General features: G+C 36.6%; 1 protein-coding gene and 1 pseudogene across 4 annotated transcripts; both read left to right on the forward strand.

The window, feature by feature from the left end:
* The first annotated feature begins 4,235 nt into the window (after positions 1–4,235).
* On the forward strand, positions 4,236–60,627 carry ADNP2 (ADNP homeobox 2). 4 transcript variants are annotated; one of them, XM_027852465.1, is made up of 4 exons: positions 4,236–4,349; positions 14,465–14,582; positions 51,292–51,381; positions 57,261–60,627. In XM_027852465.1, the coding sequence occupies exons 2-4, from the start codon at positions 14,475–14,477 to the stop codon at positions 60,282–60,284; spliced, it is 3,222 nt and encodes a 1,073-aa protein (XP_027708266.1). In that variant the 5' UTR covers positions 4,236–4,349; positions 14,465–14,474; the 3' UTR covers positions 60,285–60,627. The 4 variants fall into 4 exon arrangements, with proteins under 4 accessions (XP_027708266.1, XP_027708265.1, XP_027708264.1 ...); XM_027852464.1 differs by lacking the exon at positions 4,236–4,349 and adding an exon at positions 4,594–4,676; XM_027852463.1 differs by lacking the exon at positions 4,236–4,349 and adding an exon at positions 5,207–5,427.
* LOC114036080 lies at positions 17,201–17,343 on the forward strand (annotated as a pseudogene).
* Positions 60,628–63,001: the final 2,374 nt, after the last annotated feature.

Below are 63,001 nucleotides of genomic sequence, written 5' to 3' on the forward strand. Positions count from 1 at the left end.
GAATATAAAGTGTAAGAATGAAATTTTATTAATTATTCCATCCACTTAAAGTAATTACCTTTGTTAGTTAAGAACATTTCTGGATTGAATAAATCTGTCAATCAGAACTGATTTTGAACAGGACCTGTACACCTCTTGAATTAATCAGAAACCATTTCATTAGAGACTAGGTTAAATCCTAAAGAATTTTGTATACAACAGTGGGGCTACCGCAGAACCAGAGAGAGAATGAAAGTGTCTGGAAGCAGACTGGAAGCACGTGAGGGGTCAAATAGAGCTGAAGCAATACTGGTAGCCCAGGGCAACCAGTGAAAGGAGGATTAGAAGAGAGGACTGAGTTGGGACAAAGGAAAAAAGACTGCCATTGCCTCTACAAGTATCTTAGAGCCAAAGAGACCTGTTAGCTCCACCAGTATACTCACATATTCCAGGTCTGAAGAAGTCTTGAGACAAGTTCTGCTCTTTCTCTAACTTCTTCTGTTGCCTGCCTATTTACTGACACTGTACATAATCTTCTGTTATCCCAAAGTCTCCAGGAAGCTTAATTTTGCCTTAAACACAAAGTGGCTAAGGGTTAAGTAGAGATAGATAATGTAAATACAGGCATAGAAATTTTGGCAGAGAATTAAATCTCTTCCTAAATATTAGGAATTTTCCTAATTGGGGGCTCAGAGCAATTGTGATTGAACTCAACTTCTCATCTAAAATAAATTTCCAAAAACGCAGGGAAGGGAACTATGTGGAAATTAGGAACCATTACATAGTTCCTATGTTTAAAATGGAGTAATTATATTGTAACAGAATATTTCAAAGGAAAAAAGGAAAAGTCCATGTCTTTAAGGAGCTTACATTCTACTTTCTATGTGGGTGTGTGTGAGAACAGCATCTACACATATAAGTTAATACGAACTATATGAACAAGCAAGACTATGCCCTCAAAAATTTTTTTTACTGCTGGTATGATAATCCTTGAATTATTTATTTTTTCATTATATTTTGCATACAACTCATACTCTTACAAAACAAATGAAAAACAAATTAATGTTTTGATTATATTTGAATAATCTCCTTAAGCATACATTTAGCTTTTTTCTATTACTCCTTTGCTCACACTATGCCTTTTACATTTTTTCTTTTTCTGTTCTCCTGGCTATTAAATTTTTATCTATACTTTAAAGTCTGACTTAAATACTACCTCTTCCATGAAGATTTCCCTAATCCCAATAATCAGTAATGACTGTTTCCCACCTTTGACATAATAATTACATTTAACATTTGGAAAAGCATTGGGGTTTACAAAACACTTAACATACTTACCTCATGATGCATTACTTGAGAGGGCATAGTGGTTGGGATACTATATTTAGAGACAGAAGTCCTAGATTCAGATATTATCTTGGACATTGAATAGCTGTGTGACCGTGGGCAAGTCACTTAACTTCACTATGCCTCAGTTTCTTCATCTGTAAAATGAAGGGGATATTTTTGAAGGCCTCCAAGTTCCTTTCTAGATTTAATTCTATGATTTCATCTACAGCAACCCTGTGAGAGATAGGGCCTCTTTGGGTGTTAAATCCATTTTTACAGTTGAGGAAACTGAGGTTAAGTGATTTTATCCGGGATAACATAGCTAGTAAGTGTTGGAGATGGGTTTCAAACCCACATCTAACTCTTTGATTTTAGTCTTCTTACTATACCATTCTTCCTAATATAGTACTTTGCTTAAACTTCTCAAATGTTTATCATAACTGCCTATGTATTGTTTTATTATTTGCCTCTGTATTATTTTATTTGCATTTTTATCAAATATTCCTAAAAGATTGTAAACTTGCTTAAGGCAGGAACCTTGTATTATCTCAGTCAGTCAACTATCATTAAGCCAAGCACTATGCCAAGGGCTAGGAATACAAATATTAAGTAGAAAGGAAGGCACTCCTTGCCCTGAAGGAGTTTCCATTCAAATGGGGAAGACTACCCATAAAAGGAAGCTGAAAATGGGAGAGGAGAGTAGGAGAAACAAAAGGAGGCTGAGATGGGGGTGGGGGTTGAGGAAGTCCTTTGGTATGGACCTCATAGAGCAAGATGTGGCTAGCTTGGGCACCCTCCTTAAATGGAGGATCTTCGAGGTGCTATCCAATCAGAGGGCTAAACTTGGTATCTTCCCTAGCACAGTGCTACTATACAGTAGATTTGTGACAAATACTTGAATGTTTTAGTAGTACTTAACTCAGAGAAACACATATTTTAACAGAAATATCTTTGAACAAATATTTTTGGGGATCCTTTCATACTTTATTGACTTGAGAATGCCTTTAAGAGGTATTCTTTAGGGTACAGTGTCCCTTGTTCTCTAAGCAGGATTCCATTCAAGCCATTGAAAAGAGATAACCTTTTCCTTAGAATTTCTCTGATTATTTCTTAAAATAAACATCTGATTTGTAGGTGTGCATATGTACATGTCTATATTTCTATTCAAAAAATGGCATAGGTTTCATCTTCAGTGGTGTATCACAATTTTACAGTAGTGTGATGATCTCAAGGGAAAAAGGATGAGCTCATTGAAAATCTTGGACCACCTCTAGAAGAATAGCTTAAGGTCTATGGCTTTGCAGTTGGTAGCATCATCTTTATATAGTATGTGAATATATATATATGTACATATATACACACACATATATATTATATATATTAATATATAAATTGTATGAAAGCGTATTGGATTTTTTGAAATTCTGTCTGTTTTTATGATTTTTTGACTGCCAACAGTTTTTTGGTTTTTTTTTTGAAGAACAACATGACTCTGACTTTGAATCTTTGATAATAATTCTGACCATCTCTTTTAGTTCATTTGAATATTCTCTCTGCTTTGTGGCTAGGATGCCCTTTGATCCTAAAATTTTTTTATATCTCAGATATATAGTTCAGTGTATATATACATGCATACATATATACATATATTATATATATATATGTATTAATGGAGAGGTAGTGTGGTATAGTGGATATAGGACTCAGCTCCAGGAAGACCTAGGTTCAAGTTGGGACATGTACTGATGAACTTGGACAACTCACCTAATCTCTTAGTGCTCTAGACTACCTTCTAAGTTGCACAGAAGGTGCTGATCAGCATTGGCAAAGGAAATTTTCTCATTCCATTTCTTGTTCCCTATACAATGAAATTACAGGTCTAATTCCTAAACCTATATACACATCATGTACATGCACTATTGCTTTTTGGGTAATTATTTGGGTACACATGTTATCTCCTACATTATTTTACAATTTTTGAGGTCTCCATGTCTTTACCTTGACTAGCCCCAATGTCTAACACAGTAGGGGTTCCATATTTGTTGAAAGGATGGATGGTTGTATGGATGGACGGAAGGATGGATGGATGGATGGATGGTTGAACGGATGGTTGGATGGATGGATGGATGTATGGATGGATGGATGGATGGTTGAACGGATGGATGGATGGATGGATGGTTGGATGGATGGATGGATGGATGGATGGTTGGATGGATGGATGGATAGATGGATGGATGGATAACCAAGATTGGCTAGCTACCACTACCACTCCATATAAGACAACAAAATATTGCTTGGCGTGATCTTCTAAGGAAAGCAAGAATCCTTTTTCTTATTGGCATAATGGAACTTTGGAAAATTATAAACTTTTGAAATTAACCCCCTCACCCCAAAGTATTGACTTAAAAATACCTCAACATTTTTCATGTAAGAGTCTGAAATGGACTTCCCTCTGAATATGAATTAAGAAGTTAGTGCTTGGGACCCCTAATCACTTTACTACCAACATATGTCATATGAAAAATATTTTTCAAAGTTCTGTCATCAAAAATTCCATTCTCCAATGGTAAGATAGGGTTCTGTTCACATGTTGTTTCCTATTGGCTCTCAGTTATGGGTGGAGCTACTAATTTCTTCAGCTTGTCCTGTGGCTCCACCCCCATTCCATGCAAATGAGGCAATGTTCTGCTGGTAACATGTGATTGATCACATGGTTGATGACATCATCTCCCCACCCCCTGCTCATGATGTCATCACCAACTCCCTTAAACTCTCACGAGAGTTTACACAGATGCAACTTTAAGTGACAGACAAGTGAAGCTAAGTGTAGTAGGAAGAGTAGGGGGTATTTTTTTTTTTTCTTGAGAGGTGGGTAGGAAACAGGTGGTTTCTTCTCACTCTCATTTTTGGACCTCTCATTCAGCTTTAGTTCAGGGGCCCAAGGTGATCTATATGGAAGAACCAAGGTGTCCCAATACAATCTTTCTTCCCATTGGCTAACTTAACTGGCATGCAAATGAGGCCCTACGTCATTTCCTGAGGTAAATCGAGCGCCATTTTCTCTTTCAGGCTGTGGAGGGAGGAGGGGACACAGTATTGCTGTTAGGGATGGGTTTGTGGTGAGGCGCTGAGGGGGTCCCTGCCTGCACAGGGGAGGCGTGGGGCGTTGACGCCAAGGGTTCCGCCCGCGCTGGCGTTCCTGCACAGCCCCCCCGGCATTAGGTCGGGTGGAAGGAGGGCAGCCCATCTGCGGGAGGGGAGGGGAGAGGAGGGGAGGCGGCTGGATGGTATTGTGAGGGGCGGAGGAGGAGGAGGCGGCTACGGCGGCGGGAGGAGGAGGAAAAGAGCTCCCTCTTCAGCGCTGAGCGGTAGGTACAGTGTGGTCGCCAGCAGCATCCCGCAGTAGCGCCCGCTGACCAGGCTGCACTGAGAGGAAAGAAAAGCCGCGCTCCGCACACTCAGTCAGATGCGCCGCCCGCTCGCGTGCGCGCGCGCCACTGTCGGCTCGAGGCCCGCCCGCGCGCCGGTTTCCCGACCTCCCCGTCGGAGGGGGCGGGGAGACGGGCCGGGCGGGCGCGTCCCAGCCCGGGGAGGGACCGGGGACCATCCGACGGGCGGTGGTGGGCGCGAGCTGCCAGCTCCACGGCGGGACCTCCTCTGCCCGCAAATTGCCCTCTAGTCAGGGGGAAGTTGGTGTTCGCAGCATTTTCCCGCGGCCTCTCCCACCTCGCTTCACTTCTGTCCCAGGCTGGAGGCTGCCGCATTGTGCTCTCACGACCGGGGAATCCGGGGGGCGTTCTCCAGAGTGGCCGCTGGGCAGAGCACAGCTTTGGGGCCCCGGGGCTCAAGAACGTTGCGCTCGGCTTGGTGCCCTTAACCCCCGTGTCCGGCTCGGGGGAAGTCACGTGGGCCAGGGAGGCGTTGTAACGGGGGAAAGGGGAGACGGAAAAAATGATGCTCAGGGTCACCTGGGCTTAGGGTGTTGCTCCGAGGGGGTGCAGTTGGCCAACCTCGTTCCTCGGTCATCTTGGTTTCCCTGCACTCGAGGAGCTGGAGTTGTGGACGCGGCGAGCAAGAATCCAGATAATAACAATTCTTGGAGCCATGGGCGCTAGCAAGGTATAGAGAATTTGGTCCTGGCTCTCCAAAGGATCTCTGAGAAGACTCAGATGATTCGAGGTTCTAAAGAGTCCTTTCCTGCTCTTTACTAATTAAATTTGCTTGCTTTTTTTTTTTTTTCTTTCCCCCAAGGAGAAAAGTTAACTGAAACTTGGGAGGACGATTTATTATGAAATTCTAGGTTCACTTTGTTTTCTCAGGTGAATACTGAAGCGTACTTGTTATGTAAATATTAAGTGACTTTTAAAACCTTACTTCCCACTTCTGCTCGGGCTGCATTGAATTAAAATGCTTTCCTTTGTTTACATATCTTTGTTACTATATTTTAAGGCATGCTGCGAAACCTTAGGAAAACCCAAATTTCAGATACAACAAGCCCAAGAAATATAATTTCGTTAGCATGAAATTAGTAATCTGAAGCATCCAAATATTAAACACGTTTTAGTGGAGACACTTCCTTTTAGTTTGGAATGCATTTGAATATAAATGTCAGTTATTTCAATTTAGTATCACTTATTACTGGTGATTTTTACTTCATAAACGAATGTTAATTTTTTAAACTTTGCCACTACTGTTGGTATTCTAGGAAAAATAGAATGAAACAAAGCTTTCTTTAAAGGAAAAAATAATGCAGTGTATAGGTAGTTCTGAATTAAGAAAATAATGCTATAATTATTCTAATTGCCTTTTTTGCAGAAGTCAAGTTCTGTGACTTACTATACTTCGAGTTAGCATTTTCAGAGGATATTTGAAATTTTCCTTTGTTGTTAGTTCTTCTAGAATCTTACATATTAAATAAAATTGACCACTTAACCCCATTGCCTAGCCAAAAAAAAAAAAAAATGGACAAAGGCCTTTCCTGCTAATTTGGAACTTTAACTATAAATGTGTGAAACTGACTTTTAAGTTGAAGGTAGCTCACTCTTAAAATCTTTAAAGTGCATCGGTGGAACTGAGATGGTTTTTAGCACTGTTCTCACACTTAAGATTTTTTTCTGCTTAGACAGTTTTGTGGCAGTGTGACTTCGGAGATAATAAATATGTTGCACTTTAATTTTACAAGGTACTTTCCTTGTGCCCTGTGTAGTGCAAATTATTTTTTCCTATGTAAAATTCAGGTTCTGATAGGCATGTTAATGACCTGACAGCTGTGAGTTCGTAAGATTTTTTGAGTTTTTGAGTGAGTTCATAAGCTGAATAGGGAGCTTTTTTTTTTTTTTTTTTAAGAAAATCCCCTTATATTCCAGATGAAGAAACTTGCCAAAGTCACACACAATAAACAGCTGAGATTCAGTTTTGTTTACTTTGCCAGGGACTGGACTGGATTTCCCTTCACTGAAGCTTGGAGGGCCCTATTGTAAGGGAAATTCTTGGTCTCTTCTGTTGAACTAGATGGCTTCTCAGGTTGCTTTGCTTCAATTCCATGGGTATTCAAAATTCTTGATACTTATAATTATGTGAATCATTTAGATCGGTTTATGAAAGAATTTTCTTCTAAAGTGGCCTCATGCATGCTAGAAAGTTTTAGAGTAGAGTTAAAGCTCAGCTTGTAAATACTTGTGAGTAAAAGGTGTTTGATTTTTGCTGGTTGTTGTTAGTGTTTTTACCTGAAATTACAGGTTTGGTTGTCATTTACCTGAGAACTAATGATAAATTTATATAGGGTGGTTACCAGATTGATGATTTGTTCTTGTCAACTCATTGTGGAAATACTGGTTTTAATTTTGGCTGAACACCTATAATATTTAGAGAACTGTCCAGAGAATATTGAATCATTTGGATGTACAGTGAATAGATTTGAGTGCGTATAGGTGACATTGTCTAGAAAACCTCTGTCTTAATACTATCTTGTGTGATTAGTACATGAACACAATAAAAGTTGATGGTTAGGGATTCCTAACCCTAATTTGACTTCTGCTATATTTCCCCTCTCATTTTTCTAAAAACAGATTAGGATGCTGAGGTCTAGAAATACTTAGTACTAATACTTAGGTTTAACCAAGAACTAGTAAATAGCAGTGAGGATTGAATGAGTCTTCTGATTCCCAGCCCAGTACTTATTTTTCCATTTCAGCACACTGTTTATTTAATAATTCACCACTTTAATCATTGAAATCATTATGATCCTTTTTTTTTTTAAATGTCCTATTCTTTCACATTGGGAGATGATGGAGGCTAGAATTAGATCTTAAGCACCTTTAGAGTGTGCTCAGAACAGGTCTTCTTCTTTCTTACTTAGTTTCCAGTCATCTCCTGACCACTGTATGGCAATTTGTAGACGATACACACTAGATCAGAAATTCTTAATGTTTTTTGTGTCATAGATCACTTTTGCAGTTTAGTGAAGCCCTTCTCAGACTAATGTTCTAAAGTGCATAAAAATAAAATGGAGGGTTACTAACCAATATGTAGTTATTATAAAAGTCAGTTTGTGGAACCCAGGTTAAGAATCTCTGAAATTGGTGAAGGGAGGGTAGGGTAAATTGTTAATTTTCTGGGATGGTATATAATGAAAATTGCTTCAAAAACTTCTCTCTTTGTTGATGGATAGAGGAAATGTTTTCATTCAGTATGTACGTGATTTGCCAGGCCTTTATTGGTTTAACTGTTGTTGTTTTTTTAATCTTGTTCCTGTTTGGTTTTATAATTTTAAATGTCAATATTTGCATGTTAGGTTCAGAACTCAGATACTATATGAATTATCTATCAGATGAACCAAAAGTAGTAGTGCAGCACACATGTGTGCATTCACACACACCATCTGCCTATGCATAAAAATTACCTGTCACTATTTCATAGGTTTAAGGAATGCCCAGGGAAAAAACTATTAATGCAGATCAGCAAATGCCTTATAAATTATAGTCTTAGAGCTTACTAAGGCAATTCCCGTGGGCAAAATATGACAGCTGACAGAAGAGAAGAAACAAGAATCTGGAGCATGTTTGGGACTGTTAGTAAGCAACCTTGTTCATGTCCATATCCTGACTCAAAGGACACCATATTATAGGACAGTCTACTGATGTTCATGGACCTAAGTCATCAAGTAAAGATTACATTATATTCTTTATACATGCTTTTTAAGAAAGAAGATTTATGAAATATATTTTTGAAAAATTTGATCACTAGATTCGATAAATTGATGTTTTGATGATTTAAAAAGGAGAAGTATTAGTATGTAGAAAATTTTAATTATTTTATATAGAATAGCTCTTTTTCTGATAAGATAAATAAGGTATTACTGTATGTCTTGAACCCAGGAAGCAAAGGTAGGGAAGAACATCAGATGTCCTTCTACGTCAAATGGGAAGAACATCAGCTGTCTATCAGATCCAGCTCCCAAGAAAAGAACTTCAGGTGTGAGAACATAATGATATAAACATTCTAGTAACAAATTTGTCAGGTCATATTAATGAGTGCTTGAATAGAATCTGAGTTGATACTGAACATGTAAAGGATTTTGGCTTTTTCATTGCACCAGCAAAACTGTATTTCTTCCCTGTTTTAACCCACTTGGAGTCGCAGAATGCACTTGCTTTATTGTTAATAGCAATTTGAGATGGAATATATGAACATAAGATATGGTTGGGAACTCATGGCTAGTGCCTCATGAAAGTTAATCTCCTGACTTTAGTCATACTTTCTATAGCTGTAAAATATTTTTATTTATAATCTTGATCAAGGCACTTCACCTTTATGGAATGTGTAAAATGAAAAGTTTGGAGTATGTATTTTTAAAATGAGATAATATTTCTAAAATGCTTTGTGTCAACCTTAAAATGCTTTGTAAAGGCTAGATATTATTGCCTCCTTTCCAGTTATAAACTTTTTGAATTTTTATTTATTTATTTATTTTTTGCAAAAGGAACTGTATGTACTTTTGATTTTCCTGGTGTCATTTATATCCATTGCTTTTAGTTTCCTGGGGGTTTGAAAATAAAAATAATTGCTATTTAAAGATTATTAATTATTCTCCAAGTTCATGGGAAATACTTGTTAAAATTAAGTAAAACCTTTGAACAAGCTACTTAAAAGTTATTCTTAAATAGCCCTTAAAATATAGTTTTCTATTTCAGTTTATTTTTAAAGATTCTTTGCAGTTTTTATATAGCCAGATAAGCATCTTTTGGTATTTGTGTGACCCTGCACAAGTCACTTAACCTATGTCTGCCTCAGTTTCCTCATCTGTAAAATGGGGATAATCATAGCACCTACCTCTCAGGGATAGCATGAGGATCAAATACATAATATATGTAAAACTTAGCAAAATAGATGTAAAACTTTGCAAACCTTAAAACACTATATGAATGTAACTATTAAGAAAACCCTCTAAGGACTAGAAAGCTTCTACTTGTAAGTTTAAACCATATTATATTAGTATGTTCCACATATAAACCTATGTCATCTAAAATTTGTTCACAGCTCTATTGTATTTGGTGGAATAGGAGTTTCCTGAAAAGTTGAATTTACACTAACGAACTTGTGTATAGTTTTAACCTTTTATTTATATGTAGGCTTTAGAGAGTTTTCAAGTATATTACCTCTTTTGGGCTTGCTACAAACCTCTGAGGGAGGTAGGACAGTTGTTCTGATTTGTCTGATGAGGAAATTAAAGAACAAAAAATTATTTGCCAAAGGCCATCCAGCTAAGTAGGTGGTAAAACCACCTAAAGTCAAGGTCTTTTCACTACCATATCTTCATGCTGTCAACGGATTTCCTTTCAGTCTGTCAGCAAGCATTTATTAAGTGCTTATTGTGTTCCAGGTGCTGGAGATACAAAGAGAAAATGACAGCTTTTGCTGTCAAGGAGCTTCTGTTCTTCTGTGGAGACTGTATATACACAGTAATTTGGCATGGATTGTGGAACATACTAGCAGTTTAGGGAGTCAAGAAAGCTTCATGTAGGATGTGATATTTGATCTAAGCTTTAAGGAGAAGATCACATGAGAAGATATTTGTAAAGCGTTTAGCATATAGTGCCTGGCTCATAATAGGCGCCATATAAATGCTTATTCCATTACTTCCTTCTTCCCTGAGAGGTAGATACCTGATTATGGAGTGTATTCTAGGCATGGGAGACAAACTGAAGGCATAGAGACTAGAGATGAAGAACAACAAGAAGGACATTATGGATGGAGTATAGATAACATGAAGTGAAGTGTTATAAGGCTAAAAGGGTAGACTGAAACCAGATTGTGAATGCCATATATTCCAAACAGGAGTCTGTATTTGATCTAAAGGTAATTGAGAGCCACTGGAGTTTATTGAGCATAACAGTAATATGGTCAGACCTATCCTTTGGAAATATCATTTTTGGGGGCCGCTAGGTGGCGCAGTGGATAGAGCACTGTCCCTGAAGTCAGGAGGACCTGAGTTCAAATCTGCCCTCAGACCAAACACTTGACACTTACTAACCGGTTGACCCTGGGCAAGTCACTTAACCCCAATTGCCTATTAAAAAAAATATCCTTTTGGCACCTGAGTAGAAAATGAATTGAAGAGGGAAGAGTCTTAAGACAAGACCAGTTAGGAAGTTGTTGTAATACTCATCATTTATTAAGTGCTACTATGTGCTAGGCACTGTGCTAAGCACTGGGGATACTAAGGAACATAAAAGACAGTCCTTGCCCTCAGGGAGTTCACAGTCTAATAGGGGAGACAATTTGCAAACAGCTGGGTGAATAAGCAGTATACAGGCTTAAGTTGGAAATAATCAGCAGAGGGAAGGCAATAGAATTGGGAAGCTAGAGGAAAGGCTTCCCTTTGAAAGGTGGGATTTTAGGTGACACTTGAGGGAAGCCAGGAGGCAGAGATGTAGAGGGAGAACATTACAGGCATGGAGGACAGCCAGTGAAAATGCCCAGAGTTGGGAGATGGAGAAACAGGAAGGCAATGTCATTGTGTTACAGAGTGTGTTGGGGAGCCAGTAATGAAAGGTGTAAGGAGACTAGAAAGGGATGAGGAGGCTGGCCAGTCATGAATTACTTCAATGACAAACAGGATTTTATGTTTGATCCTGGAGGTGATGGGTAGCCCCTGGAGATTTTTGAGTAGAGGGAGGGGGTAACATGATCAGATCTGTGTAAGGAGATCACTTTGACAGCTGAGGATGAAGGATTGACTGGAGTGGGGAAGAGACTTATGGCAGGAATACCAACCAGCAGCCTATTGCGTAGTCCAGGTTGAAAGGATGAGGGCCTGCACCAGAGTGATGGCAGTGTCAGAAAAGAGGAGGTTTATGTGAGAGATATTACAAATATAAAATCAACAGACCTTGGCAAGTGAGAGATGATGAGAGCCAAAACTAGGTTGGTAGTGATGTGAGTGGAGAGGAGACAGGTAATGTTTTGTAGGTGGAATAAACATGACTAGGCAATAGATTGAATGAAGGGAACAGTAAGCATTTGAAGATGCCTTGGAGATTGGGAACATAGATAAATAGAAAGGTGGAGGTGCCTTTGACAGAAATAAGAAAGATAATATTCTCTTTTGGACATGTTGAGTATAAGATGTCTGTGGGACATCCTGATTTAAAAAGTCTAGTACACAATTAGTGTTTTTATATCTGTGTATAGGTATATAGATATATGCACATTATATATATACACACACACATATGTGACCTGTTATATTTACATATGTATATGTGTGTATATAGGTATGTATATGTATATAAACGAGGTCACAAAGAGTGTAGAGAGGTGAGAATTGTGCTGAGGAGAGGAGTTTTGGCAAAGATCCACAGAGGCACAATATGGATGATCATTACTGACTGAGAATTCAGCAGTGAGAACCAAGGTAGAGCAGCACCTACAGAGGAGAGTCTCCAGGAGGCTTGAAAGGGTGGTCATCAATATTATACTGCAGAGAAGTTAAGAAAGATGAAGTTTGTTCTCAGTGATCATTGGTAACTTTGGGTGAAGCTTTTTCAGTTGAGTAAAATAAGCCAAATTGACAGGAGTTAAGAAGCTAAAGCTAGTAAGAGGAAAGGAAGTGAAAATAAGTGAGGACACCTTTTTTTCTGGGAATTTTCTGTAAAATGAAGGAGAATTAGAGGATTATAGTTTGAGGGGGGATGGTAGTGTTAAATGAGGATTTTGGCTTCTGTTTATAATAGAAGTTTTCACCTGGATTTATTTTTTTAAATTATCATTTTTATTGATGTCTGTTTACATCATATACATAGCCTGTATGTCCTTTCCTTTCCTCCCCAAGGAACCATTCCTAGAAACAAAGACTGAAGGGAGAAGAAACAAAAGTTCAGCAAAATAACCAGTGCATCAACAGTTTGATAGTATAGCATCTGCTAGCAGTTCTCAAACTTTTTGGTCTCAGGACCCTTTTATACTCTACAGAATTATTAAGGACACCAAAGAACTGTTTATGTGAATTATATTCAAGGGTGTTTTGGTAAATGTTTAACATCTAGCTTTCCTGAGGAGAGAAAAACTCAGGGCCAACACAGTTTTAAGTTTAATTTGAATAATTTAACATTTTGTGATTGTTTAGACAATCAAAACAATTGATCAAGTCTTAATTAGTTATGTTTGCTGATTTCTGAGATAAATTCTCACACTGAAAATTTAATAATCCTGGTTCAGGCTGGTTCCAACACACCTCTGGTTATATCTATTGATATTTACCATTTATTTAGAATTGAAACTTATAAAATTTTAAAATATTAATTTAAAATAACAGTAAAAAAATTACATGTTAACAAATATTTTTATGAAAAATAACTTTACCAAAAAATTTAGTGAGAAGAGTTACATTATGTTTGCAAATCTCTTTTAATGTTCGGTTTAATAGAACGCAGCTGGATTCCCATGTCTGCTTCTACATTCAGTTTGTTGTGATAAATTGTTTTGGCTTATGTTTATGAGGAAAATCTAGCCTTACACAAATAGGCAGTTGAAAAAGGTGCAATTTAAGAGGCATGTAATGTCTTAGTATGATTATGAAAACAATTTTGATCTCTTAAGACTCCATTGAAATGTTTTGGAGGAGGGCCCAGGGATCCATAGACAATACTTTGAGAATTTCTGTTGTATGCTGTCTTCCACACCTATAGTCCCCTACCTATGCAATGAATGAAGGGAGTTGTAGTTTCACAATTCTCCTTAATGAAGTCTGGCCATTAAAATCACAGCATTCTGTTTTTTTTTTGTTCTTATATTGTTATTATTATTGCATAAATACATATATTTTGGTTCTGCTTCATTCTGAATCTGTTCATATGTCTTCTAGGTTTCTTTGAATTCTTATCAGTTTCTTATATATTTGTAAACCATATGTCACATATTTTTTTCATTCCATATTCAGTGGGCATTTGTTATCAGTGTTTTCTTATTACAAAAAGTGCTGTTATGAATATTTTGGTGCATCAGGGATCTTTCTGTCTTTCACCTCTTTGGGCTATATGTGTAGCAATGCGACCTCTGAGTCCAAGGGTATAGACATTTCAAAACTCATAATTCCAAATTGCTTTCCAATATGGTTGTACCATTTCACAGCTCCATCAACATTGTAGTAGTATACCTATGATATGACATAATTTTAAAAATAAAACTTAAAAGTAGAAGTCATTTTTAAAACTTCTAGATATATAGCTTTTCTACTTCAGGATAGACAAAGTACCCATTTTACTAAAATGTTAACTATGCCACACACTTCTTTTGGTAGGGATGGATCCTGTTCATTCAGAGTTCAGCTGTTGGAGACTATAAAAAGTATTACCTTTCATTCTTGTGTAATATCTCATAATTATTTCATAGGTTACAGAGACTATAAGTAGTAGTTTCTTTAATACACCTTTTATTTACTTTGTTAATGTCTACTTAATTCATCTTTCCTACTCATTACTTTTAATATTATTGCCACAAATGGAAGTTTATTTTATCATTTAAGAGATACAAACCTCAGTAAGTGTTGTAATGTTTTAAATTTTTAATTGCAGAGAAGTGAAATTTCTTAGTAATATGTGCTTATTATATTCCTGTTTTTTGTTTTGTTTTATTTTGTTTTTTGCTTTTGCTTTAGGAAAGTCACAATGTTTCAAATTCCTGTTGAAAATCTTGACAATATTAGGAAGGTTCGGAAAAAAGTGAAGGGCATCCTTGTGGATATTGGCCTTGATAGCTGCAAGGAATTATTAAAGGTAAGAAAGAACAAGTAATAACTTCAATCTGAGTCAAACTGACTTAAATCTTGTCACACTAAATTAAAGTTTCAAGTTTAGTAAATTTCATTTTTTTTTATATTATTTGCCTTAAGAGAAAGAACTACTAAATTATATTTTTCAAGATACAAAATAACTCAAGCATGTTATAGGGAATTTATGGTTTATGATACATGTTATGTAGATCTCCATATTAGGGTTTGAAAAGATACGGAATAAACTGATATCCTCAATTTAGCTTCTTAGTATAAAGTCTTACTGTGTGGTTTTGTTTCTTTACATATGATCAACCAAGGAAAAGTTAAACTTAGACTGCTACTTGTCTTCCTTGTAGCAGTGAGTTCTTTGTGAAGTAGCCTTGAGTATTTGTAGCCATAAATGATATTAGAGACAGGTACTTAAATTGGTTTTTTAAGTGTGTTAGGAACTTAATTTTATGAGGATGAGGTTGGTGTCGTTTTTATCTTTATAATTCCAGAGTATCACAGACCTGCATGTAGTTAGTACTTAATAAATACTTTAAGAATTGAATTGTATACTTTTCAAATGCAGGGGCTATATTATTCTTAGTGCTATAGTGGCTTACATGTAGTTCATGCCCAGTAGAAATTACTTACTTTAAGTCATTAGTATTTTGAAGATTTGTGATTTCATGGGTGTGATTACTCCACATAAATCACATTTAATTTTTCTCTGATAACTAATTTCCTTCTAATCAGAATTTTCTGATGTAGAAATAGTACTCCATGTAAATAACATATAATTTTTGTCTGATAACTGATTTGCTTCTAATCAGATTTTTCAGGCATAGTTGATAAAAATGTAAAAACAATAAGTAGCTAATGTCTTTAAACTATCTTGGCTGCTTATATTTGTATTTGACAGACTTTTTCCAAATCTTCATTCCAGGGACCTTCTGTCAGTTGTGTTTAGGACATCAGCATTTCTTATTGAATGTTGTTAATATTGATTATATTTTTGGATATTGTAAGCTAACTAAATTCCCCTGTACCTATACATCGAATTCATATCTCTGAGTTAGTGAATGAAGAATCAGTTTCTAGGCTTCTGTTAACATTAGAAAAAGCTCTTTATAGATTACTGATGCAGAGGATATGGGAATTTGTCCCTTTATAAATGACTCCCAAACAAAGTAGAGTTCTTTGAATTCTAGGTATTCTTTGAAACACAAAAGCAACATGGTATAGTGGAGAAAGGACCTTGTATTTGTAGTCCAACTGCGATTTGACTCTCAGCCCATTTACCTGCTACTTGAGTGACTTTGGGCCAACACTTAATCACTTCAGGCCTCATCTTTTTAATAAGCAGGTTGGATTTGATGTCCTCAGGTATCTTCTAGCTAGTTATGTTTATGACTAAAACTACATTTGAATTTTTTTTAACTTAGAGATTTTGGGTCAGTTTTATCCATGTTATGAAGAAAGATAGTATGAAGTAGAGTATTAGGACAGTTAATGGTCTAAATTGATTTTTGAGCAAAGCTCTGGAAATATTGACTGTGAGGAAATAGTTTATCTGCATCCTAAAGGAAACCTCTGAATCCCAAAGAATTTGACTTTGAAAAATTCAAATACTGGCTCTTAATGAGAGAGAAAAATATATGTATGTAGACTTCTCTTCATAGACATTTTTAAAAACTTGTAGTTGGAGGTATGTACTTTCGTATTAAGGTGGATGTTGACATCTAAAATAGACTTTATTGAAACTATTGCAAGTGTTTTGTTGTTTTTTTTTTCTTTGAGAGTTAATGATGATCTCTTGGTGGTAGGGAATTTTCATACTTTAAAAAAAAATGATTGTCAATTTCTTAAATTAAAATAGTAGTTTTATAAATTAGGATTTTATCCAACAAGGAGAAAACCTTTGTAAAGATAAAGGACTTTGTTCAAGATTAGAGAAGTTAGAAGTGTCATCTGTCTAATAAACTCCTATTGTTTAGAGGCAGTAGTGAAGTGGGTCAATATTGGATTGATATGATAGTTCTAAATCTTTTTTTTAAAACCCACTTGTAAATTGTTCATGTTTTATGCATGAACAGCATTAACAGTTGCCTGTTTGATCTTCAGATAGAGATGAATGAAATATTTCTTGGCAAGTAAGGTAGATAGATAGGTAACCCATAGAAAGGTAACCATTAACAGTAGAAGATTGTTACATACATGCATATATAGTGTTTGCAGGAGCTGGTTCATTGTTGTAAACTAAAGACACGAATTAATTTTTCCCAATAATTGGATGAATTTGCATTCTGTGTCAACACAGATGATAATCTATCCACAGCTTTTTATTGTGTGAGACTTTTTTTTTTAACCATATTTTTCCCCTATATCTTTCCATGAATTTCCATGCATTCTTCGCCATTTGATGGAGAAAGGGAGCCTTCTTCCAAAGACACTGCGTTTTTTTTTCTTCCAGTTAAAGCAAGTGGCTGGCTTCTTGTTTTTGCTACATGGCTGGCCAAGTTTGTTTTCTAATTGTGCGTTTATTCGATGCTAGCCTTAATATTATTTCTCCTTTGTTTTTTATTGATAGTATGGTATAGTAAAATAGAGCACTTGGAGTCAGGAGAGACTTAGATACTTAACCTGGCAGGGGCGATTCCATGGGGAGAGGTTTATCCATTGCTCTCTGGATGGCCTAACCTCTGTGATTTCCCCAAATTCGGGAAACTCTGACTGCATAATTTGTGATAGTGGGAGACTGCATGGTCTAGCTCTCCCCTGATAAAAAAAAAACCAAACCAAAAAAAGGGAGAGACCTAGGTTTGAATTCTGCTATTGTGACTATAGGCAAATCACTAAACTCTTTTGAACTATAATTTTGATACTAGATATTTAGATATTAGATATTAATAACACTTACCTCACAGGTTTTTCTGTTGTTTTGGGGATCAAATGAGATAAATCTGCAAAGTAATTTACAAACCTTAAAGTATTAGAGAAATATCAGTTATCTTTAATATTATTGATTTTTGGCTGTTTTAGAATTCAAATAGCACTGCTGTCAGGTTGATATGGAGAGTAAGAAAAGAAATTCAGTAGCATGGATAAAAATGCTTTTTTTTGAAAGTAGAGTTATATTTTGAAAATTTAAATTAGTTTTCTAGGGTACTGCTTTGGTTTTTTTCATTGTGGTTTGGAATTAATCCTGGGTTTTCGCAAGCTTTACTAAGACCATGCAAAATGTCCTAGCAAGTTTGGAATGCTTTGAGTGTGGGTCTAGTGATAAATTATATATGTTTATCATTCAGTGATCACAGATTTAAAGCTGGAAAGGAGTTTAGGGTCATTTAGTCTAAACCTCTCATTTTTACAGATGACTGAGGCTTAAAGGTTATAGTTGTCCAAGATTTTGCAAGCAATAAGTAGCAAAGCCATGATTTAAAGTCATATTTTCAAAACTCCCGATCCAGTATTCCTTTCACTATCATCCTCTAGTTTGGAGTGAGTTATCACTAGAAGTTTGTCCTTAACCCTTTGTTTTTTTGTTTTTGAGTTTCTCTGCTAAGGTGTAGAAAGGTTCTCGACCACTTGGTGAACCAATTCAACTCTACACTGTCCACTTCTCTTGAATCCTTTGCCTCCTTGTTATATCTATAGCCAGTCACAACTTTTCTAAATCCCAGCTTACAGCCTTCTTCAATCCTATTCATTTGTTTTTGAATGGAGCTGGAGAAAATCATGAAACACTGCTGATTGGTTTGTGTAGCATCTGATATGAACTTGACCCTCAGTATAAAAAGACACTCATTCTAGGACCAGTGATGAAGCATGCTGTCCATCTCCTGACAGAGAGGTGTGAAATGAAAAATTTCTTTTTTTTGACATTTCCAGTGTGTGAGTTTGTTTTGCTTGACTGGTTGTTGGGTACAAGGATTTTGTTTTTCTTTTTTTCAATTGGGGGTGAGATTTGTGAGGAAATAGGAGAGGTGTTGCCAATAAAAGAGAAGAAAGAGTCATTGAAACGTTTTTTCAAATGCATAGAGAATAAAAGAAGGAAATTAGGAGGAAAACATAAATAAGCAGTGGAGAGCTTTGAAAATAATATTGAATTTATTAGATATGTTTTTAAAAAGTAAGGAGGATATAATAGAAATATATGGTTTCATAAAATAAGCCTCTTTTTCTGTTCTACTTTGTTTATGAAAATACTCTTTTAAAAAATATTTTAAAACAGTTTTTAACTGAAAAGAAGGACTTGTGCTTTAATAGTTTGGAACCAATGTCAATTATATTTAATCTTAAGTTTCATTATCCTTTAGTATTTTGTGCAATGACTTAGTTGTAGTCATGATTTTTATATTCTAGGTCTGCTCTTTTTACTTTATAAGTTTACAATAAATCTCCCCCTTTTTAAAAAATTCTTCATATTTGCCATTCTTCTTGGTGCAGTTAGCTCAGAATATCAAAATTTCAAAGTTGGAAGGAATCTCAGAAATCAATTAGACCAACCCATACTTAACTTGAGAAATACCATCTACAAAAAAACAAATACAGAAGTGATCATTCATCCTTTGCTTAAAGATGTCTAGTAAGTGAAAACTCACTACCTCCTGAGGCAGGCAGACAAATCCAATTATTTAATAGCTCAAAATATTTGGAAGTTTTAACAGCAAGTCTAAATCTACTTATCTGTAACCTTTACCTAGTTCTATCTTATGGAAGGGGGTGGGGCAAAAGAAACAAGTCTAAACCCTTTGTGTGTGGCAGCTTTTTAAATACTTGAAAACAATCATCATATATCTTTCCCCTCCACCTACATCCCTCAACCCCCCCAACCTCACCCCCCTGCCCCAGTCTACTATGTCCTTTAATGGGAACTTTGTGGACTACTTTCTATTCTTTGATCTTCTGTCTGCTATTCAAGTAGGGCATCATTACCCATGTCTGGAGTGGACATTATGCACCTCTGCTTGATGAAATCGTTCCATTCCTTCAAGACTGAATTCTAGTGCCATCTCTCCTGTGACACCTTTTCTTACTCCCTTCTTTCCGTCCTTCAGTCTCTTTTCTCTTTGTTGAACTGCTCCTGTGCACTGATTACATTCTACCAGAGTTTGGTTGTAGTTTAGTATTGACTGGATTTACCTTATGCGTTCATTGAGTATGTTGTTCTTTGGTCTCTGCTTTCTCTTTGCTTTCGCATCACTTTGCTCAAGTCTTTCTGTGTTACTTAGAATTGTTCATATTTGTTTTTTCTAATGCATAGTAATATTCCATATATGTTCATGTATGTGGAATATATGTTCATATACCACAGTTCACTCAGTTATTCTCCAATTATTGGGCATGTATTTTGTTTGCACATCTTTCAGGAATACATTTTGTTTTGATACATCACTTCCCAATGAACAACTCCTCTCTCCATAGTGCCTTCTCATAAAAAGCAGATAAGCATGAACTTTAACTTATGATTATGATTTACAATACATGTAACATTTGACTCTTAGATTTAGCATTCCTTAATAGAAAGGAAATATGCTTTGATCTTGTTCATCTGGATTGAAGATTGGCTAATATATTTGACCTAAATTCACTTGCCTTTTAGGGATGTCTTCATTCATGTTATTGTTATTGTTCATATTGTTCTTTGGCTCTGTATCAGTTCATAAACTATTACTATAGTTCTCTGGTTCTTCTTATTTGAAATTCCTTGCAAGTTCAGTAATATTCCATTACATTCATAAGTTATTAATAGTACTACTATGAATATTTTGTTACTTTTTTTGTCATTAACCTTCTTGGGGTATAACTCAGTAGTGAGGATCAGTGTTTGAAAGGGTATGAATGACTTACTAATTTTTTTTTCATTTTTACCTTTACATCATCTCTTATTGTAAATGAGATGATTGCTCTTTAACATTGATTGGTAGTTTTGAATAATTTTTCGTATGTTGGCATTTACTTTGAAAATTGTTGATATGTGTTGATCACTTATTTATTGGAGAGTGGTTCTTAATGGAATTTTAATTCCTTACTGATTTTGTGTTACACTTGCATTAGGAGTTTGTTGCAAAGATCCCTTCCTAATCTAAATCTTCTAGTTCTAACTGCATTGATTTTGTTCATGCAGATTTAAAATATCATATAATTTAAATTATAATCTTGATCTTCCATGTAGATGGTAATTTCTTCCCTATTCAAAGATGTGAAAGATTTGACCTTCTATTGTTATTTTTAGTGAATATTTAAAAATTTAGGTAATTATCCTGGCTAAAAATTTTTTGCGTCAGATTGCCTTGAAGTTTTCTCAAGGGTTTATCTTCTTCCTGGTTTTTGTTAGAAAGATGCAGAAATGCTAGTGATTTTTGTGAAGTTATTTTGTATCCTGCTACTTGGCTGAATATATTAATTTTTAATTCTTGTCATGTTATTTTTCTAATGCAATATTCTAAGTAACCTTCATACTGCCTTATAGCACAATATTGATTTCCCTAGTGCCAGTCTTTATTCCCTTAATTTCCTTTTTCTTATCGTAGCTAGAATTATGACTATGATATCAAATAATAGTGGAAGCATCTGATTGTAAAATCTGAAATAATGGAAAAGTGTCTAGCATTTCTCCATTGAAGTTGTCAGCTCTTGGTTTTAGTTAAATACTTTCTAATCATATTCCGGAAAAGTTCTTCCATTACTATGCTCTTCAGTATTTTTCATATAAGTGAATACAGTTTTTTGTTATTATTTTTAAGATCATGGCAATTATTTTTCTAATGTTGAAACATTCTTGTATCTGTAGTATCAATCCAGCTTGTTATAATGAATAATTTTTATAATCTTCATCTATAGTTCTTTTTATCCTTCCTTAGTTTGGTATCAGAATCATATCTGCCTCATCAATGGAAATTGAAAGGCTGATTGCATTATTTTGTGATTATTTAGGTATAGCAATTAATTTCTTTTATGTTTGATAGAATTTACATGTAAATATCTGGTTCAAGAGCTCTTTGGTACTTTATGTGGCTTGTCTAGTTTCTTTTTCTGAGATATTGTTATTTAGAATCTGTATCTTTTGATTTGAGTTGATAGTGGTTGTGTTGTGGTAGTATTGAGTACTTATCATGGAACACTATCATTTCCAAGTCATTCAAAGACATGGAGAAGACTCATGATGGCTATAAGTAGATAGACACATGACACATTTAAAAAAAAAATCCAATAACTGGAGTAAAGAAAGTAATCAAAGAAATTTGGCATTGAAAAAACATGAATATTCTGTGTGCCACATTTATATCCTTGAGATGTCAAGAAAATTGCCAGAATGGCTCTTATAGCACCTTAGGATACCCCCTGTGGTGAATTTACTCTCTCACATTTAGTGAACTTGTCAAATCCCACAGGTTTAATCGTCATCTTTATGCAGATAATTGTTAGGTATATTTATACAGCCCTAGTTTCTCCTGAGTTCCACATTCAAACTAGATACTCTGTAGACATTTTAAATTAACATGCCTGAAACAGAACTCATTATCTTCCACCACTCCCTCTTTCCAACTTCCCTATTTCTGTCAAGTATACTAACATCCTTCCAGTTACTCAGGTTTACAACCTCTTTGTCACCTTGAACTCCCCACTCTAACTCACCCTACATTTAATTAGTTTCCAGAATTTAATTGGAAAAAATAAAAAGGCTACTTTGCATGGGGAATATTAGAGGCCATGTGTCATCTAGCTTTGGATTTCCAGATTCCCTTTCTATATTACCCTGTTCCTCTCATGATAATCCACCTGTTCAAATTTTCTTACTTCTTAGCATTCCTAAGCTTTCTCACTCCTTGACCCTCTGGGAAACCCCTATTCTTTCACCCCCTGTCCTTATGTGTTTGTATCTTACTGACTGAAAATACAATCACCCTAGACTTAAGAAAGGGGCCTTGAGAGATGCAGGTTTAGGCTAGCCAAAAAATAAAATCCTTGTCTTACTCTTAGATGTTGTCTAGGGATGTTAATGGAAAAGGATAATAGGATTAAAGATTGAGAGCCAGAAGGGACCTCAGAGATCCATTTAATGTTGTTCAACTCCTTCAGTTAAAAAAAAACCACAAAAAACAGGTGTGGAAATGGAGGCATAGGGAAAGCGTTAGGTGAGTTGGTCAGGATCATATAGGTCATAAGAATCGGAGGACAAGATTTAACTTGACTCCTCTGTATACAGAGCCTGTGCTCTTTATATGGTATCATGCAATCTCCCATAAGGGAACAGTCCTTTATTACTTATCATGCGGGTTTCTGTGTAATGAAGTTATAATAAAGGTATCAAGAGACTTGGTACTCTTTGTTGTACTATCTTTTCAACTATCTTGTTTAGACTGTTGCCCAGCATGGCAGGTCTGGGTACTTTCTGAATTAATATTATTGGATTTAGAACTAGCTAGAAGAAATTTAGGGCATAGCTGGGATTTTCTTCCAGTCTCTCTGTCTCCAAATCCACATTCTGTCCACAATTGATGTACTTTTGTCAGAGTTCTTGGTGATTCTTGTATTGGCAAAACTAATGGGGAGAAAGATTAAGAAAGAGTGAGTAAAGGTTACAAAGAGGAATTGAAGTGCTGTAGATATCTTTGTTAATTACCATATCTAAAGATAAGATTTTTTCTTCTTTACCCATACTTTAATTCTTGTATCTTTATAGTTTGAAATAGTTTAGTAGTCCAAACAGTACTTAAAATATACTATTTAATTTTCTATTTGGAAATTTTTGTCTTTTTCTAATTTCGTCTTTTTGCTAATAATCTAGTCTCTTTGGACTTTTTCCTTCTTTACTTTTCATGTAGTTCTCTGTAGCTGTTGAAATTTGTTGTAAAATACCTTCAGATCATCTAGCTTTTGAAATAGCCATCTACTTTAAAATAGTCTGCAAAGATGTTTTTTCCTCAGTTTTTATACAGATTTTTTTCCTTTTTTGGTTATCTTATAAAATCCTGCCTTTGCCTGAGTTCTTCTAGATTAAGGACTAACACTGTTAAATTTATATTCCTGATGGCACCTCCTTGGCACATAGGTGTGATAAGAAATGCCTGATTGACGTAGGCTTTTAAAGTTGCTAAAAGATTGTTCCTGAATTGGCATTCTATACCTTAATGCTTAATGTTCAATGATCTTATTGATGTGGGTGCTCCTTCCAGTGGTGTAGGTCCCAAGTCATCCAAGTCTTTTAATCCTCTACCACTTTTTGTTCAAATGTCCCTGTAAATTTTCTAGAGAGTATTATAATACTGGAGAATTTCTTACAAATCTCATGACATTATATGGGAACCAGTGAAGCATGTAGATTGCATCTGTTATTTATCCCTTCCTTTGACTCCATGACTGGCCTATCTCCTTATCCAAGCTTAAATCCTTAATATCTTTATTAACTGAGTAGCTTTGCTGAAATTTTAAAATTTTATTTTAGCAAAATATAATTTACTTTGCCGATTATGGTGTCCACATTGCTAGCTTTTGTAGTGTCTTATGCCCATAATATCCTTTTTTACACTGTCCCCTCAATCACTTATTTTAGTTCTTCTCTAGTAAGCAATGTCAGTAATACAGCACTTTATTTCATTAATTTTTCTTTTTTTTAAATTTTTTTAAATTTTGAACTTAATCTTTTCTATTTACATGTGTGTAACATACACAACATAAGATTTAATATAAAATTATACATTTCTATTTCATACTGTCTACTTTTTTTCCTTGAAAAACTATGTAACAAGTATTACACATCATTTTCAAAGCTGCCCTGCTTTTCTGTGCTTCCTTCTAAGTTTTATTTTGTTCTCTGCTGTGCCCTGTTTTCTCCTTCCTCACCCCACCGTAGAGAAGACTACCATTAGACACAAATGTGTGTGTGTGTGTGTGTGTGTGTGTGTAGATAGATGTAGAACCATACCATACATGCTTCTGCTTAACAGTTCTTTCTCTGGAGGTAGATAGCATCTTCCTTCATTGGTCCTTTGTAGTTGATATAAATATTTATAATACTCAAAATGACTTAATCATTCAAAGTTGTTCTTATAACAGTATTGTAGTTACTGTGTACCATATTCTCTTGGTTGTGTTCATTACACTTTTCATTATTTCATGGAAATATTTCCATGTTTTTTCTAGAATCAACTAGCTCATCATTTCTTATAGAAGAATAGTATTCCATCACAGTCATATATCACAACTAGTTCAGTCATGCCTCCATTGACAGGTATCCTTTCAATTTCCAGTTCTTTGCCACCATAAAGAGAGCTCCTATAAATATTTTAGAACATATAGTGGAATTACTGGGTCAAAGGGTATACACAGTTTTATAACTCTTTGGGAATAATTCCATATTGCTATCCAGAGTGACTGGATCAGTTCACAGTTCCACCGGTAGTAAATCAGTATACCAAGTTTTCCACATCCTCTCCAACATTTGTGGTTTTCCCCTTCTGTCGTTTTAGCGAACTTGATAGGTGTAAGATGATATCTTAAAGTTGTTTTAATTTGCTTTTTCTCTAATCAGTAGTAATTTAGAACATTTTAAAATATATGACTATAGTTTTGATTTCTTCATCAAAACACTGCCTATTCATATCCTTTGACCATTTATCAATTGAGGAATGACTCATAATCTTATAAATTAGATAAAGATCTCTGTATATTTAAATATGAGATATTTATCTGAGAAACTATAAAAATTTTCTTCAGTTTTCTGCTTTCCTTCTAATCATGGCTACATTGTCTTTATTTGTACAAACCTTCTTAATTTAGTGTAATCAAAATTACTCGTTATACTTCTTCTGATGTTTTCTTGATATCTTGTTTATTGATAAATTCTCCTATCCGTAATTGTGATAGGTAATACCTTACATGTTCTTGTCATTTTCTTATGATATCTCCCTTTATATCTATATCCATTTTGACCATGTCTTAGTAAATGGTATAAGATATTGGTCTGTAACCAGTTTCTGCCAAACTGCTTTCCAGTTTTCCCAACAATTTTTACCAAAAAATGAATTTTTAATCCAAAAGCTTAAATCTTTACATTTGTCTTATTCAAGGTTACTATACTTATTTGCTACTATGTATTTTGTGTCTGTTCTGTTCCACTGATCTACCTCTCTATTTCTTAGCCAGCACCAGAGTTTTGATAATTAGTGCCTTATAATGTAGTTTGCTGTATTATAGCTATATTATGCTATATTATATATAGCTATTTATTATATATGTCTATATTATAGCTATATTATGCTAAACCTCCTTCCTTTAAATGTTTTTCATTAATTTCTTTGCTATTCTTGACCTTTAGTTCTTCCAAATGAATTTTGTTACTACTTTTTCTAACTCAGTAAAATAATTTTTTGGTGGTGGGTAATTGGGACAGTACTGAGTAAGTAGATTAGGTAAAATTGTCGTTTTTATTATATTGGCTCTGCTTACCCACAAATAATTAATCTCTCCAGTGATTTAAATTTAACTTTATTTGTATAAAAAACATTTTACTGTTATGTTTACATAGTCCCTGATTTTGTTTTGGTAGGTATATTCTGAGGTCCTTTATACTGTCAACAGTATAAAAGTATACAGTTATTTTAAATGGAGTTATCTCTTACTATCTCTAAGACAGATTTCTATACCCAACTGAATGTGTATGTTTTTCCCTTTTTTGAGCCAATTCTGATAAGAGTAAATTTCACTTATTCCCTTTTACCTCCTCCAGCTCTTTGCCTCCACAGTAAAAGCTTTTTCTTGCCTCTTAGTTACAGATATCATCTTGCCATGTAGGAATGTAAACAGTTTAACCTTATTAAGTCTCTTATGATTTCCCTTTCCTGTTTACCTTTTTATTCTTCTCTTGAGTCTTGTATTTGAAAGTTAAATTTTCTGTTCAACTCTGGTCTTTTCATCAAGAATGCTTGAAAGTCCTCTACCTCATTGAATGTCCATTTTCCCCCCTGAAGGGTTATACTTAGTTTTGCTGGGTAGGTGATTCTTGATTGTAATTCTAGTTTCTTTGCCCTCTGGAATATCATATTCAAGGCCCTCCGATCATTTAATGGAGAAGCTGATAAATCTTGTGTTATCCCTAACTGTGTGTCTACCATACTTGAATTTTTTCTTTCTGGCTGCTTGCAGTATTTTGTCCTTGACCTGGGAGCTCTGGAATTTGGCTATAATATTCCTGGCAGTTTTCATTTTGGGATCTCTTTCAGGAGATGATGAGTGGATTCTTTCAATTTCTATTTTACCCTTTGATTTCAGAATATCAAGGCAGTTTTCCTTGATAATTTCTTGAAAGATGATGTCTAGGCTTTTTTTTTTTTTTAAATCATGGCTTTCAGGTAGTCCAGTAATTTTAAAGTGATCTCTCCTGGATCTGTTTTCCAGGTTAGTTGTTTTTCCAATGAGATATTTCACATTGACTATTTTTTTTTCATTCTTTTGGTTTTGTTTTATAATTTCTTGATTTCTTATAGAGTCATTAGCTTCCATTTGCTCCATTCTAAATTTTTTTTTTTGGTTTGGCAGTGGGGTTAAGTGACTTGCCTAGGGTCACACAGCTAGTAAGTATTATGAAGCCAGATTTGAACTCAGGTCCTCCTGAATCCAGGGCCAGTGCTCTATCCACTGCACCACCTAGCTGCTCCACTCCATTCTGATTTTTAAGGAATAATTTTCTTCAGTGAGCTTTTGGACCTCCTTTTCCATTTGGCCAATTCTGTTTTTTAACACATTCTGCTCATTGGCTTTTTGGACCTCTTTTGCCATTTGGTCTAGTCTATTTTTTAAGGTGTTATTTTCTTTAGTATTTTTTTTGTCTCCTTTACCAAGCTGTTAACTCATTTTTGCTTTTTTGATGAGGCAGTCGGGGTTAAGTGACTTGCCCTGGGTCACACAGCTAATAAGTGTCAAATGTCTGAGGTCGGATTTGAACTCAGGTCCTCCTGACTTCAAGGCCAGAGCTCTATCCACTTGTACCACCTAGCTGCCCCTGTTAACTCATTTTTCATGATTTTCTTGTGTCACTCTCATTCATCTTCCCAATTTTTTCTTTACCTGTCTTACATGATTTTCAAAATCCTTTTTGAACTCTTCCATGGCCTGGGGCCAATTCATATTTTTGGTGGAGGCTTTGGATGTAGGACCCTTGGCTTTGTTGTCTTCTGAGTATGTGTTTTGCTCTTCTTGTCACCATAGTAACTATAGTTACTATGTCAATAGTCAGAATTTTTTTCCATTGTATGCTCATTTTCCCAGGCTTATTGGTCACTTTTTAAAAAAATTATTTATTTATTTTTAGTTTTCAACGTTCTCTTAAGATTTTGAGTTTTAAATTTTCTCTACCTCCCGATCTTCCCTGCCCCCAAGACAGCATGCAGTCTGATAAAGGCTCTACTTATACATTCATGTTAAGCATATTTTCCCATTAGTCATGATGTAAAGAACCATTGGAACTAATGGGAGGAACCATGAGAATGAAGCAATAAAACAAAATAACAAAGGAAAAGAAGAGCAAATAGTTTGCATCCATTTGCATTCAGACTCTACAGTTCTTTATCTGGATGTGGATAGCATTTTCCATCATGAGTATTTTGGAGTTGTCTTAGATCCTTGAATTGCTGAAAAGAGCCAAATCTATCAAAGTCAGTCATCTCACTATGTGACTGTTACTGTGTACAATGTTCTCCTGGTTCTGCTCATTTCACTCAGCATCACTTCATGTGAGTCTTTCTAGGTTTTTCTGAAGTCTTCCAGGTCATCATTTCTTATTTCTTAGCATAATAGTATTCCATTACATTCATATACTACAACTTGTTCAGCCATATGCCAATTTATGGGCATTCCCTCAATTTCCAATTCTTTGCTACCACAGAAAGAGTTGCTATAAATATTTTTGTACATGTGAGTCCTTTGTACATGTGAGTAACGTGGTGTTGCTGGGTCACAGGGTATGCACAATCTTATAGCCCTTTGGATATAGTTCTAAATTTCTCTCCAGAATGGTTGGATCAGTTCACAATTCCACCAACAATGCATTAGTGTTCCAGTTTTCTCACATCTTCAACATTTATCATTTTTCTGTTTTTGTCATGTTAGCCAATCTGATAGATGTAATGTGGTACTTCAGAGTTGTTGTGATTTGCATTTCTCTAGTCAGTAGTGATTCCTCTGAAAACTGCCTGTTTATATCCGTTGACCATTTGTCAATTGGGGAATGACTTGTATTCTTATAAATTTGACTTAGTTTTCTCTATATTTTAGAAATGAGGCCTTTATCAGAGACACTGGCTGTAAAAAATTCTTTCCCAGTTTTCTGCTTCCCTCCTAATCTTGGATTCATTGGCTTTGTGCAAAACGTTTTCAATCAGTTATAATCAAAATTATCTATTTTGCATTTCATAATGTTCTCGATCTCTTATTTGATCATAAATTCTTCACTTCTCCATAGGTCTGAAAGGTAAACTATTCTTTGCCCTCCTAATTTGCTTATAGTATCAGTCTTTATATCTAAATCCTGTACCCATTTTAACTTTATCTTGGTATAGGGTGTCAGATGTTGGTCTTTACTCAGTTTCTGCCGTACTATTTTCCAGTTTTCCCAGCAGTTTTTGTTAAATGGTGATTTCTTATCCCAGAAGCTGGAGTCTTTGGATTTATCAAATAGTAGATTAGTGTAGTCATTGACTGTTTTGGCTTGCATACCTAACCTTTTCCACTGATCCACCACTCTGTTTCTTAGCTAGTACCAAGTAGTTTTGATGAGTGTTGATTTGTAATACAATTTAAAATCTGGTACAGCTAGGCCACCTTCCCTTACATTTCTTTTCATTAGTTACCTTGATATTCTGGACCTTTTTTCTTCCAGATGAATTTTGTTATTTTTTTCTAGCTCTATAAAATAATTTTTTGGTACTTTGGTATGGCACTGAATAAATTAATTTAGGTAGAATTGTCATTTTTATTATATTAGCTCAGCCTAACCATGAACAACTGATATTTTTCCAATTATTTAGATCTGACTTTATTTGTGTGAAAAGCATTTTATAATTTTGTTTGTATAGTTCCTGGGTTTGTTTTGGCAGGTAGACTCCCAAATATTTTATAATGTCTACAGTAATTTTAAATGGAATTTGTCTATCTCTTGCTGCTGGGCTGTGTTAGTACTATATAGAAATTCCAATGATTTGTGTAGGTTTATTTTATATCCTGCAACTTTGCTGAACTTGTTTATTATTTCAAGTAATTTTTTTACTTGATTCTCTAAGATTCTCTAAGTATACCATCAAATCATCTTCAAAGAATGATAGCTTTGTTTCTTTTTTGCCTACTCTAATTCCTTCAATTTCTTTTTTTTCTCTAATTGCTACAGCTAACATTTCTAGCATAATATTGAATAACAGTGGTGATATCCTTGCTTTACCCTGATCTTATTCAAAATGCTTGTAGCTTATCCCCATTGCATATAATGTTTGCTGAAGGTTTTTGATAGATACTATCTATTATTTTAAGGAAGACTCCATTTATTCCTATACTCTCTAGTGTTTTTAATAGGGATGGGTGTTGTGTTTTGTCAAATGCTTTTTCTGCATCTATTGAGATAATCATGATTTGTTAGTTTTGTTGTTGATATGGTCAGTTATGCAGATAGTTTTCCTAATATTGAACCAGCCCTGCATTCCTGGTATAAATCCTACCTGGTCATAGTATTATCCTCGAGATAAGTTGCAATTTCTTTGCTTGTATTTTATTTAAAATTTTTGCATCTATAATCATTAGGGAGATTAGTTTATAATTTTCTTTGTCTGCTTTGGCTCTTCCCAGTTTGAGTGTCAGCACCATATTTGTATCATAAAAAGAAGACTCCACCTGGTTTCCCAAATAGATTATATAGTATTGGAGTTAGTTGTTCTTTTAAATGTTTGATAGAATTCACTTGTAATTCCATCTAGCCCTGGAGATTTTTTCTTAGAGAGTTCATTGATGGGTTGTTCATTTTCTTTTTCTGAAGTGGGGTTAAGTATTTTATTTCCTCTTCTCTTAATCTGGGCAATTTATATTTTTGTAAACATTCATCCATTTCACAAAGATTGCCAAATTTATTGGCATACAGTTGGACAAAATAGCTCCTAATCATTGTTTTGATTCCTCTTCATTGGTGGTGAATTCACCTTTTTCATTTTTTGATACTGGTCATTTGATTTTCTTTATTTTTTTTTAACCAAATTAACCAAAGGTTTATCTGTTTTTTTGTTTTTTTTCCCCCATAAAACTAGCTTTTAGTTTTATTTATTAGTTCAGTAGTTTTCTTAACTTAAATTTTATTAATCTCTCCTTTGGTTTTCAGAATTTTTAATTTGATATTTAATTGGAGATTTTCAGTTTGTTCTTCTGGTTTTTTTAGTTGCATGCCCAGTTCATTGATCTCTTCTTTGTCTGTTTTATTCATGTAAGCATTTAGACTTAAACTTCCCCTAAGGACCATTTTTGCTGCATCCCTTAAGTTTTGGTATGTTGTCTCATTGTCATTCTCTTGGATGAAGTTACTGATTGTTCCTATGATTTATTGTTTGATGCACTCATTCTTTAGTATTAGATTATTTAGTTTCCAATTAATTTTTAGTCTCTCTTTCCATAGACCTTTATTACATATAATTTTTATTATATCACGATCTGAAAAGGATGCATTTAATATTTCTGCCTTTTTGCATTGCATTGTGAAGTTTTTATGCACTAGTACATGGTCAGTTTTTGTGTAGTTGCCATGCACTGCCAAGAAAAAGGTATATTCCTTTCTGTCCACATTCAGTTTTCTCCAGAAGTCAACCATATTTAACTTCTCTAAAATTCTATTGATCTCCTTAACTTCTTTCTTGTTTATTTTGTGGTTATATTTATCTAGTTCTGAGACGGAGAGGTTGAGGTCCCCTCCAGTGTAGTTTTCCTGTTTATTTCTTCCTGTATCTCCCTTTACTTCTCCTTTAAGAATTTGGCTGCTATACCATTGGTGCATATATGTTTAGTAATGGTATTACTTCATTATCTATGGTACTTTTTAGCGGGATATAGTTTCCTTCCTTATCTCTTTTAATTAGATCTATTTTTGCTTTTGCTTTGTCTGAGATCAGTATTGCTACCCCTGCTTTTTTTTTTACTTCAGCTGAAGCATAATATATTCTGCTCCAGCCTTTTACCTTTACTCTGTGTGTATCCATCTGTTTCAAATGTGTTTCTTGTAAACAACATATTACATATGTAATGTAAACAACATTATGGTTCTTAATCCACTCTTCATCCCATTCACATTCACAGTTATGATTACTATCTTGTCTTCCTCTCCATCCTATCCCTGGCAGCCCCCTTCCCCCCACCCTGTTATGCTTTTTTCTCTCCTTTCTTCCTTTCCTTCCTCAGTAGAGTTTTGCTTTCAACCATCGCCTCCTTCAGTCTGCCTTCTCTTCCATCACCCTCTCCCTTTTCTTTCCCTTTACTCTTCCTACTTCTTCACTCCATCCCCTTTTCTTTTCCCATTTCTCTCCTACTTCCTATAAGGTAAGTTAGATGTTTATACCTAACTGATTATGTTATTCCCTCTTTAAATTGAATCTGATGAAAGTAAGGTTCAAACAATGCTCATCTCCCTTCCTTCTTTCCCTCTACTGTATTAGGTTTTTATGCCTTTTTGTGTGATGTAATTTACCCTTGTCTGCTTCCTCCTTTCCTCTTCTCCCAATACAATCCCTTTTCACCATTTAATTAGATTTTTTGCCATTACATCAAAGTCAACTTATACCCATGCCCTCTTTCTAAGTATGCCCCTCATAATAACATTTCAGTTCTCAAGAGCTACACATGTCATCTTGCCTTGTAGGAATGTAAACAATTTGCCCTTATTAATATGTTTTTTTCTTTCCTGTTTACCTTTGTATGCCTCTCGAGTCTTGAATTTAAAGATCAAATTTTCTATTCTATTCAATAGAAATTCTTATCAGGAAGGTTTGGAAGTCCCCTGTTTTGTTGAATGTCCATCTCCTCCCCTGAAAGATTATGATCATTTTCGCTGGGTAGTTGATCCTTGGTTGTAATCCAAGCTCCTTTGCTTTATGGAATATTGTATTCCATTTCCTCAGGTCTTTTAATGTAGAAACTTCAAGATCCTTCATAATCCTGACTATGGTTCCATGATATTTAAATTGTTTCTTTCTGACTGCTAGCAGTATTTTGTCTTTGATCTGGTAATTTTGGAGTTTGGCTACAATATTCTTTGGCGTTTTCAATTTAGGATCTCTTTCAGGAGGTGATTGGTGGATTCTTTCAATGACTTAATTTACCCTCTGGTTCTAGGACCTCGGGGCAGTTTTCCTTGATGATTTCTTGAAGGATGTTGTCCAGGCTCTTTTTTTCATCATGGTTTTCAGGCAGACCGATAATTTTTTAATTGTCTCTCCTGGATCTGTTTTCCAGGTCATTGTTTTACCAATAAGGTATTTTACGTTTTCTTGTATGTTTTCATTCTTTTGTTTTTGTTTGACTTGATTCTTGCTCTCTCATAGAGTCATTAGCTTTGATTTGGCCCATTTTACTTTTTAAGGACTTGTTTTCTACAGTTAATTTTTGTCTTTCCTTTTCCAAGCTATTGACCCTCTCTTGCATACCTCTCATTTCTTTTCCCAGTTTTTCTTCTGCCTCTCTTATTTGACTTTTTAAAATCCTTCTTGAGGGGCAGTTAGGTGGCGCAGTGGATAGAGCACTGACCTTGAAGTCAGGAAGACCTGAGTTCAAATCCAGCCTCAGACCAAACACTTGACACTTACTAGCTGTGTGACCCTGGGCAAGTCACTTAACCCCAGTTGCCTAAAAAAAAAAAAATCCTTCTTGAGCTCTTTCAAGAAGGCTTTTTGGGTTTGAGACCAGTTCATATTCCCTTTCGAGGTTTCAGATGTAGGTATATTGACAATGTTGTCCTCTTCTGAATTTGTGCCTTGATATTCCCTTTCCCAGTAATAAGAATCTGTGGTCATTGTCCCATTTCTGCTTTTTGTGCATGGTGTTTGCCTATTTCTTGATTTTTTTTTTTTTTAGGGAAAAAAAAATTCAGCTGTCCTGCTGGAGGGAATGGGACACTTACCCAAGCTTCTTTTCCTGCTCACCTGGGCCTTGCAACAGAGCTGTTTCACTGCTGGTGGATGTCTGTCAGCCTGGAGCTTTGGGAGTCCTGGTGTTGTCACTTGCCTGCTCCACCAACCTGGGTCTCAGGATCTCCCCCTAGTATGCTGAGGTGGGGTTTGCCACTGGCTTGATGGGATGACTCCTGTCTTGTACTGCTTCCCCTCCCCCAGAGCAAGAGGGAGCCTTTCTCATTAATCCCCAAGCTTCCTGGGCTACAGGACTGCAGCACCCTGTCTTTTTGCTGGCTCCGGGTTTTTCCTGGGTTGATATTTTCTGGACTTTCAGAGGTTGATAAGGGAGGGTGAGAGTGCGAAATTCCTCTTAGTCACTTTTAACTTTTTGTTAAATTTGGGCTTTGCTTCCGGTGTGGAGGGTGCACTGTCCCAAGTTTCAGGGGTTTTGTGCAGCTGTTTTCAGAGATACTTCTAGGGATCTGTAAGTTTTCAGTTCTTCCAAAGTGGTATAAACTAAAGAGAGGTGTTTACTCCTCTTCTGGTCAGTGCTCTGGTATGTGAGCAACCACAAATACTCTTTTCTGGCCTGGCACTGTACCCTCTCCTGGTGCCACAAGCTTTGCTGTGTTAATGCTCCTCTCCACCCTCAAGTCCTGCCACTCAGGACTGTGACCTGGATCCAAGTATGGGTCAAGCAACAGAGTCCTGCCTCAGTGTAGCAAAAAGACCCCTGTAATCTCCTCCTAACCATTTGTTTGACCCCCTTACCGTCTATGGGTTGAGAATTCTGGAAACAGACACTGCTGCTGCTGATTCATTGACTCCCAGGGTCTGCTCCTGGTTTGCTAGGGCTTGGGCTGTGCTACCTTGGCCTGCACTGGACTGAGCTCCTCTCTCATCCAAGTGCAACAGACCTTTCCTGCCAACCTTCCAAATTTTGGAGTGTGGGCTGAGAGTTCTGCAAACTGCCAATGCTGCCAGTGATTCAGTCACCCCAAAGCCTGTTCCAGGTTTGCTAGGGCCAGGTTGGCGCTGGTCCATCCTGGCCTCGACTGTGCTCCTCTCTCACCCTGGTGCAGCAGACCTTTCTTGCTGACCTTCCAAGTTGTCTTGGACTGGAAATTTGTTTCACTCCATATTTTTTTTTTGTGAGGCAATTGGGGTTAAGTGACTTGCCCAGGGTCACACAGCTAGTAAGTGTCAAGTGTTTGGTCTGAGGCTGGATTTGAACTCAGGTCTTCCTGACTCCAAAGCCAGAGCTCTATCCACTGTGCCACCTAGCTGCCCTTTACTCCATCTTTTGGTGGGTTCTGCTGCTCTAGATTTTGTTTAAAGTCATTTTTAAAGGTATTTGGAGGGGTTTGGGGGAAAGCTCAGGTGAGTCCCTGCCTTTCCTCTGCCATGTTGGCTCCATCTCTATACCCTACTACTTTGCTAAAATTGTTTCCATAAATTTTTTAGTTGAATCTTTAGGATTTTCCAAGTATATCATCATATATATGTTTCACAGGTAACAACTCTTCATCCCCTAAGCTGCAATGGGGGCCAGTTGAGGCAAACACAGATTTCCCCCAAGCCTTGATTGGGGCCGATCAAGGCAGGTACATGCATTCCTTTATGTGTTACCCAAATCATCAAAATGGGTTCTCTGTTTACTAATCAGTGCTCACTTGCTTTACAGGGCAACAGACAAAGAAGGCATCTTGCCAACATTAAGCTCACAGGTTAGCTTTAGCAATATGGTCATGACGTAGCACAGTACAGTATGCCACCCCTATATCGTGACTGCATGGTAGAAGTTGTTTTCAACCATAATTTGTGGGAAATAGTATCTAGAATATTGGAACTATTATCTAAAAAGGAATAACAAAATCCTTACACACACTAAAATCCACCTTACTTACACTATATCATGTACAAAAAGAGCTTTAACACCTCATTGCCCATTCTGATTTCTTCGATTTATTTTTCTTTTACCAGCATTTGTAATACTACAATATTGAGTAATATTGGTGACAGTGGACATTCTTGTTTCACTCTTGATCTTCTTGGAAAGGTTTCTAGCTTATCCGCATTACATAATATTTGTTGATGATTTTAGGGAGATGCTTCTTATCATTTTAAGTAAAAATACCTTTATATCTGTGCTTTCAAATGTTTTTAATAAGAATGAGTGTTGTATTTTATCAACTTGTTTCTTTAAAATATTTGAGCATGTGTTACTTTATTCTTGTCTATGGTCCTTTAGATCATTGAATCATAGAGCTGGAAGGGACATTGGAGATGAAATGAGATATTTGCCACAGTGCCTGGCACATAGTAGGCACTTAATAAATACTTAATCCCTTTCTTTCCTCACCTAATCCAACCTCCTAATTTTATAGATGAGGAAACTAAGACCCAAGATGTTATGATTTAACCTTATCACTGGATGGTATCAGAGCTTTTCCATTGTTTGTACTTTAATTTAATGCTTGTTGTCCTATTGACAGTGCTTTGGAGGTGCTATTTTTTTTTTTTTTTTACATATATGCACGTTATTTTTAGATATTGTTGTTTCTCATTGTTTTAGATATTACCATTTTAAATTAAGAGGAAAGTCTTGTTTCCCTTACTTTGCCATCTTCAGTGAGTAGGATGTCCTAGTTCTTGTTCATTTGCCTAGTCTCTTGACCGTATACTCAACTGAACTTTCTGATAAATAATTTACTTGTTTTATTTAATTCACCCCTTTTATGACCTTCTGTTTGACCTGACCCTTTTAGATTTTTGCCCTTGCCTAATTTTTTGCCGCAGATGCAGGTTGTGATCACCTTGTTTAGGTTCTAGCCTACCAGTTTGTGTTTCTGACTTCTTGTTGCTAGTTATACAAATTTCCTAAATCCTTATGCAATATTTCTTCCTTTTCGTACCTTAACTTTATGCTTAACCCTTTACAGTATGTTAAATTACTTGGACTTTGTATCTATTACAGTGTTTTAATCATTACTAGATACTGCCACCTGGCCCTAGACCCTTAGTAATTTCAGGGCATGTCCCTTAGTTAGATTTGTTCCTGCATCTCTGTTGTGTTCTCCTTACCTTTTTGGCTGTGACTTCTATTGTTGAAATTCAGAAATCTGTCAGCACATCTTGTTTTTGCCCTGGCCTCTGTGAGTTAGTAACAACACAGATATTTACTAGGTGAAATTCTGCCCTGGCTGTCCTTGCTTCTTGGGTATTTTTGACATTACAAACTCAGGTAGCTTCTTTGTGGCCAGAGGTATAGACCTATTATTTAAGTCAAGCCCCTCAACTATATTTCTTGATTCATTTCAGGCCAACATTTCCATTTATGCCCATATCTTAATAGATAGGTTACATAGTAAGTTTTTGCTTGCAGGTTGCCCTGTTCGAGACTACTTTGCTCTTGAAGTTGATAAAACCATTTGAAGTTATTTTCAACCTACTTATCCAGCCTCTGACTTAACATTTAGAGATGTGGACCAGGCTCAGGTTGAGAAGGAATTGTGGTAGTGTGGTCCCCGTGTTTTGTTTTGTTTTTTTTTTTTTTTTTAGCATGCTGCCAGTTTATGCTGCTTAGTGAGAAATCATAGTATAATCACACAGTATAGCATTGATATTTTTGACATGGGACTTTATCCAGACCATTTAAAGAACATTTTCAAAGCTGAGCCCACTTATGGCTCTTATCAAATTGTGTCAACGGCACAATCTTGGGTTCTGTTTATATTACAGAGAATTAGCTGCTTGCCTCTTGTCAAAATGGCTGCTTACCTGAGAAGTTATGAAATGTTATTGTCTATTGCTCTTACAAGTCTTTTTAACAGGCTGCCTGAAATCCTTTGGAGGGCCACGTATTGTACAGGTCTGCTCTCTATATATACAAATCCTGTTCACTTTTTCTTAACTAATTGTTCTTTTGTGGATGCTTGCATTTTATTCTGAAAGCACTTATTTATAGGCCTTAGCAGTGACTGAAAAACATTAAGCACGCTTCTGAGTTTCCTGTTCAAAATTTCATAATCTCCAGAAATATTTTCTAGGTTTCTTGTTGCATTGGTCATCATGTTCAACAAGGCCTTGGAAATGCTGTACTATGTGTGGAATCCAAACTAAGAAAATAACATATGTTCTGATCATAGCTGGTAGACTTGTGGCAACCTTAGAGTTAACAAAAAATCAGGACTCATCTGTTTTTCCTTTGGAGAATGTTAGATGTCCTGTCTCTAAGCAGAAGCTACTGAGAGGTTTTTCTGACTTTTCCTGTGTTAACTGTCACTGTTTGCCCCAGGTGCATGTTTTCTGTAATTAATAGCTTCCTGCCAAATGCCCCAATTCAGACAATAAGTGTGGTCACCTACTATTTCTGAAGAAACTACTTATTTTCTAACCACAGATCACATCAGAGTCTGTTTACCTCTATCTTGCCTTTTTTCTCTGCCAGTCTTCTCGGTGATGATATTGCCCTCTGTTAATGACCGTTACTTCAAAAGCCCCTTAGATTCTGTCATCGGCCTGCTTTTACCAACTTTATCTCTTTACTATTCCCCTACATAATTTTTCATTCTAAAACCAGATTGAGACTAGAGCTTTCCCTTGTACTTTTCATTTTCTTTGTCTTTCTGTTTCTTCTTCAAGAACCCAGACTCATCTCCATTCTATCAGAATAGTAATGAATGAATGAATGTGTTTATATTTCTGTATGCATGTGCATTTGTAATTGCTTGTTTTGAAATCTTTTTATCCTTTAAGACCTGATTTAGTGTCATCTCTTCCATGAATCTTTCTCTTATGCTTCCTACCTCTTTACCTCTAGGAGGCCAAAGTGGCAGGCATCTTGATAAAGTGGAAAGATGACTGGATTTGGAATTTAAGGTCTTGAGTTGAAACCTGGCTCAAGTGATTTACCTATGTTGCAGTGGGTAAATTGTTTAACTTCTTTCAACTTTTGTCTTCATCATGTAAAATAAGAAAGTTTGATTAGATAACCTTTTAAGTCCCTTTCAATTTTAAATCTATGATCTAGTCATAAGTGAGCTCTCCTAAATATAGTATAGAAATTTTTACACCTGATGTGCTTTTTACAAATTCTAATTTCTCATAGATACCTGTGTGCCTGTTTTATGTTCCCCAGACATATTAAATACTCTTTGAAAGCAAGGACTGTGGTTAATATTTTTGTTTCCCAGAACTGTACTTCCACAGGATCCTGTATATAGTAGATCCTTAACATGTATAATTAAGTTGGTAGAAAGGTTACTGTAGCATAGCTGTTCATATAGCTAAACTTATGGATATTATATAATCTAGTGAGGTTTGGGACAGAAGCAGAGTGGAAAATATCTTTTTCAAATTATATAGTAAGATGGGGCAGTTATAGCATGATGGATAGAGGACTGGCCTGGAGTCAGGAGGACCTGAGTTCAAATCCAACCTCTCACACTTCACACTGACTAGCTGTGTGACCCTGGGCAAGTCACTTAACCCTATTGCCTAGATCCCCTCCACTACCCCCCCCCCCCAAAATTAGATAGTAAGGTTTTTCAGGGCATGATCTTGTCTTCCTCACCTTTATATGTATTTTAATAGGGTTTTATTTTCTTATAGTAGGTAATAGAATAAACTTTTGTTAAGTGAATGAGATAATTTTGTATATAATATAGACACTTTGAATATTTGGTAATGCTATAGGAGCTTTGCAATACTACAATGACGTTTCAACATTAAAATATATCCACTGAGATTTTCAATTTAGAGGCATATCTTAATCACATTTAATTTTTCTCTGGTAAACCCTATAGAACTTTAACATAATTAATCTGGCTGATTCTTAAGCATTGTGACAAATATTTTCCTTATATCTGTTTTGTCCAGTCCAACAAACATTTTATGAAGCTCCTACCATGTGTAATATGCTACTAAGCATTGGATGTATATAGACAAAGCAAAACATCCCTTATTTTCAAGGAGTTTACATTATACTAAAGGGAGGAAGCAACATGTAAATGAACTATGGTAAGATCACAAATGATTGGAACCATTAAACTTTTCAAAAGATAGTAGAATCTCCAAGATACCTCCCCTCTCTATGTCCTGTCCTGGAATGCAGCTGTGCTTTACATAGTTCTGCTTTTGGTAGCAAAGTTGTAGGAAAGTGTGATTTTTTTTTTTTTATTGAAACACATCTTCTATGATAGAATTCAGTATAATTTGAAAAATCTGATAATCCTTGACAATTAGATTAATTAAATTTACCTTGTATAAAGGTCTCAGAATAAAGATAATTAGTTTTGAGCTCCTAAAAAAATTCCTCAATTGTGTATATGATCATACTTGTTTTGTTGTATGTTCTGGTTTATATATGTTGTGTCCCCCATAAAGGGGCAGGGCTGTTTGTGCTTTTTCTAATACTTCGCACAGTGCTAAGTATAGTGAATGATTAGTAAATGCTTGTTAACTTATTGATTGAAAATATCGCAGAGGTCAGTCAACACCCTAATTTTAAAGATGGAGTAATTGAGACCCAAAGAAGTTAAGTGACTTGCCCCTTAAATATATTGATGGTGAGATGGAAGACACCATTAAAAGCCAACAGGATTAGTTCTCAGCTCATGGTAATTTCAAGAACAAGATAATGACGATGGGAGGTAATAGAATAGCCAACACTGTAACAATCCATTAGTAGAGGATTATATTGTTTTTATATATAGTGTGAGAGGAGTACATAAAAATGCACTTTGATAAACCTTTCATCTCATGAAGATTACAACCCATCCAAGCCATCTGATTGTGTGAGACTGTATGCTGTATTTTGCCATAAATCCTGTGGGGCCCTTCCTCTAGATCTCTTAACACTCTGGATACCATTTGAGATTGTGGACTGTACATCAGTTATCCTTTGCTTTTGATTCATGATGGATCCTCTTTCCTTTCTATTCATAACATTTCTCTGATGATATCCTTTTTTTTTTTTTTTTTTGCTTAGGCAGTTGGGGTTAAGTGACTTGCCCAGGGTCACACAGCTAGTAAGTGTCAAGTATTTGGTCTGAGGGCAGATTTGAACTCAGGTCCTCCTGACTTCAGGGCTGGTGCTCTATCCACTGTGCCATCTAGCTGCCCCTGATGATATCCTTTATACTGTTTTCTCTTGCACAAGTTTTTATTGTTGATGTGGTGTGTATGGAGAGAGTACGGACCTGTGAGGTGGGGGAGGGAGTGCTTGATACTGCCTCTGACACTGATTGCTTGACCATGGGAACATGACTCTAAGCATTTATTTCTGCTCTCTATGTAAAACAAATATAATAATAGCACCTATCCCATATCTTTGTTGTGAGGGTCAAGTTACATAAATAGGTAGGGTGTTTAGCCACCTATTTTTTCTTACTTTTTCTAATTTTATTATTTTTCTCATCTTATTCAGTGAAGTTTATATAGAAATGGTCCTGAGACACGTTGTTTACCTGCTTTTCTTTTGTATTGAATGTTTTGCAGACTGTTGTACAGATGGATAAAATAATTGGTTATTCTAATTGAATTAATGTCTTAGTACATCTTCATTAGCAGACGGGATGACAACAATGATATATGCCTCTTCCTATTCCCCCATGATTTTGGTTTCTCCTGCTGGTCTTGATCTTTTGAGGGGGAAAAAAATGCTACTTGGAGTCTTGAGGATTTGGTAAGATCTATTAAAAATGTTTATCTTAAGTTTTTCTGTATTAGTGTTATGATTGGGCAATGGTAGGCAGTCGTTCAATTCCAATATAGTTTGTTAGTTGATTTTTTGAGGATATTTTGGGACTGTATATATAATACAGGAATTTTGTTATGTGTCAGTCTGTGAAAGATAATGAACTGATATATTATCCTGGACATCAGGCCATGTATTTTGGTTTTTATTTTAAGTTTTTATTTGCCATTTTATATTTTCTTCCTCCACCCATTAAGAAGGTAATAAATATAACACCCATTATGCATAAGAAGCCATGCAAAATATTTCCACATTACTCATGATATGAGGGGAGAAAAACACATGAAAAATAAAGAAAAAAAATATGCTTAAATTTGCACTCAGAGGTTCTCTCTCTGGATGTTGATAGCATTTTTTCTTCATGAGACCTTTGGAATTTTTTCCAAAGACTAGCTAAGTCTTTCACAATTCATTATCTTTAAATATTGCTGTGTTGTGTACAATGTTTTCCTACTTCTGCTCACTTTACTTTGCATCAGTTCATATAAGTCTTCCTAGATTTTTGTAAAACCACCCCCTTCATTTCTCTTTTCTTTTTCTTTTTCTTTTTTTTTTTTGCTATTTGGTGAGGCAGTGGGGGTTAAGTGACTTGCCCAGGGTCACGCAGCTAGTAAGTGTCAAGTGTCTGAGGCCAGATTTGAACTCAAAGACCAGAGCTCTGTCCACTGCGCCACCTAGCTGTTCCATCCTCTTCATTTCTTTTTTTGCAGCCAAAAACAAGGTTTATTGAAGATTCCCCATATTAGCTAAACTCTTAAGGAATCTGAGCATCTGTAGGCTATTGGCTAGATTCTAAGAATCAGAGCATCTTAATAGAGACAAAATGGACCTTATATACGAAAGACTGTGGGGGAGGGATCTAGGAGTGGCCAAGTAGTTTGGGGTGATAGGAGGAAGGGCCTAAGGAGATTTGGATGGGAGTGGCTAGTAAGCTGGGGTGAACAGAACTCCTGGACCTGGGCCTTATGGAGCCTAGCTAGGATTAAGGGTGGGAAATGGCCAGGGGCCATAGGGAGGTAAAACAATGGAGGGGAGATTGGGTGTAGCCACAATTATTGGATTATAGCCTCAGGGGCCTTTCTGGGGCCCAAATTCCAACACCATCATACCCCCCTCAAACAAATAGGAACCCAAATTCTTTTGGGGTAAGTGGCGAAGGTCTTGGCTTCTGAAACTGCTTCCTGCTGGCAAGGGGTGTAGAGCTGTCCCTGCCTCGAGGGGGTCCCAAAGAGGAGGTTGACTGGCACCAAGTACAGGCTGCATCCAGGGAATGGTGTGGGGACATTGACTGGTACTCAATGTTTGCTACCAACTGTAAGTGAATGGCCTGTAGTCTAGAAGACATAAATCTGACAGAAAAGACTGCAGGGCCCAGATATAAAGCAGGGACTAGATTTAGGGCCCAACTTTGAGAGGATAAAACATCCTTAGCTCTGTTTGGATTCAGGTAATTCAGTTTTCCAACCACGCTGTATCAAATCCACCTCATAGCCAGACTCAGGAATAGCCAGGTGGGTAACATTCCTTTTTAAAGGAAGATAATGGGGAAACTGAGCCAGGAGGATCCCATCTTAGACTGAGGCTAAAGTTGTCCTCTCAGCTTTTCCCAATGCTGACTTCCCACTGGTATCATCTTCTCTGAGTAGCTTGTGGCATTTCTCTCAGATGGTGGATTATTGAATATTGAGGGATTATGACCCATCAGACAACTCAAAATAAAATCCTATGAGCTTTTACCTCAAATAGCAAGTTTTACTAATCACAGCTTAGGAAAAACTTTTCCAAGATTTACATCTCAAACTTAAATTTGTCCTGGTGTAAAAAGCCAATCATTAGAGATTTCTCTCAGCAAGCTATACATAACCCAAACAAACTTTTTGGCTAGTTTACACATGAAAACAATAACCAGCAATAGCTAAATTATATGAAAAGTCGCTTGACATAACTGATACAGAAAGTTCGCCAATTTGAAACAAACCCATTACCAGTCAGGTGACTTCAGTTTTGTTAAATGCACTTCCAAATTACTTTACACAGAGAATCAACATCTCATAATTAACAGTTAAAACTACAAATTTAAAAGAGCATGCTTACCCAGGTTCAGAGGCCAGCCTCTTTACCTTGAGCAGGATGTGCTGAACCTGGTTGATCCTTCCAGGCAAGGTTGTCCTAGAGCCCAAGGCCATTGTCTGGGGGGGGCCTATGCTGTAGCTGCTGCCCCTCCCCCCTCCTTCCTTGCCCAGGTGGGGGAGGATGAAATCAAAGGTGAGAAGTAAAGGGTGAAACTCTCTCTTCTCCTATGAGAGAGGTTAACAGATACCCTCTTGACTCAAGGGAAGAGAATGACCACATGGTACAGGTGTTTGAAAACTCCTTCAATCAATCACAAAACCTCCAGAATATGCCAGGATATTTTCAGGTGTTATAACTTTTCCCTGTAACCTCCATGAAGGAGAATTCAGGGGCGTAAGGGGAAGGGAGTAAGTAAGCCTCAGGGAACCAAAAAGCACCTGCAGTTTTTCCCAATTTCCTAGCTCCGAGGGAATTAACAGATACACTTCTGGATAGGGCATCTATCCTTGTCCTCTATGCTGCAGAAGGTGTACCCAGGTCCATGGCCTTGAACCGACCCAGTGGACCGAGAGCCTAAGAACGTCAGGCCAAGTGCAAGACAGCCTCATAACTGTCTGCCCGAAAAGCACCTCCAAGACTTGGTGCTTGGAGAGCAACCCTATCTGCAGAGCAGGAAAGGAGGGGAGGGGGGAGGCTTACATACCTTCCAGTCTTGACTGGAGAAGAACTTGGGGTTTGGCAGTTTCCCTGATGTGGTTTAGGGGTTCATGGGTGCTGGAACCCTAAAATCACAACACACGGGTCCTGCCGGAAGGAATTCGACCCAAGCCTTCTTGCAGCCAAAAACAAGGTTTATTGAAGATTCACCATATTAGCTAAACTCTTAAGGAACCTGAGCATCTATAGGTTATTGGCTAGATTCTGAGAATCAGAGCCCCCTTCATTTCTTAAAGCACAATAGTATTTCATCAGTCACATACCACTGCTTATTCAACCATTCCCCAGTTGATGGGCATCACCTCAATTTCCAGTTCTTTGCCATCATTAAAAGAACTGCTATAGTAAGTATTTTTGTACACATGGTTCCTTTTCATTTTTATTTCATTTCTTTGGGTTACAGAAGTGGTTTTGCTGGGCCAAAGGGTATGCACAGTTTTATAGCTCTTTGGTCATAATTCCAAATCATTCTCCCGAATGGTTGGGCAAGTTCACAACTCTACCAACCGTTCATTTGTGTACCTGTTTTTCCACATCACCTCCCGCATTTGTAATTTTCCTTTTCTTTTATGTTAGCCAATCTGATGGTCAGGAGGTGGTACCTCAGTTAACATTTGTGGTTCTCTAATTTGTAATGATATAGAACTTTTTTTTCTTTTTTCCAAATAATTATTGATATCTTTGATTTCAGAAAACTGACCAGGCTATACTTTGATAGGTACTTGGAAGGTGCTAAATTTTTATAGCCAGCAATGTGTGTGGTATACCTTCTGTCATTTTGTTGCATATCTGCATTCATCTCTATCCAGGGCTCCTTAAGAACAATCCTTCTGTGATTATGGCAGTAGGGGCAATGACCTCGTCCTGGATTGACATCATAAACTCTCCTGTTTCCATAAATAGCCTTCAGGACTCGAACATTTGTTTATTCCAACATATTGTTGGCTGAATTCATGAGGTTCTTTGATTTATGGAGGGCCTTTTGATTCCAGTCTTAGTTCTCACCATTTCATTTCCTCATTGGGGAGGTTACATTAGACAACCCAATAAGCATGTACCTACGTGAATTTTTATTTTAAGTGAGATATTTTTGGATTCTTCTTTCTATTCCATTCTCCTATCCTTTTCTGCTTTATGGGTGAGTTCATCCCAATCACATTCATGCTTGTGGTTATTATTTGCATTTTCCCTTTCATTCTTTTGAAATCATACTACCCCCCCCCCCCCCCCCGGCTTTCCTTCCTCTTGGAAAAAAAAAAAAGGTGGGACCAGTCCCCTCACACTGCTTTATCCTGCTGCTTTAGTCCTTTTCTTCAGATACCCTCATACCTGCCTGCTCTGTCCTTGACCTTGTTTCCTTGTGTATATCTTTGAGGAGGTTCTGTGCTTTTGTCCTAGATATCTGGAATGGCCTTGAGTGGAAATCATGCTGGCTTCAGTACCCATTTTGTGGTACACTATGGAATGGAGAAGCTCATTGCTGTTTCTTTTGATTTTGTTGAATCTTTGTTTCATATGGCATGCTTCATTCTTGGTAGAGATTTCTCAGGAAGCTATGCTTGCCTGAAATCTTTCATATTACTAGTGGTAGGAACATTTTTTTATATGTAAGCTGTGATAGTTCCTTTTGAGGAGACAAGGAGGCCATTCTCTGAATTGTTTTGGGAGTGGAAGATTAGGAATATAAAGCCCAACTTTTGTGGGACTTAACATTTCTTGAATTAGGCAATTCCCACTACCTGCCCACTTTCTTACCCAGCATTGTTACCTTAGTAAATGTTATGGGTAGAGGAGAGTGGCATTTGCTTTTAGTAATTGTATATTTTTTTATTGTATTATATGGTACACAAATGTTTAACTTCATTCCATCCTCAGACTGGACTGGACTGAGTTAGGCCTATTCTAGGCCATTTTTTTTTTTAAAGAAAAATTTTTTCTTATTTATTTTTAGTTTTCAACATTCACTTCCACAAGATTTTGAGTTCCAAATTTTCTCCCCATCTCATCCCTCCCCCCGCCTCAAGATGGCTTGTTTTCTGAATAACCCTTCCTCTAATCTGCCCTCCTTTCTCTATCTCTCCGCCCCTTCTCTTACCCCCTTCCCCTTCAGTTTTCCTGTAGGGCAGGATAGATTTCTGTACCCCATTTCTCTAGGCCATTTTTGCCAGAAGTGAAATCCACTTTTAGGTTGATCTGTTTTTCTAGTTATTAACGTTTAAAACGTATGGTATGCCAGTTATGCCAAATCCTAGATTATAGAAGATAAGAATTACTAGTAAATGCATTAGGAAGGCTATATATACTTCATTAATATTTAGGAAATTTTTAAAAATTGAAGTCCTTTTAAGAAGTTAATTAACCGTATGGGCGCTCTGACTACTGTGACTGCCTTTCCCTTGGCCTACTTATTATATATGCATAGGCACTGAGCAGTGAGCAACTCTTTGCTTTTTTCTTGAGGAAATGATACTGTTATGGGGAAGGCACAGTGGGTGCTGGTAAACAAAGGATGGCTGACAAGATTTACTTGTTGGAATCTGTTGGCACTCCACTTATATACTATTAAGCAAGCTGGTGTCAGTTACCTACTTCTTTTTTCACGGTGCTAGTAGGTTGTGCATTCTAGATTTGATTCCTGTATCAGTGATTCTTATATTCTTCAGTGGCTTTGAGGCTTCCTCAGTTATCAAGGGATCTTGGCATTGTTCTTTATTAGAGGCCTTCAAACAAAGGTTAAATGAGCACTTAGCTGGATAGAGCGCTCCTTTTGGTGTCAAGAGTATCTGAGTTTGAACCCTGCTTCAGGTAGCTATGTGACTTTGGATAAGTCACTTAACCTCAGTGTGCCTTACTTTCAGCTGTAGGATGGACTTAATCACAGTACATATCTTTTTTTTTTTTTTCCCCCAGCCAAAGACAAGGTTTATTAGAACATCCGTCATGTTGGGCAGACTCTTAAGGAGTCTGAACATTAATGAGTTATTGGCTAGATTTTAAGAATCAGAGCCTACAACACGTATCTTAAAGGGTTATTGTGAGGGTCAAATGGGATATGTACTTTTGCAAACATCAACGCACTACATAAATTTTAACTTTTCTTGTTTACATATGTGTTAGACTATATTCTGCCCAGAAGAATATTGGTTTCTTGAGGGCAGGGACTGTTTGGTTTTCATCCTTGTTTTCCTGGCTAACATGGTGCTTATAACATGTCCTTAATTGCATCTGTTTTCATGTCTGTTGTAAAGTGTGTAGCTTTAAAACATACCCCAAGGTAATGAGATGGAGTCTTAGAAAAATCCTCTGCCTTGGTTGGATGTGCATTATTGGATGTGTGATCACAAACTTAGCTTTCTGGTGAGTGACACCTTCCTGGGATGGCTACCAAGCATAGTCCAATACACAGGCTATCTGGAGTGGGTGGGGAAGATGGGTGACATACAGCAGCACATGACTCTTATTTAGGTGCTATCTTCATGAATTATATTGTACTGGCCCAACAAACATATATAAGAGAAGGCCCCAGGATAACCAATACAGTACGCTACGGTTATTTGGTGAGTTGTGGCCAGTTGTAGTCATTGATATCAATAAAGTGCCTGTTTTCAGTTCTCAAACAGGATTTATGTCTAGAAATAGTTGGCAGTCTGTCTTCTCACCTTTACATAAGCTGTCCACCACACCTGGAATGCACTGTCCCCTACACCTGCCTTTACTTAAGCTGTCCCCAACACCTGGAATGTACTTTTTCATCTAACCCACTTAAAATACTTAGCTTTTTTCTGAGCTCAGCCCAGTTGCCACCTCATCTATGCAGCCTTTCCTAAATTTCTACAAACTCCATCTTCTCAAGCTGTTAGTGTTCTTCCCAACTAGATATTTAGCAGGGTATGGGTGGATTTATATCTCTTCTTCCTGCAACCCCCAGTAAAATATAAGCCCCTTAAGGGAGTATTTTTTTTATATCTCCAGCACATAACAGTGGCTTGTATTATGTTAGGCCCTCAAAATTTTAAGTTGGCATGACGTTTAACTGAACTTTAAGGTGTATGAAGCACTCCATTACCTCATTTGAATTTCATAACCCTTTGGGGGGGGTACATGCTTATTACAGGTGGTATTTTATATGGATTTTATACATGAAGAATTCTAAGTGTCAGAGGCGGAGTTCAAATATAGTTCATCCCAATTGTACGTTGAGAACTCAGTCTACTTCAACTGCCTGTCTACCTGTTTTATCTGTAGAGCATGTCTATTTATCTTACTTAGAGTATAGTCAGAACAAAGTTTTCTAAATATGTCGTATTATGCTGTATCGTATATTTCAAGGTTTTACTCATGTTATCTCAAAATAAAGTCTGAATAAACGTGCCCACAGTATGTAAGCATGTAAATGTCTTTGTTTTTTATTGTCTTTCTTATATAATGAATGATTTCCAAGTTGTGAAGTCTGGAATTTTGCAGTATTTTAGGAAGTTACTGAAAAGTATACTGTGGATAATACTTAGCTACCTGTATATTATAAAGGTAAAATAGTCCATTATGCTCTTGGGTGTTTGGAAACTATTTTTAAAATCTGGGTTGTAACCTTCATAGTCCCCATCCTATGGCTAGAGTTATGCTAGGATAGAGTGATGTTAATAGTCCGCATATATCTACCTTTACCCTTCTCTAAATTAATATAGGATTCAGTTTAAGTTTTCATGTTGGTGCTCAGTAGTTGTTCAAATCCAATCGATAACAAAGGTGGTGTAGTCTAGAAATGAATTATTTTTATGTAGTGTTGACTTAACCCGAAAGAAATAAAAGCAGTAAAAAACTTGTGAAAAATTAGAATCCTAAAATAAGAAACAGAAAAAAGTAAAATATTGTAAGCTGTGGGATAAGGGAAAGTAGACTAATTATTTTGAGGGAATCCTAACTTTTATTTATATATCAATTAAAGTGCAGCTACACAATCAAAACTTTTTCTTGTGATACCATTCTTATGAATCATATAATTTTATATATACAGTTGTTATGCTTTGAATATAAATATTTTAACATGTTATTTGAGGTTATAATGATGGAAGTTGTTATTAATAGGCTATAAAAGCAATTATTTTTGAGACATAGACATAATTGAAATGAGATCATAATTCCTAGAAATTTTATGGAGAATGTGTGAAAAGTACCCAGACACTCAATATTTAGTTAGTTTTACTGACAGCCCTCATCCTCCCCCTTTTCTTTTTCTTTTTTTTTTTTAACTAAAAGGTGTGGCTTTCTAGGTAGGTGAAGGTATATATACACAGAATATTTGGAAATGAATGTGATGCAAAAACAGAAGACATCAATAAAACAAGATGAATTTTTTTTGAAATATGGGGCATCTAATTTCTTATGATAAAGGCAGAAGCTATCTAATTTACTACATCCTAGCCAAAAATAAAGCTAGAATTTTTTTTTTTATCATTAAAATATTACTCTGGAGGGTTGCCCTTGGGGAACAAACCTAAAGAGTCTAAAACAGAAGTTCTTAACTTGGGATCTGAGGACTTGTTTTTTAAAAAAAAATTTTTTTTTTGATAACTATTTCAATATAATTGGTTTTCTTTATAATCATACACATTGAAAAACATTTTCTAAAGGATCCATTAGCTTCAGTAGGCTGCCAAAGAGGTCCATTAGACAAAAAAGGTTAAGAACTTCTGGTCTAAAAAACATTTGATGTGCTCCTTTGTTTCATTAAACATATAAGTAGATATGCTGGACAAGTTCCAGTTGTCCTGATGTATATCTGGCCACTGGACCCAGATGCTTCTGAAGGAGAAAGTGAGACTGGTGCTTTGCACAGCCCTCCCGCATTTAAATCCAATACTCTTGCAAGTTATAGAATCATCATATCTTTCTGATGCCTTGGTCCTCTTTGAAAACAAAGAACAAACCACAACACAACCTCAAACCACACAATATAAGTAGATGTAGAATGGGATGAGGTTATTTCATTTTACAACTGAAGCCCAGATAGAAGAAGTGATGTGCCCTGGGGTATACTATTAATGTTCTTGGTGGAGTCTGAATTGAACCCATGTCATCTGACTCCAGATCCAACATTATTTCTACTGTGCCTTATTTTCAGTACAACATATAACAATAATGTTTGTATTATTCAGGAATGTGGTCACCCATATAATTGTAATAAGAAATTATATTCAAGGCAAAACAAATTCCCATATTGTTCATCTGCAATTATGGTTGATGTGGTGATCAATTTTTCAAATCTTTAAAAATTATTCATTTTTACAATGTTGATTTTATAATATAAATTGTTTTCCTGCTCTGCTCCTATTCATTTCACTCTGCATGGGTTCATATAGGTCTTTCCAAGTTTGTCTGAAACACAGTGTCTTTCATCATTTCTTACCGTACTATAGTATTCCATTACGTTTATATGCTGTAGTTCAGCCATTCCTTTATGGCTGTCCTCTTAGTTTTAAAAATATACTCATTTCAGTCATTTTTGCTGGAAATGGTTTTACAGTGTTTTATCGGTTTTTAAGTAATGTGCTGAATATTCTTTATCCTTTTTTTCATGACTCAGGGTCATTTTTAATATAAATTTGTGTGACATTCTTAAGGGCTCTTGAGTTAAGTAGAACTGTTCTGCACTAAGCAGCCCTAGACAGTTGAGCTTTTTCACTTCTTCACCTTGCTTCTTAATAGTTTTCTTCCTCTTCCCCTACTCACAGGGAGTCAGGTATTTGTTGTCATTGTACCTGTTTCTAGAATCTACTACACTCTCATACCCCTTCCTCCCAACTCCCAACTTTCTATTTCAATGTGGTTGAATGTTCCAGATATTCAAACTTTTAAAAATTGTGTTTAAGTGCGTGTGTTTAAGGCTGAGTTGAAAGCCTCTATATGAATAAAATACATGTGCTTCGTATTACAGACCTAGGTTTAAGCCGCATTTTTGGATAATCACAACAGAGATAGTTGTATGATTTTATTTCTTCAGTTTTTGAATTTAGTTAACCTTTTTTTCTTTTCCCATTTTAAAGGACCTTAAAGGTTATGACCCTGGAGAGAAATATTTTTACAGTACGTCATGGGGAGATGTTTCCCCTTGGGAATCTTCAGGAAAAAGAAAGGTATGTATTAGACAGATGAGTTTAAAATTTTCTTTTCTTTTTCTTTCTTCTTTTTTTTTTTTTTTTTAGTGAGGCAATCAGGGTTAAGTGACTTGCCCAAGGTCACACAGCTAGTACCTGAAAAGTGTTTGGTCTGAGGCTGGATTTGAACCCAGGTCCTCCTGACTTCAGGGCCGGTGCTCTACAACTGCGCCACCTAGCTGCCCCTAAAATTTTCCTTTAAAACAGAAAGTTAGATATAAGTATATATCCATAGTTCTGAAGAATACCTGATGTATCCAGAATGAATATTGGTAAATGAAGAGGTAATAAGTTTTTCCCAAAGTGAAAAGAAAAATTATATTTTTGGCATTTGATAATATGGTGTGTCCCCACAAAACAGTGTTCCAAAAATCTTAAGCTATTAATGCTTTTATTTTTAATATTAAACTTTTTTTTTCCTTTTGATGAGGCATTTGGGGTTAAGTGACTTGCTTATTACACAGCTAGTAAGTGTCATGTGTCTGAGGCAGGATTTGAACTCAGGTCTTCCGGACTTTAAGGCCGGAGCTTTTTCCACTGTGCCACCTGGCTGCCCCTAATATTAAGCTATTAAAGCTTAGAACTGCACCAAGACTTTTGGGAACTCCAGAGGCACTGTATAGTAGTTCTATATAAATTTTTGAGTACTGATCAAGTGAAGGAAGTCAGTCTTCTGTAACCTAAGAAATTTCAGGCTGGACTTCATTGTTTTATAGTGGCAAAATGTAAATACATACTAGGCAAATGGATAGGGATAGCAGTTTTGGAGATAATAAACATTCAAATTATCTTGTTACAAAAGAAAATTTTTTGCCTTATTGAAAGCAAGTAATCTCTTAGAGACCTTAGGAAAGTAGTGCAATGGAAAATTATGTTATAGTGACTAGATAAGGACTATAATTCTTTAACAGTATTAAACTTTCTATTGGTGCACCATGTGGTTGGACCCTCTCTTAACCCCTTTCCTTAGTTAAAAAGGAGTTGATGTTTTGTTCTTTGGGAATGTAGCTCAAGTTTTGTTATGAAAGTCACTGGAAAAATAGCAGTGCATCCTGAAATTTTAAAATGAGGGATATAAGTGGTTTAACTTGTGGCCTTCTGGATCCTTGGGTGTGGGCCTTTTGACTGAGTCCCATGTTTTACAGAACAAATTCTTTTATTAAGGGGATTTGTTCTGTGAAGTTTGGATTCAGTCAAAGGGCTGCACTTGAGGACCTAGAGGCCACATGTGGCCTGGAGGCCAGCAGTGCTCCTCACTGCTGTTTGTTCCCCACCCCTCGAATACTTCACTTGGAAAAGATGGGTATTCTAATTTTACTAGAGGTCTATTTGTGACTCAAGTGTGTTGGGGCAGGCAAAACAAACCTAATGCAATCTAGGTTTGCAATGTCATTTTTAGAATAAGTAAGGGTAATAAGTTCCACTGTGTTTTTCACTAATCAGATCATCTTGGCCATGTTATTCCTCCATTTTCCAGCCTTCATTCCTTTCTCCCTCCTCCCTCCCCCAAGTTGAGTCCTAAGGAAGAGCAGGAGGTAAAACCAAGGCTCTTGGCTCTTAGCTTTTGCTGGCAACATCCCTTGGAGAGTGTATTATTATTCATCTGCCATTGCTGCTGCCCTTATGGTTAACAGATTGCCATCAGCTTTGTTTCCTAGTCTCTGTATTACTCAACTCCTGACCATCCCAAACCCCTGTCACTTACTCTTCCCTCCCTATTTTCCTCAACCCTACCCTTCCTTTGTTCTGCTCCAACTCTTCCCACCTCTAACCACTGAACCCCATGGAATTTATTTCATGGTGAACAAACATTGCTTCATTCTGGACCTTGATTTTACTCCATTTACTTGAGTTGTCTTAGACCATGTTGCATCCCATCTTCACAAGAACTGAATGTAATTTATCTGTCCCTCTATTCCTCATCCCACCCCACAAACACACATTCACTGTTCTTAGAGGTAGAGTTAGAATACTACCTGTCTCCTCCCTGCTCTTTGTTTCCAGACTTAGTTTTAGCTTCCTTTTTTCAACAACCTCTTCTCCCTTGAAATTTCCTCTATCAAAATCTACTTCTCAGCTCATATCAGTTGATTTCTAATACTACCCAGGTCATTTTCCCTCCTATCTTAAGTAGTTCAATAACTGGCTCATTATGGTCTTCTCTTCTCCCTGCACTAGGGAACTTAATATCCATGTTGATATATTCCCTCCAACTCCTTAATCTCTGAGTTCCTTAATCTACTTAAATCATATTACCTTCTTCACCTAGGCATAGTCAAACCCTAGATCTCACCATTACCCATATATATTCTAATTCGTTAATCAAAAATTTTGACATTCCCCTTTTACCATAAGTGCTATCATTCCATCCTTCTCATTGTCTTACCCCCTTTAAACCTGTCACTTTTCATTGTTACCTTCAGTCCTTCTACTCAGCACTTTGTCCAAGCTATTTATTTATTTTTCCTCTTCACTTTCTTCCTTTCCCAACTTCAGTCCTAAACTTAACTATTGAATCCCTTGCCCCCTTGTGCTATCAATGCTTAACCCATGCTAAACCCCAGCCCTGAATTAATCCCACCGTTATCTTCTGTTCCTACTCCTACGTTGCTGTGGGAAGTCACATGGAAGTACACTATAAATTCATATTAAACAACTTCAGCTGGGCCATTATTGCAGGAAGGTAATTCTTTTGATTGATTCCCCTTTTTGCTTCCCTCAGAATATATTTCAAACCTGTGCCCTCCCTTAACCTTTTCCTGAAGACCCAATCTCTTACCTTTGAGCTACCTCTTTGACTCTTCCCTTCATCTCAGAAATCCTCGATGTCATCTCTTATTCTTTCCTCCCTTCCCTTTAATGATGAGGGGGATCCTACTCTTTATTGAAGCCAGTCCCATCCCTTTCTCTATTCTCCAGAAGCTTGCTCCCACACTCATTTAACCTTTCTGTGATATTCAACTTCTCCCCAATTACTGACTCCCTACTTTCTTCATGTAGTCTTAAGTCTTTCTCATCATCAGCCGTTTGAGGGGAACATTACCTTCAAGTTATAATCCTATTCTCTGCTCCCTTTCTCATCTGTACTAGAAAAGCTATCTATACTCTTTGCTCCCACTTCCTTTCTTTCATTTCTCAACTGTTGCAATCTGGCTTTCAAATATCACTTAACTGAAACTCCTCTCTCCAAATCTACCAACATTCTCTTGTTTGCCAATTCTTTTTTTGGGGGGGGGGCTAGGCAATGGGGTTAAGTGACTTGCCTAGGGTCACACAGCTAGTAAGTGTTATATGTCTGAGGCTATATTTGAACTCAGGTCCTCCTGAATCCAGGGCTGGTGCTCTATCCACTGCACCACCTAGCTGCCCCATTGTTAGCCAATTCTAATGGTCTTTTCTCAGCCTTCATCCTATTTGATTTCTCTGTTACATTGACAGGGTTAACCACACTGCCCTCTGATGTTTCATGATACCAGTCTCTCTTGGTTCTTTTCCTACTTTTCTGACAGCTACCCAGTCTCCTTTGCTGTTTCATTATCCATGTTACGTCCTTTAAGTGAATATATTCCTAATACTTTGTCCTGGCCTCTTATATTTTCTCTTTACACTCTCATGGTCATCTCAGCTCCCATAGGTTTAAATATCATCTCAATGCAAATGACACCCATATCTACTGTGTATGTGTGTCTATCTGTATGTTTATCTATCTGTGTGTGTGTGTGTGTGTGTGTGTGTGTGTGTATATATACACACACACACACATATATATACACACATACTGTATTTCCATTCTCCTTTCACCCTCAGTCCTCCATTGGACATTTTAAATTATATTCCAGAGACATCTTAAATGAAACATGTCCAAGACAACTGATTTCTCTCTTCCAAAAATATAAGATAAATAATAGTTTGCATTTTTATAATGCTTTATTGTTTGCAAAGCTTGTTGCATGTCATCTCATTTGATCCTCACAATAACCGTGGGAGGTAGTGCTACTATCCCCAATTTACAAATAAGGAACAGAGGAGGTTTAAGTAACTTAGCAAAGGTCAAGCAAAAGCAGACCTAATAAGTGTCTGAGGCAGGATTTGAACTTAGGGCTTCCTGAATTCCAAATCCAGCGCTCTCCATTGTTATACCTAGCATATTAAAGTTTAGTTTTATGGTTTTGTTTTGTTTATTATCATCCTTCCTGTATTCTACAGTCTAACCAAACTGGCCCCTCAATTTCTCACACACAACACTCCATCTCCCATTTCTTTGGCACTTTGCACAAGCTATTTGCTATGCCGAAATATACTCTTTGCTCACTTCCACTTCTCAGAATCCCTTTGTCCCTTCAAGACACACACCAAGTATCACCTTCTACATAAAACCTTTCCTAATCCCCCAGTTACTAATGCCTTTCTTATTCTCTTTATATTTTATATAGAGTCATATATGTACTTGTTTCCTCATTACATTGTAAGTTCCTTGAGAGTGGGAATTGTTTCATTCTTTGAGGCAGGTAGGTGGTGCTGTTGACAGAGCTCTGGGTCCAAAGTCAGGAAGAGCTGAATTCAGATATGGTGTCAGACACTTAACTAGCAGTGTTACCATCGGCAAGTCACTTAACTTCTTTAGCAGAACTCTTCCTTGATTCAGTTCAACAAATCTTTATTAAATGCTTGTTATGTTCCAGGTCCGTTAGTGGAGATTCTGGGACAAAACTGAAAGTCTTCACTCTTATTTCCTTGGTTTCATTGCTTTCATTTAGCTCTTCATGTAACAGCTTTTCATATACTGGAATGCTTTTGTTTCATCTCTACTTTTTTTTTTCCCATTCCCCTTACCATCCTAGTCATCATTCTCTAGAAGGGTTCCAGTGTATTCTTCTTAAAATCTTTTTGCCAAAGGAGAATGAAATTCATTTTGGTCATGATGCTTTTATTTATGCATCTTAAAATTGCAGAGGGGATTTGTTATTGTATCAAAGACTGAATAAATTATAATGGAAGCAGTTTAAATTTGAAGTAAAATGACCTTCCTTGTGTTCTGTCCATGAACTGTATGTATAAGCAGAACACATCATTTGTTAGTTGCCTGTTTACTCTTGCTACATGAATGGTATTTTTTCTGGTTATATATTTTTCTGACATTTTTTCTTCTGTTTTCATTGATAGTGAGGATATCATGATTGATATAATTTGATATATATATATCTGCTCATTGATCATTGGACAAGGATCTTGCATTTATAGTACAAAAAAACTAAGTTAATATTTATATATGGTCTTCTAGATAGTGTAATTCTTCATTTCTTCTGCCCTTTTCCACCACTCTTTCACAGTCGCTAGCAGAAAAAGAAATGCATCATACAGGGTCATTTTGTATTTTTCATTTTTTCATGGCTTGCAAAGTACTCAGCTATTGTTAAGCTTCTCTGTACTTAGCTTGTAGTCCTAGGAAAGAAGACCGTATTTTACTGTTGAGCATGGTAGAACCTGTCAGAGATTATGTTCTGCTGACATGGACTTTTGAGAGCCCAGAGTCACCTCTGCCATGATGAGACATTGGAGTAGAGCTTTGTGGAGTAACACTGTAATTAAAAGAACTGGATGTAAAAGCTGTAATTATTTGTCTTCAATAGTAGTTAATATAGTGTAGGTATCAAATGCAGGATAGATACAGTTTATCTGGAAAGAAAAAAAAAACCTGTCTTGTGAAATATTTTCAAAATTTCTTCTAAAGCTCTAACTACAGAAGTAGCTTCTTTGAGGGACTTTGCATTTATGGTTATAACAGTTAGTTCTGGTCATTTTAACAGCTTTCTCACTCTTAATGTAACTGAAAGCATTTTACCTTTTTTTTTAAATAGAGATATCGAACAAAGCCATACTGTTGCAGCCTGTGCAAGTATTCAACAAAGCTACTTTCTTCATTGAAAAATCATTTGCATCGTTACCATGAAGATGAAATTGACCAAGAGCTGGTGGTTCCTTGCTCAAAATGTGTTTTTGCCTCTCAGCCCAAAGTTGTGGAAAAACACTTTCGGATGTTTCATTCTTCTCATCGGAAAATGCAGAATTACACTATGAATATTTTGGGTGAATCTAAACCATCCAGGAGTGATGTGATAAACTTCACATGCTTAAAATGTCACTTTACAAACACTTTGTACTACAGCATGAAGAAGCATGTACTAATAGCACATTTTAATTACTTGATTACCTCCTACTTTGGTATGAGAACTGATGAAATTACTGAGCAAGTAAAAAATGACAACACTTCACTTGCCAGTACGATTCCATCCTTGGATAGGTACTATTGTAAAAAATGTAACATAGGGGCCAGCAGCCTGGATGCTTTAATGTATCATATTTTGACATCAGATACACACAGAGATCTGGAAAATAGGCTCAGATCTGTGATTTCAGAACATATTAAGAAAACAGGGCTTCTGAAGCAAATGCACATTGCTCCTAAACTTTCTGCAAATATGGCCATGTCTCCTTTAACTAGCAACAGTGCTCCAGCACTAGCAGCCACTGCTTCCACTTGCATTCAGCTTGCCTTGCCACAGAATAATCAAAACCAAACTCTGGTACAGTCACAGGCAGTAACTGTGGCCTCAAGTGCCTCTGGGACTCTTACCCATAATGCCCCTGCTGCTGCCCAATCACACGTAACACTTGTATCTAGTCCTTTGCCAGTGGGCCAGAATAATATTACTCTTCAGGCATCTGTTCCTCGGCCTGTCTTTGTTTCTCATGGCCTCCCACTTAATCATCCTGTGAGTCCTACGGTTCTTCCCTTAAACCAACCAGTTGGATCTGTCAATAAGTCTGTTGGAGCAGGGGTTCTCCCTATAAACCAAACCATTCACCCAGGACTTTTGCCCCTTAATCAACCTGTTGGACCCATAAATAGACCTGTTGGACCTGGAGTTCTTCCTATAAATAGACCCATTGCTCCTAATGTGCTTCCTGTTAATCAGCCTGTTGCATCAGGTGTCATCCAAGCAGTTCCACCAGGGATGATCTCTATGGGCCAGACGGTTTCATCAGGAGTACTCCCTGTGGGCCAAGCAGTCCCATCAGGTGTTCTGCCTGTGGGCCAGACGGTACCATCAGGGGTTCTTCAGCTCAATCAGTCTGTTATGTCAGGAGTTCTTCCTGTTGGCCAGGCAGTGAGACCTGGAGTACTCCACCTTAATCAACCAGTTACGCCAGGTGTTCTACCTGTAAATCAGCCAGTCAGACAAAGTATCTCCCAAAATGCCACTTTCCTAACTGCAGGCTCTATCCTTAGACAGCTAATACCAACAGGAAAACAAGTTAATGGGATACCTACATATACCCTAGCACCAGTTTCAGTTACATTACCTGTACCACCTGGTGGTGTGGCAAATGTTACACCACCACAGATGCCGATTCAGCTCATGCAGTCTAGTGCAGCTACACAGATATCTCATTCCCCAGCTGGTGCACCCTCTCCTCCAGTAGTGGTAAGCACTTCTCAAAATATGATTGTCCAGGCATCTTCATCTACTCTAGAAATAAGCCAGGCTTTCAATCTCAAACAAGCTAAACAGTGGAAAACCTGCCCAGTTTGCAATGAACTCTTTCCATCTAATGTCTACCAGGTGCACATGGAAGTGGCTCATAAACATGGTGGATCAAGATCAAATGAAAAATTTGAGCCTGAAAAACTTGCAGCATGTGCACCATTTTTAAGATGGATGAAAGAGAAAACTCTTCGCTGTCTCTCTTGTAAATGTTTCATATCAGAGGAAGAACTTATGCATCATTTATTAATGCATGGTTTGGGGTGCTTATTCTGTCCATGTACTTTCCACAATATTAAAAGTCTTTCAGATCATAATAGGACTGTTCACCTTGGAAAGAAGAGATTATCTGTGGATTATGGTAACAGAGGTTTCCAGTTAGATACTGATGCTAATGGTGACTTAATATTTCCTCATATTGATTTTATTACCATGTTGCCAAAGGAAGAACTTGGAGAAAGGGAAGTCTATTTGGCAATACTAGCTGGAATGTACTCCAAGACACTTGTACCAATCTATATTAAAGTGAGGCCACAGACTCTTGAGGACCACAGCAATCCTGGAAAGCAAGTCAGTACCTGTCCTTTTTGCCTTGGTATGTTTGTGACCACAGAAACATATGAAATACATTTAAAGGAAAGACATCATGTCATGCCAACTGTACATACATTTTTAAAGTCTCCTGCTTTCAAATGCATCCATTGCTGTGGGGTATATACTGGAAAAATGACAATGACTGCAATTACTGTACATTTGTTAAGATGCAGGAGTGCTCCCAAAGTTAGTAGTTCAGATCTTCAGATACAGCCTGATCTCAGTGAAAAAGAACTTCCACTAGTGAATGGGGAGATACATGATTCTGTTTTTCCTGTCAAAAGAAAACTTCCTGATCTTTATTCTGGGGCAGAGGACCAAAGGGATAAAGAAGAATCTCTTATCATAGATAATGACATCACTTCTGTTTCTGAAAAAGCAGTGAATGTGCCTTCTAAAAAACAAAAGAATGAAAGCAGGACTGAAGGTCCACTAATAAATGATGATGCTCTTCATATTCTAGCACTAAATCCCCAGAAGTATGAAGACCGTTCATATGAAGAGAAAAAGCAGTTCCTTAAAGATTATTTCCATAAGAGACCATATCCTAGCAAAAGAGAGATAGAACTATTATCATCTCTTCTCTGGGTGTGGAAAATTGATGTTGCATCATTTTTTGGAAAGAGAAGATATACATGCCTAAGAGCAATAAAAAATTACAAACCTTCTGTGCTTTTGGGCTTTGATATGTCAGAACTGAAAAATGTTAAGCACAGATTACACTTTGAGTATGAAACATAAACCTTGTAAAAAAAAAAAGCTATTTAAGAAATCACAAATAGGAAGCAATCAAAAGGCTAGTTTTTAATTTAGTGAGTTTTTTTGTTTTTTTGTTTTTTTTTTTTGCGGGGGACACTTAGATTTTCAGTTCCAGTGTAATGACCTCATGAATTACAATGGTCGTACACTGCTCTAGTTATTTCTGGGCACATGGTATGAATAGTTCTTGTTTTGTGGAGGTCATTCTGTTTTTCCAATTACATGTAAATTAAATCTCTTATGTTTTATACATGCTTGTTTACCCAGTAGTGTTAAGATACTTAGAAACCAAAACCACATTGTTTTTGTTTTCTTCTGTTTTTTTTTTCCCCATTTTTGCATCATCCCAGTAGCTAGTGTTCTCTCAGTGGTGAATGGTACAGCAAACTTTTTCTTAAGAGACAGGAGTACAAGTGGTGGTAAGTAAAAATCCAGTGATGCATGTGGCACTGTGATGATGTGCTGCATTAACTTTGGCTAATTTCTCCTTTGTAAAATACTTGCTTGTACTGTGGCTGATTTACAGTTTTTTGAATGTGCTATTTTCTTTTATATTTTACAGAAATCAGAAAGTTTCATTCATGAAATATATCCCCAAATCCAAAATTTGGTATGTGGTATATAGTTGATATATTAAAAGCATCATTATTACCCAAAATGAAGTACTCTTCTCTAGATAGTAGAAATACATTTCAGTACAGGTTTTCCTTTTTTGACATTACTTTCCATGCAGAGAGATAAGGCAATACCTTCTTAGTGCCTTTTAATCAGTGAGAAATTTGGAATATCTGAAGAGTTTTCCCTGCCCCCGTAATTTGCTCAGAAACTGCCCACACAGGGACAGGGAAATTTTTTTCAAGATAAGGAAATAGGAATATAGATGTTTTACCACTTGGTGGTTACTAATTAATATCCAGTTCAGTGTAGTGGGAACATGCTGACTACATTAGATTTTCAGTGCATCTAGTAGAATTAAACTAGGCCTAATGGACATCGATCAGCAGCTAGTATATTAAAATTTACCAGAGTGATGGAATTTCCTTCACAGTGAAAAAATGGAAGGATACAACTGTTTGGTTTATAGTATGTCATTGTACTGATGCTTAATTATATGTTCTTTATTCTCTTACACTTTGGCTATAAATGGAGATCTTTGGATATCAGCTAGAATCTTTGACAAATCTAAAAATCACTTAAATCAGCTGGATCCAGTAACAGAGTAGCCAGTCTAGTCATTGAGTCTCTTGTATTGTTCAAAATCTGGGCGGGGGTAGCGGGGTGGGGTGGGGAAGAAAACACATCTTGTTTCTTGTTGTTGCTCCTTATTAAAAGAATAGAGCTTAAAACCCATATGATGGAAGCGTTGAAATGCTCTGTGGAAAGCTTGGGTCCTATTATTCAATGGAACTTTCTACATAATATTTTTGGGATAATACTGCATGCAACTTTACACTGCGTCTTTTGAAGCAATTGTGTAATTGGATTGTGATTCTTAATGTACTCTCCTATTGTAAACTTCCAAGAAAAAGCTTGCTGAACTTTTCCCATTTAAAATTTTTTTATAAATTGTTTTCAAAATGTCTATTTTGAATTAAAGCTCCATATTTTCCTATTGAAAATAAAGAAATGTTTTTCATTTTTTAAATTGTAAAGTATCATGACCTTGATGTATGATTTGATATAGTTTTTATGTGGTATTAAATAGCCATTGTGAAAAGGAAGTAAGCTGGGGCAGCTAGGCGGCACAGTGGATAGAGCACTGGCCCTAAAGTCAGGAGGACCTGAGTTCAAATTCAGCCTCAGACCAAACACTTGACATGTCCTAGCTGTGTGACCTTGGGCAAGTCACTTAACCCTGATTGCCTCACTAAAAAAAAAAAAAGAAAAGGAAGTAAGCAATCTAAAGGCAGTTGTATAATCCATCATATTAGCTAATTAGAACCATAGAACAAACTAACAGGGATAGTTATTGACAGCATCTTATGATCTAGAAACTAGGTATTATATAGAAAACATCAAGTAGCAAGTAAGATATGCATTTGTCATTCCTGTGGTTGGGAACAAGAGTGATCTCTTCTTGAATCAGTGTGGGACAGATTATAGTCAGCCCTTTAGAGAATTGGGGGCCCTTGACAGCATCTCCCATTCCAGGGTCAAACTAATTTGTCTTGGTAAAGCATAATGTTATCTGTTATAACCTGTGACGGTGAATCTCTTATGAAATTTTGGTTGCTGGTTAGTAGATAACACATTTTGACTAGTTTTTAAACTAATCATTTGGTGAGAGTTGCTCAGTGAAATAATTATCCAGCACCTCTTATAAATGTAAAAGATTTCCTGGAAAATGGGGAAGGGGATAAGAGAGCAAGGCGAATGATAGAGGGGAAGGCAGATTGGGGGAGGGGGTAATCAGAAGCAAACACTTCTGAAAAGGGACAGGGTCAAAAGACAAAATAGAATAAATGGGCGGTGGGGTAGAATGAAGGGAAATAGTTTTCCACAGCATGACTACAATGGAAGTGTTTTGTGTGATTATGCAAGTATAACCTGTATCGAGTTGCTTGCCTTCTCAATGAGGGTGGATTGGGAAGCAGGGAGAATATTTGGAACCCAAAGTGTTAAAAATAAATGTTAAAAATTGTTTTCACATGCAACTGGGGAATAAGATATGCAGGCGGGGGGGGGGGGGGGGGGGGGGG

The sequence above is a fragment of the Vombatus ursinus genome, unplaced genomic scaffold (assembly GCF_900497805.2).
Source record: "Vombatus ursinus unplaced genomic scaffold, bare-nosed wombat genome assembly UNPS02009573.1, whole genome shotgun sequence".
Classification (NCBI taxonomy): domain Eukaryota; kingdom Metazoa; phylum Chordata; class Mammalia; order Diprotodontia; family Vombatidae; genus Vombatus; species Vombatus ursinus.

Coding starts and splice junctions, on each gene's coding strand:
- ADNP2 (XM_027852462.1), top strand. CDS start 8,711: ATGTCCTTCTACGTCAAATGGGAAGAACATCAGCTGTCTATCAGATCC. Junction 8,782..14,464: donor TCCCAAGAAAAGAACTTCAG/GTGTGAGAACAT, acceptor CTTTTGCTTTAG/GAAAGTCACAATGTTTCAAA. Junction 51,382..57,260: donor AATCTTCAGGAAAAAGAAAG/GTATGTATTAGA, acceptor TTTTTTAAATAG/AGATATCGAACAAAGCCATA.